Here is a 72,089-nt window from a genome sequence, read left to right on the forward strand (position 1 = left end):
AATGTTCTGAATTTTAAGTTGTGTCTACTGATATATGAAACTGTCTGATCTGCCTAAATGTATGGAGTGTGCTTTTCACTTTGTTAATTTAATTTATTTACCTTAGTTGAATAAACTTAAAAATCACACAGCTCCAGGTTATAGTCCAACAAGTCTTATTTGGAAGCACTAGTTTTCGGAGAGCAGCCCCTTTATCAGATGGTTTGGAGTATAAGATCGCAAGACACAGAATTTATAGCAAAATTTTGCAGTGTGATATAATTGAAATTATGTCATGAAAAATACCTGGATTGTTTGCTAAGTCTCTCATCTTTTAGAATGATCATATTGGTTTCAAATCTTTCATATGTAAATCGCCGAACTTTTCAAAGTTATATTCTCAAGTGAACTTTAACAATTGGTATCATGTCGGCCCAGATAATGCGGTTAAGGTGTAAGGGGCCCTATGCGAGACTGTCCATGAGAGTGATTCTAATCTTAAAAAAAACTGATTCTCATCTTAAAAAATAACTGATTTACAGAATCTTACATGGATTCAGGCAATTTTTGAGCAAAATAAAATATAATTCTGCAAGTACAAATTCAACTCACAAACTTCTTTGTGTGTGTCACGGAGGGGTGGAGAGTGTGAGAGAGTGTGCATATGTGTGCGAGTACGAGTGTGAGTGGAAAGGGGTATAAGTCTGTGAGTGGATGCATGTGAATGTGGGAGTGTACGTCTGACCATATGAGAGAGATCTTGTGTTATGAGAGAGCCCGTGTGAGTAATAGACAATCGGCAATAGACAATAGGTGCAGGAGTAGGCCATTCTGCCCTTCGAGATAGCACCGCCATTCATTATGATCATGGCTCATCATCCTCAATCAGTATCCTGTTCTTGCCTTATCCCCATAATCCTTGATTCCACTATCCTTAAGAGCTCTATCCAACTCTTTCTTGAATGTATCCAGAGATCTGGCCTTCACAGCCTTCTGGGGCAGAGCATTCCATACACCCACCACTCTCTGGGTGAAGAAGTTTCTCCTCAACTCTGTTCTAAGTGGTCTACCCCTTATTTTTAAGCAGTGTCCTCTGGTTCGTGATTCACCCATCAGCGGAAGCATGCTTCCTGACTCCAGAGTGTACGATCCTTTAATAATTTTATACGTCTCAATCAGATCACCTCTCAGCCTTCTCAACACGAGCGTTTTAAAAGCCCAGACGCTCCAATCTTTCAACGTAAGGTAGTCCCGCCATTCTGGGAATTGACCTCGTGAACCTACGCTGCACTCCTTCAATAGCCAGAATGTATTTCCTCAAATTGTGAATTTGTAGGAATGTTTGATGGTCTGTAGGAGTGTGTGTGTGTAGGAGTGTGTGCATCTGTATCTGTGTGTGTGTGCCTGTGTGTGTGTGTCTGTGTCTGGGTGTGTATCTGGTTTTCTCTCTATGTGTGTGTACATGGCAGGCACGCATGTGACTCATTCAACGTTATCTATCTCATACACTGTAGGCAAGGATGCTATGCGGCATAGTACTTTGGTGGGAATGAGCAGAAGCTACTGCAACATATGAATGGACACCACACAACAATTAACAGACAGGAGTGTTCCCTACCAGACGGTGAACCCTTCAGTGGTCCAGGACATTCGACCTTGGATCTTCGTGTGATCGTCCTCCAAGGTGAACTTCGGGATGGGCACCAAAGCAAACTGGCCGAGCAGTGGCTGATAGCCAAGTTCAGTACCTCTGGAGATGGCCTCAAACGGGACTTTGGGTTCATGTCACACTGCAGGTGACCCCACTGCACTACACACACACACAGAAATTTGTCGAGTGAATTATTACTTGCAGAATTGCATTTTATTTTTCTCAAAAGCTGCACGAATCCATGTTAGATTCTATAAATCCTTTTTCTAGATCACAATCAGCCTGAACATTGTGTCACAGACAGTCTCACAGAGGACACCTCACAACTTAAATGCATTAGCTGGGCCGACATGACACTAATTGTTAAAGTTCACTTGAGAATGTAACTTTAAGAATGTTCTGCGATTTACATATGAAAGAACTGAAACCAACATGTTCATTCTAAAAGATGAGAAACTTAAATTAAATATTTAACTGGATTGTCTTAATTTTCTCATCTTTTAGAATGAACATGTTGGTTTCAGTTCTTTCATATGTAAATCGCAGAACATTCTTAAAGTTACATTCACATTGTAAACTTTTGCTGCAAATTCTGTGTCTTACAATGTTGTAATCCACAACCACCTGATGAAGGAGCAGCGCTCCAAAAGTAAGTGCTTCCAAATAAACCTGTTGAACTATAACCTGGTGTGGTGTAAGTTTTCACTTTCTGCGCCCAAGTCCAACACCGACATCTCCAAATCATTATTTGAAAAAAAGGGATGTTATGCCAGGCAGCATTTGTGATCATTAACTGGACCATTAATTTCCACATCACTGGACAGAGTGTCGGGTGGAGTTTATTGATTTAGGATATCATTGAAATAAAAGTTTGAAACATTTCCCGTATAAATCATATGAATGCCAGCCTTCGAATTAGGAAGGGTGGATTTAGAGTAATAGAAATGTTTAATGACAGAGAGGGATCACTTCGCCCATCAGGCCTGTGCCACGTAAATACAGAACCTCCCAACCTACACCCACTTCATAGTATATTAAACGTAACTCTTCAGGTTATAGCACATGAAGTATATAGCCAAGTTCATTTTTACTGATTTGAGTGTTCCTGCATCTACTATCCTTTCAGATTGTGAGTTTCCCGAATCTTCCTTGTGAGATTGCTGTCTATCACTTATGTCTAAGCACCTTAGTTATCGAACTCGCCACTGCCACCCCCCCCCCCCCCACCCGCCCCCAGCCAAGCTAAGGAGGTTTTCACCATCTATTTTATCCATGCATAACATTTGAGTGTTTCTTAAGAAAAATATCCCTCAACCTCCTCTGCTCCAAATGAACAGCTCCAGGTGAACTAGAATTTCGTTATTCCTACTTTCTTCCAGTCTTAGCAGCATCCTCCGAGACTCATTCGGAAATACTTCCATTCTGACAGTAATGAAGTGGTCAGATGAGTGTGTGTGCCCACGGGTTTGTCTGCATGGATGTCGTAATTTTTGTTTCAATTGTCATTGTTCTTCTGTTTTGTTTCATTGACGTAAACTGAAATTGTGTAAACTATCACTTCACCAGCAACTGTGGAGATTACTTGTATTCACGTCAAAATATGATGGAAATAGTGCAAACGGCAATGCGGAGCCATTACAGTCGGGATCATTGTGTAAGGTCAAATCCATTGTCCACACACACATGATATCCAATGCTATTAAATGCTGGCTTATGGGAAAACTGTAGGCAGAACTAGATCAATATTCAAACAGTTAATGCAGCCCTGATAATCTTAATGACCAGTTTCTAATAGACGTTTCTCGAGTTATTTTAACTGTTCTTGACTTACTTATTAACTTTAAGTTAACATGAAAATTAATGCACACATGTTCCCCAGAAATGCTGACAACAACATCCCGTTTTTCAGCCAAGATCAGCAACATGAATTAAGAAAGTTAAAACAAAATATATTTATTTTACTTAATACTGACAATACGGTTTTCACAAAGGGCAAAGGAGAAGGTGTGGCGGCGTGCAGAGAGGGTATTCACTGTTCCCTGGTGTCTAATTGCGTTTGTGAACAAGAGTTGCACTTGTGAAGTACATTCAGGATGGTAATGTAGTTATTTCAGTAGACATTGTGCGCACAGAGATCTCCCATGAATCAGCAATGACATGGACAACTGATTTTGTGATGATGTTTGGAGCAAAATAAAATCGAACAATACAGGAAGGACAAGTCGCTTTCAATTCTTTGAAATATTATCAAGGAATGTAATATGTGGACCTGGGGAGGCAGGCGGATCTCTAATTTAAACACACGGGATAATGTGTGGCACAGATCCACCGTTGGAAATTCAGGTGGTTGGAACTTCTTTCACTGGAGCATAAGAGTTCGAGAGGTGACCTTGTACAAGTTTGTAAAAGTCATGAGTGGTAAGGAAAATGGCAAATGTCTTTTCCATAGGGTGGGGGTTTCAAGTGTAGAGAACATTTTTTAAGGTGAGAGGAGAAAAGTTTTAAAATGATATCAGTGGCAACTTATACACAGAGAATGGTTCGTATGAGGAATTATCTTCCAGAAGAAGAGTTAGATATGAATTCAGTTATAAATTTTAAAAGACTTTTAGTTAAGTCCATGAATACCGGTGGGATCAGATGAGTTTGGGATTATGATTGCCCATGGACTGTTTGGACCGAAGGGTCTGTTTCTCAGTGATTTCTCTGCATGACTCCATGAACAGCTATCTATCTGTTTTTTCTCAATTTCATAGAGTGCTGTAGTGATCCTCCAGTGAAATGTTGATTTTTCGCTTGTGACTGAGACTCTGTGAATATTTGTTTTAATGAGAGAAGGGACCAGTTCCCCAAGTTGCACAGCTGAAAATTAATATTTTCTGTAGCATTGCTGCTGAGTAGATTTATTTATGCCGAGGCAGTGGTTATGGTTTGACGTTGGCTTTCTGGCAAGTGGTCAACAGTGAGACAAAATATCTTTGATCTACTGCAGAGATTCCAGATGCTTCCGGTAAATGAAACTGGAAGCTCGAGAACCATTTCTGCAGTCGGCTTAATTGCTGCCAACGACTGTATCTGGCAGATTAAAGGCAGTATGAATCAACTAAAACAAAATCTAACCAAACAAACTATATTTTCCCGTTTATCCAAAATGGACACATTTCACTTGGCATTTCTTCTTTAACAAGGATGGCCACTCACTGTGTGACAATCAGAAAACAGGAAATTGATTGCATTACAGACATTTATATTAATTCCGGCTGAAGATCAGCCTAGTTAGTAAAACGTTTGTGTTGAGGATTTTTAAAGCTCTTGAATATGACGTTAATGGACCCAAACTCCCACATGGCACTAACATTTGTCATTTTCTCAATGTAAATTGACAAACTTGAATTGGCTTGAACTCGCATAACCTGTTGCACTATTCTCTGACTAATGCATCTCATTAAAACCGAATGGGCCATTTATACATACTGAGCACCGGTATAGTGTAATGCATAGTTTTCGCTGATTTCTACTCGTTGAAAGTCCCGTGTCACAGTTACCAATGCGCGGAGAAATGTGTTGTTTATGACCTACATCCGTGGAAATTATTGATGTAATACTCTGTAACTTGCCAGACACTCCTGATGTACCCAAACAGTTACCTGCAATGGTTTAGATGTTGAGAAATATTCACTAACTTCTCACCAGCCTGCTCCACTTTATTAGATTCTCTTTCAAAGGTTTACCTGAATGTTACGTATCACTGTCAATACACTTTTTATTTCTCGGGCACACAGCTTTCCTTTACAATACATTTTCAAATATCTATCTTGTAGTCGGTGCATGTTAAAAAAAGATACAAGGAGAGAGATTCTGTAATATGGTGAGGTTCTTCTAATCTCCGTGTCCAAACAGTTTAGTGACATACACACACATTCTTAACATATTCATTTTAGACATGCTCGATATTAGCTTGCCTAAACTGAATTTAGAAACGCCAAATACAAATGATATCTTATTTTGTAATTTGAGAGAAACTTGGAGTGGTTGCAGAAATAAAGTCACTAATTGTATTGTCTGACAACGGTATTGAACTTCGTTTTAGATTTCTTTTCTGCTTGTGGTTAAAGGGAGTTAATTTCCAATTGAATATTCTATACATAATCACTTTGAACACGCTTTATATTCAGTTGCATAAAGTGCATTTAGAAACATCTGGTATGATTTACAAGTTATTTTGTAGCGTGGCGGAGACTTGGAGTGTCCAGAAAAAAAGTATGGCCAGTTAATTATTTGGCTGATAATATCTTCGAACTTTGATTTTAGTTTTATTTACTCGTGAATGCATGTAAAAATACAGAGAGCCAACTTCCAATTGAATTTGTTTTGTTGTTTTAAACAAAATATCTGAAAACTTCATCTGAAAAATACTTCAAGCTGTTAAATTTCACTTTCCCCATTCAAAAAACACTTCCTAGCAGGCTAATCAGCAAACAATATCCCAAGATGTGTATATTTCCACGTTTAAGAATAATCTCGTGTAAATATGAACCAATCTGTTAGGGCTGTGCAAAGTGCTCCGAGGATCCAATCTCAGCCTCCAGCAGGAAACCAACAGGCGGAACCTGTAAACCTGCCCCTTCTGATGATCATATAAATCCGGGTCACTGTGCTTTAGTTCAACACTCCTGGATTTGGTTTGTTTAGAAAGCTCTTGACAGAACCGTTTTCCACAAGTTATCAGAATGATTAAGTCGACAATTTTTCTCAGTTTGTTACTGACATTCTTATCATGTGAGTGTTTTTTGTTCATATCTCTCTTTGTTACTGTCTCAATGTTAGTCTGCCTCAGAAATGTAAAAGACTCAGGCATCATTGTATCAGCATTAATTCTCATGGTTTTTTTTTTCATTTATAAAGGTGTCCAGTCGGAGATCGTTTTAACTCAACCAGAGGCAGATAGTGGCCATCCCGGAGCCTCCCTGATACTGACCTGTAAGACCAGCGGCTTCGATCTTACCAGTTACTGGATGCACTGGGTCCGACAGGTTCCCGGACAAGGGCTGGAGTGGCTGCTTCAATACAAAAGTCCATCCAGCAGTAACTATGCCCCAGCGATTAAGAATCGATTTACTGCGTCCAAAGACACTTCAATCAACATCTTCGCGTTGGAGATGAAGAGCCTGAAGATCGAAGACACCGTCATCTATTACTGTGCAAGATACCACAGCGAGAGGAACCAGGGCTGGACCCTTTCAACAAACAGTTCAAGGGGACATTTTACCAATTTCATCGTTAACTGACGGTCAGTACCCGTTTTAAATTCAGTTCAACCAACTGCGATCTGAAGCACACCTCGGGCTGCCTTTTACAACCCTATCATAGAGTAAACATACCATTGAAACTAACAAACTGGGTGATATCATGGGACAATGTTTTTGGCATGTCGTATGTACTGCTTACTCTTGCACCAATTAAATGCTTGGACATGATGTTAGTTTTAATGTATCTGACATTTCGGGAAATGTCTGCTAATCGTGTTCTGTAAACCATGCCGTGAATTCTAAACACTATCAGCACTAAATGTCTATTTCACGTGAGCATTGAGACCCAGAGTGTCTTCCAGAATACGTACGGGTCGAAATCGCTGTGATACTACAGTGGGTCACAGTGATGTCGATAGTGACATCCTCAAACAAAAACCACTGACAAGGGTTTGTCTCAAGTTGGTGATGACTAAAATTGAAGGAGCGAGAAAATAATGTGAGACTTAATTTAAATCCCATGGAGGAGTGACGAGTTTGGACACATTTATAAAATTATTCTACTTTCCTCATGTTTATGGCTACATTAATGCACGCTGAACTTGCAAAAGTATTCCGAGCTTTTAAAATACAATGAATAGAAAAAGCTGAATAATTCCACTAAATAATTTTTAGAGGAGTCTGAATCACTTCTTTCCAGGAATTAATGAAATTAAATATCTGCATTTTACAGGTTGCAGCCCGCTGTAGTATTTGACACAATGTGTCTCACAGTGACATACTGGGCTGACACTGCAATTATAATCAATACTAAATCCCGTCCAGCACCCATTGTTTGAAACGAGTCAATGTTTACTTATACAGACTACCTAAACTCACACTTCTGTATTAGTTCTGTGGGGTATTGTGCAATTATTGCTGTTTAAATTGTAAATTTAATTCGCAAAAGTGTGATTATTATTGTAGCAGTTGGTGATTTTGAGAATCAGCTCATGCGTTACTCTGTGAAGTATAAAACATTATAATAATTTAATAAGAATGATCAGTATCCATTGTACAATTATAATGTGATGAAGATTTATCGCGACTTCATTTTGACAGTAGTTCTGAATATTTAGAATAATGCAGGTTTTTGTTTGTTTTTATGCAAAGTCAGATATTGTGTGACCCAGTCCAGAGAATGTAACGCTGTGATTATCTTGATTACTGGGGCCAAGGGACCATGGTGACGGTGACTTCAGGTAAGAATGTGAACTTTCTCAGTGACTTTATTTTTTTGCTAACGTTCCATTCATGCGAATAATTCCTGAATTTAAATGAAACTTAGATCCTGTGCTGACCTTGGTTTGGTTCAGTTTGATTTTTCTTAAAACTGACAATAGAGTTACATTAAGTCTCAGAAAATGACTGAAGTAGTGGTGGCGGATTCAGATGCTCAGTGCATATTTTGTTTAAAACTCAGATGGGCATTCTGTGTGGCTGACTTACTTGAAACACCTAAAGTCTCTCAATCAGTCAGTTATAAGCAAAGTTTAGTGACACCCACTATCTGTGAGTTTTATTATCGACATCAAATGCTAAGAAACTTAAAGATGTTGGAAATATCACTAAACAGGATGAAAATATGTTAATTTATTGAATATATTCCCTGGGTGCATAATGCTCTTACCATGATTGCATTTTGTCATTTGATTTGTTAATTTTGTTGATGACAAGCACGTTGGATACTGTCATGGAATCTTCTTGCGGTGCTGCATTTCATTCTTTGGATTGGATGCTGAATATGTTTTATTTGCTTCTGTTGAAAAGTTGATTGGGTTCTGACTTTGCTTTATTTGATTGTGTTGAAATGAGTTGATCCATCTTGTGGAATTGAACTGCGCTTTCATGCTTTCAGTAATCGGTATTTTCTATTAGCAAAACAGATTGTCTCTCTGGATGACTCTCAATTACGAATATCTGTGAAGAGCTTTGTTTGTACTGAATCGTTTCTGCATTTGTTAAACGCGGGGCAATATTTTTTCTGATTGATTGAAAACACTATATCCGTTTGTAACTGTCTGAAGACCCACTTAAGGCAGAAACACGAAAGTGTGAGAAATGAAAAAAAACGACGACTTTTTAGAGTTTTTTTATGTACACAATCTCAGTTCTCATTTTAAACTAGTTAAAGTCTGTTTTGAGTAGCCTCATTCAAAATAAAATTTGGGACGAAAATCTTAAGCTGCCGAATTCATCAGATTTCATAATTGAGACTAACTTATCATAACATTCAATTATAATGTTTGTCCATTGAACTAATTTTATTTTGACCTTAAGGCGATTAATCAATAGATGCCTTCAGCTGCTCTACTGTGCACTGCACAAGATTAACATGATCAGAAATACTATATAGGTTGATAACAAATTGACTTGTTGCCGAAAATGTTAAAGCTTTAAGCGTTGTTCAATAAGTTATATCAGAACCAAGGCAACTGTTATGACTTTGTATTTCTATTTGATTTAATTATTCGCTTGTGTGATGGTGAGCAGTTTTGATGGTTTCCAATTTGTGATACTTGTTGTGAGAATACATTATGTTCTTGGTTCTGTTGAAAATGTTTGCAAAGAGACAGTTTTGCTGCAAACACATCATTGATCCTCAGTGTTGTGATTTGGTAATCGTTGTTCAGTTGATGAGAGAATGTGCTTTGGTAAAATTAAGCTAATATATTGTTGAAGCTGTTTTTGATTTCTACATTGCTTTAGATATGTTTGCATGGTTGTTGATAGTGAACTGCTTTAGTTTCCTCATTCAATGCAATCAGCATTAGAGTTGAACTTTCATTAAACCTAATATTAGGTGAAAGGCAAATCGCAAAGGATTTGGAAATGAAGGGAAACCAGATACGTTAGGGCGCGAGTTTTATTTGAAAGTAACAATTGGGACTGGTCTAATCCAAACCTTAAATTCAAAACTCAGAACTCAATTTTCTCCTTAAATCACAAGCTTGTCTTGCAACAGTTTACAAGTCACAAGAATTACAAATAGAATTTCAAAAATATAATGTTCTAATTCTTCTTGCGATTGGGCAAAAATGCCATTCCTGTGATATCATTAATCAAGAATTAGCTTTCAATTCCGCTGTCCCCGACACACAGGTTTCCTGGCTGGAAGAGATCGTTGGAAAAGACGATTAAGAAATTCTGCTCCAAATATTTCGATGCAGAACAAATTGATTTCACTGAATTGATCAGTTTTTCAGTTTAACTTGAAATGATTAATTCTTGTACATCTGATTAAATTAAATTTACAGGATTAAAAAATGTAACATTAACTGAGTGATTTAATCCATGCTATGTTTTAAGTAAATAGATACATTTTACAACAACATATCAACTGAAGAGTCATTCATTAGGAAACAGCTGCTATAGTCGATTATGTCACCAAGTCTAGATTTCGAATCAATTAAAATAATCCATCATCAACTCACCATGGGAATAAATAATGCAAAATCGGAGATTTTAAAGATTCCCTTCGGCCCAACAAGTCCAAACCTGCGCTGAGCAACCACCTAGACACGTTCCCCGACATTAACCCCTAACAGTATGGACAATTCAGCTTATCCATATCGCCGAACCTGCACATCTTTGTGACTGTGGGAGGAAACCTGAACATGTATGGGAATGCCGCCCAGACATGGCGAGAATGTGCAGACAGATGCCCGAGGCGGGATTTGAACCGGGATTCCCTGGCACTGTGAGGCAACAGTGCGAACCACTGAGCCACCGTACCACCCCCTTAATGTGCCTGTCCATGCTTTCCGACAGTTGCAGAATTCACAAATTTAGAGAAGACAGGAGCTAGAGGGTAGTAGAGCACATTGTGTATTTACACACTGAGAATAAAGTAATATTCATTTCAATTAATATATGGGGCGATTTTTGTATTGTAGCAACCTGAATGAGATTGTTCATATTAGTTAAGTGTTGATGACCATTTATTTCGACATTAGTTAAAGCGGGGAATGCAGACAAAAACTGTTTTCAATTCATATATATTTTTTTTAAATCGTTCTTTAGAAAGAGGTATCAAGGAAAATAACTTTAGATTACTGTGGGCGGCACGGTGGCACAGTGGTTAGCACTGCTGCCTCGCAGCGCCAGAGACCCGGGTTCATTTCCCGACTCAGGCGACTGACTGTGTGGAGTTTGCACGTTCTCCCCGTGTCTGCGTGGGTTTCCTCCGGGGGCTCCGGTTTCCTCCCACAGTCCAAAGATGTGCAAGTCAGGTGAATTGGCCATGCTAAATTGCCCGTAGTGTTAGGTAAAGGGGTAAATGTAGGGGTAGGGGTAGGGGTATGGGTGGGTTACGCTTCGGCGGGTCGGTGTGGACTTGTTGGGCCGAAGGGCCTGTTTACACACTGTAAGTAATCTAATCTAAAACTTGCCATTGCCAAGCACGTCTGAGAGTAAATACTCGCACTAATGTATCCAACAGGCATGCATTTACACAATGGAATGCAGTATTGGTTTTGAGCAGTGCGTGCAACATTTACAAAGTTCAAGAAATATTTTAAGAATATGCAGAAATAATTTAGAGAATATTCTATTTCCGTCGGGACTGTGCTTCAATTGGTGAATTGGTACACCTCAATAATTTTCTTATTTACAATCGAGTAAGTTTATTAAATCAGTACGTCACTGTGAAAACGTTCTGAGAAGCATTGATGCTTTCTCTCTGGCTAGTCCCTATTATGAAAGTTAAATTACAGTGAATACATTTGATGTGACGAATTGAGCAGATTTTTCTTCTCGGATCAAGACTGTTGTACAGTGTGTTCCCGTGTTATCTCGACCGAGTTGTCAGCTGTTCCTGACCAGTTGTAAATTGACCGGTTCAGACACCTGATTCTCAGACAGTTCAATTTCATGTGGTGCTTCAAAACCGCTTTTGTCTGCCACAGATTAGGCACCACAGAATTGATAGACCTGACTGAATTGTTACAATCAGAATAAACACTTCAGTAACAAAAGTCAAATTGTAAGACCCCTGAAGTCAGTTGTTAGCAATGAACGATATATCATTCAGTGAGACAGAGGGAAATATGCTGCATATTTTCTTTGTGCCTCTCTTGTCAGTGACGCATTTCGTGGCACAATGTAGAATCAAATTATTAAGAACTTATTGTCAGCATGTAATGTTACTGGCAAAGGTGATGTTACACTTCAAAAGATTCTAATCTATTTCAACCTAAGCAGACCATCTGGTGCAGCAACATACACAGGATTAAGAGGAAGGGAGTTCTGAGTTGAAATCCAGTGACAGTAAATTTATGGCAGTGCAAATCCTAATTTTATTCGTCTACAGTTCCCATAGAGCTTGAACAATTCGGAATTGCTATCAAAGCATTCTTGGATAATTGTTGAAATGCTATTTTCATCGTGTAAGCATTTTGTAACAATCCCTGGTTGCTGAAATTCTTGGTTAATTATTAACAAATTTGTGCACTCTCAAACCGGTGGTCTGTCTTATTGGAGATTGGGTTCAGATCTGGTATAATGTAGTGGTAGTGTCTCTGACTCTGAGACATGTGAATTGTGTACATTTACAATGTGTTGGAGAGGAATGTAATACCATGTCTTTTCCGGTTAATTTGGTGGAAAACACATTGAGTTCTTTCAGTACGATTGGAAGTCCACTCAAGAGGCCTGTGAAATCGATTTAATCGCTGTCCAGACTTGGGCCTCAGGTATGAGACAGAAGTTTGCCGGTTTGCAGCCTTTTTTCAAATCAATATTTGTTCACAGGCTTTTGGGAATTGCGAGCTGGGTTAATAGTGTAATTCCTCAAAGAAATCCGGGATCTTGGCTTGCTGTTCTATCAATACCTTTTATAACTATACCACAATTAATTATTTCCAAAGCATATTTGATGACTTTAAGTTGGAGCAGTTTTCGTTTGTATCAAACGATTACTGTGAGTGAATTTGACTGTTCAGTCTGGTGGGATTTTGCTTGAATCCAACACTTTGGTTGTAGCTTTTCAACTAGTCTTCAACGGATATCTCAGATCATCCAGTATATCTTCATATAATGCTTTCCCAACAGAAGTCAGGTAAACTTAATCACTGTCTAAATCAATAGGTATAAGTTCTCGTGCGGGAGAATATGAAAACAATTTGCTGAAGGCGGATCACTGCACTTGAAATGTTAAGCTTCCTTTCTCTCCACAGGAGCTGCCAGACCTGCCGCTTTTCTTCAGAGAATTCTGTTTTTATTTCGGATTTCAAGCATTCAAAGTTTGTTGTTTCATATAAAATGTACTTGATATGAAACAAGTTGTTCAGAGAGAAAATATATTTTACCAAATTGTGAATTTTCAGAAATACTTAATACCACGTCATCGTCGAAAGTGAGTGATCTCATGTGGAGCCATAATTTCAGAAGAAACTGTACGATGAAGTAACAACCTGTTCCAGAGGGCAATGGCTGCTGTATGGAATTATTGAATCTCTACAGTGTAGAAACAGGCTATTTGCCCCAACAAGTCCATACCTACCCTTTGAAGAGTATCCCACCCAGACCCATTCCCCTACCCTTTAGACCGTACATTTAACGCTAATGAATACATCTAAATTACATATCACTGAACACCACGTGCAATTTAGCATGGCCAATTCACCTGACCTTCGCATCTATGGAGTGTACTTGGATGGGAGTTATTCTGACCACTCAAACAGAGAATATCAATGCTCCTGTTCCAAATAATCAACACGAATTTTTAAAGAATGTTTTTAACAATTAGTTTGTTGAAATATTGTATTAAAAAGTGTCCAGCACCTTTGCTAGCTGAATGAATGACAGAATAATAGGAATATATGATCAGGAATAAAGCACTCAGTCCCTCGAGCTATTCCATCACTTACTTAATACATGGTACATCTGCGAGCTAACGTTTGATTAAAACTCTTTAACACATCTGATTAAGAAGCAATAACGATCCCAGATTTAATGATTCAACTGCACATAACAAAGGAAGACACCATTTCTTAAAGATATTTGTGTGAGTATGCAATGTGACACAATGAGGCTGTAATTAATTACTCGTGAAAATAAGTTATTCGTTTCTGGCAATTTACAACTCAATCATCCCAATCGTCAGATCCCTTTAATTTAACATTATTTTTCTTTATTCCAGGGAAGTATAATGTATGATTGCCGTCCTAAAAATGAGTAAAGCTTCTTGCCCATTAAATGATTAAGAAGTAGTTCACTGGAAATACAATCAAACGACACAAAATTAAACTATTAAGCACGTCATCTTTGTGTGGACACGCAAGCGCCAGAATAATCTTCATTTTTTCTAGTAGTTATTTGCATCTGTAGATAGGCGTGGAAATGTTAGGCATTTTACATCTCCTTGAGAGATCAGTTGACTTTGGCCTCCGTGACTTTCTGACATTTGTGTGGTATTAACATTTTCACAGCTCTGTCAGGAAGTGAGTTCCATGGCTGTGATACAGAAAGAGTAAAGGGGCAATGAAAGAATTGCAAGTCAAAATGTAGTAATATTTGGAGGAATAGATAACTGTCTTACCCACACGCGATAAGATTGAACCCTTTTGTGTACTGTTCAACTAAAGAATGAACCTCTGGATTTCTCTGTCACAGAAAGGGTTTGAGGACAAAACATCAAATGATTTCAAGAAGGTGATAGTTTTTTCAAGCGTTGAAGGAAATAATAGGTATGTGGGGAAAAAGTTGAACCCTGTACAATATTGGTTGAAAATTGTGAAAAAATTGAATGGGGCATGGTTGTTAAGTTTTCACATAACAGCAAAATTGGTTCTATAATTGACAATAAAAGTTATCTAAAAGTACAACGAGTTCATGATCATCTCGGCCAATGGGCAGAGGAGGAGTAGATAGAGTTCAGTTTCAACTCAATATTACTCATTGCATTTTTGGAACAGAAATCAGGAAACAGCTTAAAGTGAATGGTAGTGCACTGGGTCGTGATGTCGAACAGAAGCACCTGGGGATTCAGATACATAGATTCGTACAGAGTTAATGATATGGCAATGGGAAGCTTGGTGGAACATAGGGACCTGAGTGATCAGATACATATATTGTTGAAAGTGGTGTCTCAAGTAGCTGGCGTGTTCAAGAATGTGTTTCCAAAATGTGTTCTCATTGCACAGAGCATTGAGTATAAAGGTTGGGAGTTTGTGTTGCAACTGTACCTGACATTGGAATGAACTGCCGGAGGAAGTGGCAAATGCAGATCCAGTTACAAAATTTCCAAGACATTTGGACAGGTAAAGGCACTGAATAGATCTGGATTGATATGGGCCAAATGCCGGCTAATAGAATTTGTTTAATTTGGGAACCCTGGTTGTCATGGACGAGCTGGGCCGAAAGGCCTGTTTCTGTGTTGTATGTCGCTCTAAATCTCTGACTTTATGGTGGAGTAGGCTGCAAGTTGGAAGCTGGTGATCTCGTGAGGAGGTAGGTTGGTGATGTGGTAGATTTTGAGCTGATAGGCCGTGAGGTGTTGGGTGGCTGCTGGGTAAGCTTGCATGCACCTAGTCTGGCAGGGTGGCATCAAAGCAAATCATAATGGTCACAAGGAAATAACTTGGTCACATTGTGCTTGGTAGGTGAGGGGTCGTTTGAGCAGCAATGCAGGGTGTCTCCCCGGTGCCAAGATGGTTAATTGAGTGGCCAGCAGGCTGCAGGGCTGGTTAGGTGAGAGCTGGGGAGGGTGCGGGGCTGGTTAGTTGGAGGTGGGCAGGGTGCCAAGCCAATTTGTTGAGAGGTCAACAGGGTGCAGGGCTGATCAGTTGTGAGGTGGGGAGGGAGTCATGTTGGTTAGTTGAGTTGTAAACAGGGTGTCAGACTGGTTAGTTCAGACATTGACAAGACGTCAGACTGGTTAGTTGAGAGGTTGGCAGAGTGTCGGACTGGTTAGTTGCAAGATGTGCAGTTTGTCAGACTGGTTAGCTGAGAGGTGGGCAGGCTGCCGGGCTGGTTAGTTGAGAGGTGGGCAGGGTGTCGGGAAGTTTAGTTGATCGGCTTAGCAGAGTGCTGGGCTGTTTCGGTGACAGAAGGTTACTGTACTGATGTGTCAAGTGGATATGATGTCAAAATGTAAAGTTCGGAGTGTGGCGAAGGGCAGATGGGAACAGAGCTAGGATGCAATGTGCACAGGTTGACTTGGGTAAAATGAGAGGTCAGTGGTGAAGGTCTGAGGTGATATCTGGGGGAGTGGCATCCTGTCAGGGGTTGTGAAAAGTCTGATATCAGGACGAGATTCACCAAGGACAAGGTACAGTGTAGAAGGAGTGGAATTGAGTGAAAGGAATCGAGATTACATTGTCGTCCGGAATATGGATTGCCTTGAATGCGTGATATCTCTTGCAATGAGGGTCATGTGTTCCGAGAGTGAATGAGCGTGTAACAGTATAGGGGTTGTCAATGTGAGTGGAAATTGAGGTTGAGAGAGAGAGTCAGAGCGTTGGTTAGTCTGAGAGATTAGAGTTTTACTATGAACTGCTTGTAAGTGTAATACTTATTGAAGTAAAAGAGTGCTTGTTCATTTCTCGAATCATATTCACATAAATGCTCAGTTCATCTAGCTGTCACACTCCAAAGTCTCTGAACCTTAATGGTCCTCTATGTTTCAGAGGCCTCCAGAATTCAGATAATTGTCAAGTCGATCATTGAGCTTCCAGATAATTGGCATAATATCAGCTGTGACAGACATTCTCTCAGTCCCAGTGCGCTGCAACTGCCTTGTTCACAGAGAGGAGATTCTGACTGACATTGATAAGCGAGGAAGGGATACTGGACTCGAAACGTTCACTCTGCTTTCTCTCCACTGATGCTGCCAGTTGTTGGGTTTCTCCAGCAACTTCGGTTTTTATTTCCAATTCCAACTTCCACGTTTTCTTGGTTTGCATTTTGTGAAACGACTGTGCTCGTCACCTGCAATCCAATGAAAGTGTTGTTGGTGAGATTGTCTAACAGTTACTTTTCGTGGGATCAGGGCGTTCTTATTTCTAAGTTATATCGGAATGGTCAAGGTCGAGGGCATGTTTCTGAAGAGGGAACCAATAGATCATGATCAACGACTGATTGGAAACAAAAATAAACTTAAGGTATGCTGAAGATTTTAGCAGGAACACACTGGCATACATTTACAGCTGAGGAAACATTTAGGTAACCAATAAGGTCGAATTAACAGAAAGTAACTTGCTCAATTGATCATTCTATCCTAGAGACTGTATCTACCCCCACACTTTATGGACTTGTCTCCTCCTGTCAGCAACACAACGCCGACGGTTCTGTGATCTTTGGTTGTTTGGCCATGGACTATTCCCCTGACGTTACCAAGGTGACGTGGAAGAAAAGTGGGCAGCCAATCACGACTGCATTGAAGACTTATCCATCCGTGAGAAACAAGAAGGGAACTTACACCCTGAGCAGCCAGTTAACCCTGCCTGAGTCAGAAGCGGATTGCAGCAAAATCTCCTGTGAGGTTCAACACAGCGGGTCAAAGCAGAGCACTGGAATGCCATGTAAGTCTTGTGGGAACTGAGATGAACAGTACATCTGTGGTTAACATGAATAGGGCATTAGTTATAATACATTTGACAGAGCCATAGAGATATACAGCACAGGAAAAGGTCATTCGGCCCATCCAGTCCAAGCCAATCCCTAACTATTCCAGTTCAATATGTCCGCAATTGATCCATTGCTTTGTGTGACTTGGCATTTCTTGTATGCATCTAAATATTTCTCACATATTATGCGAGGCTCAGCCTCGACATGACTTACTGGCACTGAGCTACAGATTCACACTCTCTGTGTGATTTTGTTTTCCCCGATATCCTCCTGTCTTTACCTTAACCCTATGCCCTTGAGACATTGCTCCATCCATTAAGGGAAAATGTTTTGTTCTGTTTACTCTGTGTATGTCTACCATAATTCCAGACATCACAATCATCTTCTCTCTCAATCTTCTCTGCTCCAAGGAAAACCCCAGTTTGGTGAATCACATTTCATAATTAAAAACTTCAAGCCCAGGAAAAATCCTGGAATATCTCAACAATGCTGCCTTCTGTCTAATCACATTCCTTCCATAACATGCAGTCCTATACTACACACGATGCTTCATGTCTGGCTTAACCAGTATTTCATTAATTTCCGGTATCATCTCCTAACACCTAATGTAAATGTGTTGGCTCATAAAAGCAAATACCCTTCACACATTCTTAGCCTTTTTATTCCCCTGCCACATTACTATAAGGGATAGATGGGCATGAAATCCTTTTCAGTGTTCCACCATTCAAAACATAATACCTCTTAGTTTCTTCTGACCAAGTGCATCACCTTAGACTTATCCAGAATGATTTCAATTTGCCATTTCTCAGCACAAGTGGCCAACCCTTCTGTATCTTGCTGCAATCTAAAGATATCATGGTCAGAACCTGCCAACACGGCAATTTTCGCTTCATCTGTGAACTTACTAGCCAAATCTCCTGCAGTATATTCTAAATCACTTTTACATAATAGAGACATCAATAAATCAACACTGAATCCTGCAGTATAGACATATACTTCCAGCCACACAAACATCCTACAGCCATTATCCTCTGCACCCCGCCACTCAGCTACCTCAGGATTCAATTCGTCAAATTGACATGATCTCACCTGGCTCTGATCTTTATTATCATCTGGACATCGACTTATTTCTGCAAGAACTACAATCAAATTGCTCAGACATGACTTCCTGTCAATAAATTCGTGCTGATATTTTTATATTACTCTTCCAGACGAAGGTTAATTCGCCTCTCCATGGTTACAATGTCTTCCCTACTACTGAGTCTAGCTTGAGCCAAGCCTGTGGTTTCATTGTTTTTCCCTTCATCCGTCCTGCATAACAATACCACATTGGCAGTTTTGCCATATCCCCTGCGGCCAGGAATTATAAATTATTGCCAGCGACCCACTATGTCATCCTTTACCTGGTATACATTTTATCTGCCCTGGAAATATAACTATTTTTCATCCAGCAAGACAGCACATCACATTATCTATCCTAATTCCTGAAAAAAAATCACAACACTTCTCCATGTTTCCGATACACACATATCCCCTCACACTGGTGAACATCAACAATCTTTACCGCCCTTCTACCTTTCCTGCCTCGCTTGAAGACATTATATTTGGAATATTGAACTGCCACTCCTCCCCCTCTCTCAACATGTCTCCATGATATCAACACTTCCTCCTTTATGCCGTTAACTCACCGGCCTTGTTTATCATGCTCCTATCATTGAAATGAATGCTATCCAACATTACTATCTCACCCTCTGATTTAACTGGCCTATCATTTCTGTGTCTTCTTGACTTCCTTGCTGTGACCTTAGCATTACATTGTCATTATCACATCGTCCTGCTAATTGTACAGTGTTGATCTCAGCTTCTGTAACACTCTGCATAATTATGATACTTGTAATAGTAAGGTTAGTATCTATTAGCCATAAAAAAACTTTGTTATAATAGAACTGAATGTATTTGTTATCAAATTTGTCAGATAATTTATGCAATGTTTTTCATAAAGGTCCATTTCTCCCGCCAACTCTTCTTCTCACCGTGAGTCCCAGTGAAGAAATCGCAAGCAGCAAGTTTGCAACCATCATCTGTTCAATCATTGATTTCCATCCGAAGGAAATCTCCGTGACATTGTTGAAAAATGGCCAATCCGTGGATTCTGTTGTCTTCACGTCTCCTGTGTGTGAGGCGGATGGGAACTTCTCGGTGATGAGTCGGCTGACAGTCCCTTATGGTGAATGGTTCAACAGCGCAGTCTATACCTGCCAGGTCACTCATGGAGAGAACACTCAAAGTCAAAACATCACGACACCCCAGGGTAAGACATACATACGAGAGAACTAGAAATCATTTTGAACTCCGATGTGAATCAGATACACACATTGATCAAATTTAGTGAACAGCACTCAGGTGTATAGCATCCCATTCACAAACGTGTCATGTATTTCAGTTTGAGTGTTACATTGGCATTGCTCATAATTCAACATTATGTCAAATCAGAAAAGCATGTTTCCCTTTATATTGAAGACATATAGACAGTGAGCTGGATTAATATCTTTTTTAAAGTAGTTTGTTGGCTGACCACATTTTTGGAGAGGCAGAGTGCCGAATCCATACCTGGTGACTTGCTTAAGGATAAAGGGGTTGGGGTGGGGGAGGGGTGCCTGTCTTGTGGGGGCCGGGGTGCAGGGTCAGAGAGGTATTTCTTTGAAACATAGAACATGCTGAGAGGCCGAGATTGGATGAACGTGGAGTAAATGTTTTGGCCGTAGGCTAGAGTAGGACATGAGTCCATATCCTCGGAGTCAAAGGGTGCACCATTTGGCATTGAGATGGGGAAGAATTTCTTCAGCCAGAGGGTGGTGCATGTGTGGAATTCATTGCCGCAGAGGGTTATGGAGGCCAAGTCAGTGACTGTATTAAAGGTGGCGATAGATCGGTTAGTACATGGAGAAGGCTGGAGAATGGGGTAGAAGAACATACCAGCCTTGATCGAATGGCAGGGCAGACTCGATTGGCCGAAATGCCTCATTCTGCACCTTTATCTTCCTATCTTGTGGTCTCAAAATGACATGGTAAAATGTGCAGCGACCCTTTTTTCAAAATAGATCAAAATATGTTCAGTGCTTCATTTCCAGTTCAGGAATGACCTGTTGTCCTTGTGCATTGTACGTCATAGATTTTATCTGGTACTGAGCTCTTCAACTTCATTCATGGAACCAGGCCAAAGACCAAGTTGGTTGATCTGGATAAACATGACCTAATTGAGCCTCTTTAAGATACTCTCTGCCATTAGTGGATGTGGCAGGAGAATACATTCTAGTGGTAAGGCTACAGTAGGGATGAACGATCTAGGAATTTGAGTCAGACTGATTGAGCCCAGGTGAGGATGGAAATGTTCATGCAGTGAGCAGTGGAAGTCTGAATAATACTCGCGCAAATTTCCATCAAGTTGGTAGAATAATTTAAGACACTCGTATTTTTTTAGTCTTTGTTCTACTAAGGAATTCACTGTTTTGTTTTTAGATCTACTCCAAATTTGACAGGAGTAATAATATCTCATGGTATGTTTTAGAGAATGATCTCACACCAATAATGTTAATCATTTTCAATAACGATAAACATATTGATTAGAATTTCTGTTACTGATCACTGCCCCGTAACACCTTATATCCTCTGCAAATACATGAGAACAAAGACAATAATTATGATTGATTACTGTTTGCCCAAAATTCGGGATGTAATTTGGCATTCAGAATGCCCAGCAGCATTTGCAAGTAAGTTTTATGAACATAGAAATGAAGTCGTTATATTCAGATTACTCTTGTCACAAGTATGAATGGATGGTCGTTAGTGAGTGAAGAACTCTGGAAGGAAGGTAATTCCATGTGTTACGCCATGGTATCTTTGATTTTACTTTTTCACAGGTTTCACTTGTTGCAAAGCCAGTGTTCTTTATGAATGATTACACGGGGCATGTTATAGATAATAACAAATGTCTTCACAAATCAAAATATATAAACAACAGGAACCATCATTTCATCAATAGTTGGAAGCTGCCATTTCAAAGTGGTTTCTTCACTTCATGTGGGAGTAGCCTGAAGGCTCGGTGTTTTGATTCTAAAGAGGCATTTTTCATTGATTTGATTTTTGTTTCAGAGGAGTTAATGAGTGCCACGATTACACAGTTAAAATTCTACCACCGCCAGTAGAACAGGTCTTACTGGAGGCGACGGTGACATTAACCTGTGTTGTGTCCAATCTTCCTTCTGGAGTCAATGTCACCTGGATACAAGAAAAGAAGACTCTGAAATCAGAGATTGCTAACCAGCCTGGAGAAGATCCCGACAGCGTGATCAGCAAATTGAGCATTTCTACTCAAACCTTGCTGAGTCACTTTAGTTTTGAATGCGTGGTGAACCATCCGTATCTACCGACTCCTCTGAGAGACTCCATCCGCAAGGGAAATGGTGAGCGGTGAGATAAAAGAACAAAGTATTCCATGTGTAATCTAGATCCAGTTACATACAAGGCATGCTTAGATTGGCTCCAAATAATCTTTGCACCATGAAAGATGTGTCTGATGGCAGGATAGCTAAATATCAGATTGAGAACAGAATGGACCAAAGGTTGATCTTTTATGATTATAAGTCAAATAAAATAGGAAGAAACCTGGTTTGTGTTTTTAACATCAGCAATGACAAATGTACAGGATGTCTTAGTTGTGGGTTAGAAACATGGAGTCCACTTTCGAATAAAACTCTTTACTCTTAATGAACAGAATGGATATTATTCTGCTGGTTTAGAAAATGAGAGTGTATAAAGCCCAAATTTAAAAACAAAACTGGCATATTTTAATATGTAGTGAAATTGCAATGTTGATTCTGGATTTTTATAGTAGATTTATATTTGTTTCAAATATTCTGCAGGAGAAAAGCTACTGGAGCCATCAGTATCTATCCTACTGCCACGCACAGAAGACGTTTCCGCTCAGAGGTTTCTCTCCCTCACCTGTTTAGTGAGAGGCTTCTACCCCCGAGAGATCTTCATCAAATGGACAAACAATGACAAGCCAGTGAAACCCAATAACTACAAGAACAACGAGGTGATGGCGGAGAGCGAGAACACCTCCTTCTTCATGTACAGCCTGTTATCCATTACAGCGGAGGAGTGGGCCAGCGGTGCTTCATACTCTTGTGTGGTGGGACATGAAGCTATTTCACTGAATATCCTCAACAGAACAGTCGATAAATCCAGCGGTAAACCGAGTTTTGTGAACATTTCACTTGCACTGATGGACACTATTAATTCATGTCAATAAATAACTCAAAGTTGCTTTTAATAATTCAACAAAAGTAATAAAGCTTTTTTCCTCAAATTGTGATTTAAATATACAACCGTTTAATTAATTGTGTTTCCCACTTTTACTTATATTCCACCTGTAAAGTTAAGTTGGATTATTAACAGGTCGAGGACTCGTGACTTGTGCAGTTAATGTCCCCTGCTCAAGTAAACTTAGGATCAGAGGCAAAGTAAAGCTCACTCAGTGCCAGATTCTGCAAAGTACCTTAACCATCTTAAATTCCATTTAAACGAAATCTGAAAATGCCCAATTTCTCTCAAGTAAATACTACGAACTTTCAACTTTGTTTTTCTGATTCCCCGATTGCACATTCTCACAAAATTCATGTCGGCTTTAAACTGCCACAATGCAACAATTGCAACCGCAATCTTAAGAGACATTTGGCATTAGTTTTGATTGGAAAATGCCAATCGCAAACAGTGCAGAGTCAGATGAATATAACCCTTCATTCTGTGGAAGGAGGGATCTTGTACCAGTGCAGTGGTTGAAAGAATGCATCTTTATTTGCACACCAAAGTGACCCGAAAGGAAGGTTATTGTTGTTGAGCCGAGGTAGGGGGAGAGGGGAATTATTAATGGTCTGTACTCTTACTCACTCTGCAGAGTTTTCAAGATAGAAGTCCTCTGTAATGTAACCCAGTTGCTGACAGTACAGTCAGCTAGTTGTTTACTGTCCGAAGATTCCATGTTTCCATGTAAAATAATACCTTTGTGTCTGCCTAGTCCATAGTTTTGTCTGCGTTTTCTGGAGCACATGGGATAAATTCTGGTCTTCGAACATCTGACATAATTTTGCTTCACGTACAGAACATTTGTAGATATTTTGTAATGAGCATGTTCAGAAATGCAATTCTGCATATCTGGAGTAGTGGGGATTTGAACTCAGGTCTCTTGTCTCAGAGACAGAAATTCTTTCGCTGTAACAGAAGAGTTGCTCATATCGAGGGTCGAAGGGCCTGTTCTGTGCTGTATTGTTCTATGTCCTTCAGCATCTATCTCTCCACGACGATCAGAAATGTTCCTGACAACATCTGGGTCAGATATAAATGTTGACAATCCATAAAAACTTGAACAATAATACAAATTACTGTCTAGTATAAGAGCTGAAACAGTTGCAGAGAAATGCTCACAAATACACACGTAAAAACACATACACAGGCTCTCACCTAAAGACACATGCTTATGCACACACACAAACATGCACACAGATGAACTGTCACACACTCTTACATACACAGAGCCACACATGCAAATGGTACTTGAACACTCATCTAAGCTCCCACAAAAATGCACATACACAGAAAGAATAGCACATGCACAAGTGAACAAGGATATCCACACATAATTACGAAAAGCATAGACGCAAATTAATACACAAATGGACATGACCGACATATATTCATACGCACAAAGATACAACATCTGAAAAATGTCCTCCCACATGTAAACTCACACAGGCACATATGAGCACAGGGTTTGACATTAATATTATTATTTTTTTAATTTTCATAATCACAAACATATGATTGCAGAGGCAGCTTAATTTATTTTTAAACCACTTTGATCAGCACTTATACATGGTCACACACACATAAATTCAGAGTCTCACATGCAGACGCGCAAGTAATGGGGCGTTTATTAAACAAGGAGAATGGCACAAGCGTCAGCAAACATCCACACATAATAGCACAAACATGCACCTCAGGCAATGGTTTAGGATGGATTGCCACACAAACAGAGATCATCACGCAAAGATAAACATCCACCAAACATGACGTTGCTTGCTCACATTTATTGAGCACAAACATGAAAATAATCTAATGTAGGTAGGATCTGAAATAGACAGATCCTGCTGTCTATTGGTAGGATGGCACTAACGAAAACTATACACGCACAAGGACATTAAATGAAAACATAGGCGTCAACTAAGTGCCATTTTAGCATGATGATGCTGACACATTGTGAAGGGAACAAGATTTATATACAAAATACACGTGAGCACATCAGCAGAAAAGAATATGAGTATGTTTATTCCTGCACACACTCCAAAATGGGCAAGTGCAAAGTAAGAGACACGCATTACCACATCCACAAACAAAAGGAAAACATCAAGCAGTAGAAAAAATAAATTAAGAGAGACATGGACAAAAACTTATTCCTAAATATGCAGATCCGACAAACAAAAATATGAAGCAATGTTTCTACTGTGGATGAAATTTATATTCATGATTTGCCAAGCAATTGGTCACCAATATATCATGAAGATGAGAATCATATTTGAACCTTTATCCAGTGATGGACAAAAGTTTGAACTAAACTGCGGTCACAGCCCATATTTAAAGTATAAGATAAAATTAAAATATTTGTTCTTATTAAATATTCCTCAAATGATAATATTCTTCAATAATAGATTAAAAGGCAAATAAATTCGAAGTTTTCTGGCACGGACAGTAAGGAAAAATGTGCAGATAGTATTAGTAATTTCTTGCTGAGAGTCAGTAATGCATTAATAAATGCAGATAGAGAGTCAAACCTGAGAAACACCTGACTGCCTAAAGAAGATGTAACGGTCTCTAATTACAATACTTAGGTGCAGATAGATCAGTCAGGATCAATAAACAATCTGAATACGTTCTCTCGGCTTTATATTCATAGATTCAATAGACCGCACTTGGATTGAAGACTATGAGGATGATAATGGCAACATCTGGACAACTGCTTCCACATTCATCACCCTGTTCTTCCTGAGTATTTTCTATAGTGCTGCCGTCACTCTGGTGAAGGTGAGAGTAATCAAATATTTCACACAGCAACGAGCCAAAGATGTCTTGTGAAATATCGAAGTGTGCCACTGAATACAACTGAGAACCTGAATGCATCTGATCATAAACATCTGCGTCATGACTTTATCTCTCTTTTCCAGGTTTAGTGAATGAGTTGTGGACACCGTAGATTTTCCTGTTTATCTGTTTATCAAAGCTCCTGAATTCCCAATCTACAATCTGTCCTGTTGCTGACTCCAACAGTGAGTTCACTTAAATTTGTCAGTGTGTAACTGTAATAAATATTGATGGCCTTTCGCTTTCACTTTGATATCTTTGAGATTATTATAGTTGGAATAATTTATAGCTTCCCAATTCAACTTGTTTCTTTTTTTAATTGTCCCTTATTCAGAATGTTTGCCTCCCTTATATGTTGAGCGTATTCTCTTTCTGGCGATTGTTACAGATGTATATATAATTCACGGCTCATAGTGCATGCAATCTCGTCTCAATGTAGCATCCAGTCAATATATTCACTTCTATTAACTTTATCATAAGTTTTTCGATAAAAATGCTTCTGAAATGGTTAATAAATCTTGAATGAAATGCACTAACTTTGAGTTTGCTTGATTCTTTCTTCAAGTCCAATAAGTAAAAATAAGGTTTCCCAAGTTTACACGTCCCACTTCCTTCCCCGCAAACACTTTTCACTTGATCTGTCCAGTTGTGTTTCATCCAGTCATAAGGTTAATGCTGCGCCAACAAGTGGACCACTAAAATAAATGCATCTTTCACACTGTCTGTCTTATAGAATTCTCCAGAGGCAGAATGATGAGACACCATTTCCTCTTAAGCATAAATCGTCACACCCACGGGTCATGTGATAATAAAAATCAGGAACACTGCACCACAGAAACGTATAAGAGGTAGGCAATGGAATTAGAAAGTTGAATCTGTTTAAAAACTAAAACTAAAAGTACTCCCAATGTCAGGACAGCCTTGGTTAGTAATGCATAACTCGACATCCCAAATGTCCAACTAAACGTTCATCAGCCAAAAATGTCAACGTTCAGTCACATATGCAGGTACAACAGATGAACAAACCAAGGGTGGATTCTCTCAACTGGAGTTTTTCTCACACATATGACTCATGGAGCATAAATTCTAGGATCTATTTGACACACCACACCTCTCAAATCACATTAAGTGATGCTGTGATATGTTTTATACAGGAATATTACTGAACAGGAATCCTCAAAAATTATAAATCACGCTCGATTGCGATCAGACAAGGCAGAAATCAGATGTACAGTCGGAATTCAGCACCAATCATTGCAACTGTTTGCAGAGCCTGGATCCGATCTGGTCTCGAGACTCTGAAGACGTCTCTACTGGTCATAGTGTATTAGTTCGGGAAGCTATATATGTAGTAGGAATCCCTTATGAAAACAATTGTAGATTTTTCAAATAATCCATCAATTTAGATTTTCCTCCGCCAAATCTGATATCTAGAACACCCAACGACCTGTAACTACTCAAGGCCTGATAAGAAATTCACACAACAAAGCTTTCCCATGTATTTTAATTTATCATTTCATCGTTAAACATGAAATTTATACCTCTGCAAGGGACAAATGCTCAACTAAAATACAGACATTTACACACGTATGCCTTCTCATATTTGAAATGAACTGCTCATTTGAAGAAATTCGGCACACACAGAGGCTCTCCCTCAACGGTTAGAACATTAGTCGCATATGTTGTGGTTCTGTTCGCCGAGCTGGGAATTTGTGTTGCAGACGTTTCGTCCCCTGTCCAGGTGATATCCTCAGTGCTTGGGAGCCTCCTGTGAAGCGTTTCTGTGATGTTTTCTCCGTCATTTATTGTGGTATGAATCTGCCGCTTCCAGTTGTCAGTTCCAGCTGTCCGCTGTAGTGGTCGGCATATTGGGTCCAGGTCGATGTGCTTATCCACAGATCAATCACAACTGCTGTTTCAAAGCATCACGCCAGGCAAAAAGGGAATGCACCTTGAATGTCATAATTAATCCTGAGTCCGCTGCACATTTTACAGGAGCAGAAATCATCTAAAGCATTCGCTGCATTCAAGTAAATTTCACTTTATCTTGTTTTGTGATGTTTCGTTTGCCAATTATATTTAGAAAGTGCCTGAATGCTCTGCATTCTTCTTCAGCTGGAACAGTTTATCTCTAAGCGAATCTACCAAAATGTATCAGGGATTTAAAATTTAAAATTCCTGTTCAGCAGAGAACAGTTCTAATTCCTCAAATTCGACGAGATGCATCATCCCTGGAACACTACTGTGAATCAGTCATGCACCCTCTCTCATGACTTTGCATTGTTTTTCAGAAATGTAGCACCTGAAACTGGATGCAATATTCCAGGTGAGACAACGGCCTGTTTTATTTCAGTTTAACAGAATTCCTTTGGACTTGTTGTCTGCAGCACTATTTATGAAGTTGGTATTTATTTGTTCTTCTGTCGACATGTCATGGTACATTCCCTGATTTGAGCACACAAACATCGATGATCCTCTCCTTCTGCTCACCTTTGGATTTACACTTTTACTATTATATGTTCTTCTGAGTTCATCACAAAATAAAGAAGCACGTCACACCTTCACGAGACTGAGATATATCTGACACAAGGAGGTCCTTACTGGAACTTCTGCTACTTTCCATTTTATGTCCTTCCCTGCAACATCTGTAAAATTTGAAGTTCTATATTGTTCTTCCAACATCGTAATATTTGACCTTAAGTTGTTATTCATTTTTCTTCTTGAATTGTGCCTATTGGACTGTGGCAAAGGTTGGAACAACAAATAATCTAAACATTGAATTCCTAGGATGTACATGAAAAGGCAACTTACATCCTGAAAAAGCAAACTTCTGGTAACAAATGTTTGACTACTGCAAAACAGCGAATGAGATGAATTTGATTTCATCAAAAATCAAATAGAAAATACTCTGAAGGTACAGCAGCCCAGACAAGACCTGAGCAGCGAGAATGGAGTGAGTTTTTCTTCTATTATGTGCTATATCCAGAATTTGCCTTACGCACAATGTACCTTTATATTTCCCATCACCAAGTCACCTATTATGTTTTCTATTTACAGTTATTAAGGATAACTAGATTAATTTATGCACAGAGTCCTGGAAGGGCAATTCACACCAACAAAAGGTGATGCAGAAGTCGGATGATCGAGAAGGCGCTTCCCGTCAGGTTATTTTCCTGTCGTGAGATAGTACTGCTGAACTAAGAGAGGATATTTCTGAGGGATGGTCCAGTAAAGCTAAGTAAATGGAAGTCAGAAATAAGAAGGCGATGCGATTGTAATAGACTCCCCCAGTAGTCAGAGTGAAATTGAAGAACAAATATATAAAGATATCTCATTTATATGTAAGAATAATGGAGTTGTAATAATAGTAAATTTAAATCTTCCAAACATAAATTGGGACAGCCATAATGTGAAGGACTTGGATGGTGAAGAATGTTTTACATGAGCTCAACAAAATGTTCTTAGTTAATATGTAGATGCAACCACCACAGAGAAAATAAAGAATCACCTTGTCTTGTGATATCAGGCAGGGCAAGTGATTGAAGTGTGTGTAGCGGAGCAGTTTAGGGCCAGTGACTATAATTCAATTAGTTCGAAAATACTTATGGAAAGGAAAGGCCTTGTATAAAAGTTAACGTTTCTCATGGGATTAGGGGAAACTTTGATAGCATGAAACAAAAACTAACAAGAGTTAATTAGAGTAAACTGTTTGCAGGTAAAGGGAGAGCCAACAAGTGCGAGGCTTTCATAAGTGAGATAACGAAACTTCAGCGGCATTTCGTTCCTGTTCGAGTGAAGGTAAGGCTGGAAAAACGAGGAAACAATGGAGAAATAAAGATGCTAATGTTCTGGTTAAGAATAAAAATGAGTTGTATATTAGACACAGACAAATGAGATCAAGTGAATTTCTTGAAGAATATAAGAGTTGTAGGGACATTTTTAAAAAGAGAAATCAGGAGGGAGAAAAGTGATATGATACGATATATAATATATGGAAGTTGTACCAACCTTCACCACTTCCTCTGGCAGCTCATTCCATACGTGCAACATCCTCTGCATTAAAAAGTTGCCCATTAGGGCCCTTTCATTTTTTCCTCTCTCACCCTAAACCTACACCCCCTAGTTCTGGATTCCCACAACCCAGGGAAAAAAAAAATCCTGTCTATCCACTATATCTACGCCGCTCCAGATGTTATACCCCTCGCCCTCAGATGCTCCAGGGAAAGCAAGCAGCCTATTAAGCATCTTATTAGATTACTGAATGTGGCCGTGAAGATGTAGAAACCGGGAGGGAGTCCTTCATAAATCATGCTGCATTTCACATGAATGATGTCATTGTTTTAATATCAGTTGGTTCAAAATCGAGGATGGGTGCCTTTTCAATTCCTCGAGCTTGCAGTTAATAGAACCTCTAAATTATTTCTTTACTTGTAATAACTTTCATCAACCCGTCATTTTACATTTAGTTGTTACAGTTATCATGTAAATTACTGCATTTCTCTAAGTACTTAACCAAAAAAATCCCCAAAGCACAATAAAGTATAACTGCAAATTAAATGCAGTCTCTAATTATTACAAAATAAAAATATTTAGCAATTCAATGACATCAAAGAGTTAGGGAATGTGGTAAGCTAGTCAGATCTGAGGACGGCAAGAAGTTTCAGGAGGTCATAAATAAATTTAGTGTGGTGAAATAATTGGCAAACGAAGTTCGATACAGATTAATGTAACGTGATGTATCTTGATAACAATAGTGTAGCAGGTCACTAATTCGAATTTTCACGTCTAAGTGGGAGAGACAGATAAAGGGATCTCATACAATTACATCAGACACTAAAAAAAATTGCCAAAGGAAAAGGAAGACCATCAAAGCGCAAACAAAACTCTAAGCTTTATGTATAAATGGAGGGATTTGAAAGTAGGGATATCTTGCTAAATCCCTATTAAAACTGGTTTCCACTATAATTAAAAGTATTGCCTGCAGTTCCTGCTGCCACGTTATAGAATGGACCCATAAGCACCGGAGAGGATGAAGTGAGATTTAAAAGAGTGAAACACAAATTTTTAAGTGTGTATTTTTCTGGAGGAGTTGTTGTGCTGTTCACTTCTTTCTTGAAAAGAAAAACAGGCGGAGGGGTCAAACATTATGAAAGGTTTTGATAAGAGCAGGGGCAGAGAAAACATTTCCTCCATGGGATAGAGAAGAAGTAGAGGCTGTCAATAAAAAGAAGGAAGCATATGTCAGGTATAGACAGGATCGATCGAGTGAATACTTCGAAGAATATAAAGGCAGTTGGAGTGTACTTAAGTGAGAAATCAGGAGGGTAAAAAAAGGGACAGGAGATGGCTTTGGCAAATTAAGTTAAGGAGAATCCAAAGGGCTTTGACAAGTACATTAAGAACAACAGGGTAACTAGGGAGAGAATAGGGCCCCTCAAAGATCAGCAAGGCAGCCTTTGTGTGGAAACTCAGAAGGTGGGGCAGATAACTGAACAAGTATTTTGCATCAGTATTAACTATGGAAAAGTGTATGGAAGGTATGGAATGTAAGGAAATACGTGGTGACATCTTGAAAAATGTCCATATTACAGAGGGCGAAGTGCTGGATACCTTGAAACGCATAAAAGTTATAAATCCTCAGGACCTGATCAGGTGTACCCTAAAACTCCGTGGGAAGCTAGGGAGTGATTGTTGGGCCTCTTACTGAGATATCTGTATCATCGATAGTCACAGGCGAGGTGCCCGAAGACTGGAGGTTGGCTAACGTGGTGCCACTGATAAAGAAAGGTGATAAGGACAAACCAGGGAGCGAAAGACCAGAAAGTTTGATGTCAGTGGTGGACAGGATGTACATGTAATTGGAAAAGCAAGGACTTATTAGGGATAGTAAACATAGTTTTATGCGTGGGAAATCATGTCTCAAAAACTTGATTGAGTTTTTTTGAAGAAGTAACGAAGAGGATTGATGAGGGCAGATTGGTAGACATTATCTTTATGGACTTCAGTAAGGCGTACAACAAGGTTCCCCATGGGAGACTGGTGAGTAAGGTTAGATCTCATGGAATACTGGGAGAACTCACCATTTTGATCCAGAACTGGCTCAAAGGTAGATGACAGAGGGTGGTGGTGGAGTGTTCTTTTTCCGACTGGAGGCCTGTGACCACAAGGATCGGTGCTGGGGTTTCACAAGGATTGGTGCTGGGTCCACTACCTTTCATCATTTATATAAATGATTTGGATGTGAGAATAAGAAGTATAGTTAGTACGTTTACTGATGACACCAAAATTGGAGGTGCAGAGGACAACGAAGGTGACTTCAGATTACAACGGGATCTTTTACAGAAGGGCAAGTGGACTGAGAGGTGACACATGGAATTTAAATTAGATTAATGTGAGGTGCTGCATTTCGGGAATGCGAATCTTAGCAGGACTGAAACAGTTAATGGTAAGGTCCGAGGGAGTGTTGCTGAACAAAAATACCTTGAAGTGAAGGTTCATAGCTCTTTGAAAGTGGAGTCGCAGGCAGATAGTGAAGAAGGCGTTTGGTATGCTTTCCTTTATTGTTTAGAGTATTGATGACAGGAGTGGGGAGGTCATGTCGCTGTTGTACAGGACATTGGTTCGGCCACTTTTGGAATATTGCGTGCAATTCTGGTCTCCTTCCAATCGGAAAAGATGTTGTGAAGCTTGGAAGTGTTCAGAAAATATTTACAAGGATATTGTCAGGATTGGAGGAATTGAGCCATCGGGAGAGATTGAAACGGCTAGGGTTATTTTCCCTGGAGCATCGGAGGCTGAGGGGTGACCTTATAGAGGTTTATAAAATCATGAGGGGCTTGGATAGGAAAAATAGACAACGTCTGTCCCCTGGGATGGGGGAGTCCAGAACGAGAGGGTATAGATTTAGGGTGAGAGGGGAAAGATATAAAAGAGACCTAGGAGACAACATTTTCACTCAGAGGGTGGTATGTGTATGGAATGTGCTACCAGTGGAAGTGGTGGTGGCTAGTACAATTGCAACATTTAAAAGGCATTTTCATAGGTATATGAATAGGAAGGGTTTGGAGGGATATGGGCCGTGTGCTGGCAGGTGGGAAAAGACTGGGTTGGGATATCTGGTCGGCATGGATGAGTTGGACACAAGGGACTATTTCCACGCTGTACATCTCGATGACTTTATGAGTTTCCACGAAATCCACGAAATCACTGAAAGAATGATGAGAACAGGGAATATGTGATCACACAGAATGGTTGAAGTGCATACTTTAATATATTTCAAGTAAACTAGGCAAGCATATTGAAGGGAGTGGAATAGGGAAATACAATATCCAGTTTAGATGAGGGAAAGTGTGAAATATCTTGAGTGGAACATCAGAACTGGCATGAACTGATTGCACCAACTGGTCTGTTTCTGTTCTGTATGTCCTCTGTAAGCCTTTGTCTCAATTCGCAACTCCTCGAATACTGAAACAGTCCTTGCTCAAACGCAACAAGAGCTGTCCAATTTCCAGGCTACTGCTGACACGTGCAAGTAACATACGCAACGCACAATTACCAGGCAATGACCATCACCAATAAGAGACAATCAAGCCGCAACCCCATGACATTCAACGGGACTACAATCACTGAATCCCCACCTTTCAACATCCTTGACGTTAGCATTGACCAGAAACTCAACTGGACTTACCACATAAACACACTGGCTACAAGAGCAGGTCAGAGCCTACGGACACTGCGGTGAGTAACTCACTTCTTGACACTCCAAAGTCTATTCACTATCTACAAGGCACAACTCGAGAGTGTGGTGGAAGACTCCCGATTTAGTGTCATAGAGTCATAGAGATATACAGCATGGAAACAGACCCTTCGATCCAACCCGTCCATAACGACCAAATATCCCAACCCAATCTAGTCCCACCTGCCAGCACACCGCTCATATCCCTCCAAACCCTCCTATTCATATACCCATTCGAATTACGTTTAACTGTTGCAATTGTATAAGCCTCTACCACTTCCTCTGGCAGCTCAGTACTCTGACCAATAAAAGAACGCATACCAAACGCCTTCTTCACGATCCAGTCTACCTGCAACTCCACTTTGAAGAAGCAAAGAACCTGCACTCCAAGGTCTCTTTTTTCAGCAACACTCCCTAGGACCTTACCATTAAGTGTCTAAGTTCTTATAAGATTCGTTTTCCCAAAATGCAGCACCTCACATTTATCAGAATTAAACTCCATCTGCCACTTCTCAGTCCATTGGCTCAACTGGACAAGATCCTGTTGTAATCTGAGGTAACCTTCTTCGCTGTCCACTGCACCTCCAATTTTGGTGTCATCTGCAAACTTACTTACTGTACCCAATATGCTCGCTTCCAAATCATTTATATAACTGACAAAAAGTCTAGGTCCCAGCACCGATCCTTGTGGCACTCTACTGGTCACAGTCCTCCAGTCTGAAAAACAACCCTTCACCACCACGCTCTGTCTTCTACCTTTGAGCCAGTTCTGTATCAAAATGGTGAGTTCACCCTGTATTTAAGATCTAACCTAGCTGACCAGTCTCTTCTGGGGAACCTTGTCGAATGTCTTACTGAAGTCCATATAGATCATGTGTACCGCTCTGTCCTCATCGATCCTCCTTGTTATTTCGTCAAAAAACTCAATCAAGTTTTGTGAGACATGATTTTCCACGCACCAAGTCAGGTTGACTATTCGTAAAAAATCCTTGCCTTTTGAAATACGTGCACATCCTGTCCCTCAGGATTCCCTCCACCGTTATCCGTTCCAAGACATCCAGCACTTCCTCCTCTGTAATATGGACATTTTGCAAGGTGTCACCAGCTATATCCCTACATTCTATATCTTCCATATCATTTTCCATAGTAAATACTGATGAAAAATATTCGTTTGACATCTCCTCCATTTTCTGCGGCTCCACACAATGGCTGCCTCGTCGATCTTTGAGGGGCCCTAGTTACCCTTCTGTCCTTAATGTATTTGCAAATACACTTTGGATTCTCCTTAATTCTATCTACGAAAGCTATCTCATGTCCCCATTTTGACCTCCTAATTTCCCTCTTAATTTTACTCCTACTGCCTTTATAGTCTTTTAAGGATTAACTCGATCTATTCTGTCTATACCTTACATATGCTTCCTTCGTTTTCTTAACTAAACCTTCAATATCTTAACTAGATGGGTGCAGCTCTGACAATCCTGAACAAGCTTGACACAAAGCTGCCCGCATGTTTGGCACCCCACCCATAAACATTCAGTCCTCCACCACCAGCACTCAGTGGCAGCAGTTATTACAATCTACAAGGTGCACTGCAGAAATTAACCAAAGATTCCAAGACAGCATCTTCCAAACACACAACCACTTCCATCTAGAAAGACAAGAGGAGCAATTACTTGGGAACACCACCACCTGCAAGTCCCCTCCAAGCCACTCACCATCCTGACTTGGAAATATATCGCCATTCCTTCACAGTCGTTGGGTCAAAACCCTGAATTTCCCTCCCTACAGGCATTGTGGGTCAACCCACAGTACGTGGACTGCAGCAATTCAAGAAGGCAGCTCACCACTACCTTCTCGAGGGCAAATAGGGATGGGCTATCAATGCTGGACAGCCAGCGACGCCCAAATCCCACAAATGAATAAACAATAAATCACCATTGTATGAAACGAATTGAGTTTTAACAACATTATAAATCCTTTCGCACAAACACACACAAAAACGTCTCAAGTGTACAGCACTGAACGTGAATACTTCTTCTCGCATGGCTGCTCTTCAATTTTAGCTTGATAATACTGAAAAAGCTATGTTCACAATACTTCCGCTCGGTGAAGGTCCATGTGCCAACTGGAGGGATATTAAATGAATCATTCATGGCCTCAGCAGAACCTGCCAACCTGGCCCTGGCAACATTGTGTACACTCCGCCTCCCATGGCCTCTTCTTCTCATTTGCTTGGATTTCCAGTTCCAGAAATGACCGCGATCATGGATAGGAGGTTGTTCCAGTATGTAGTTGGGATACGCTGCTGTTAGCTACGTGGTCTTGTTTAGGTGGGACGTCCTGAGTTTTCAGGCGTGCCTCTAGCATTCAGGATATGGCATCCCACACAATGGAGGTACCACGTACTGCTAATAAAACGCTAGCATTGATGGGAACAGACTCCACATTGTCCAACTGAGTGGCCATCATTTCCCTGTTTTGAAATCAATAAAACACCATTCAGATGGAAACATAAGAGACAATGCAATTCCTTCCTTCCCTTAGGTGAAAGTGTGGACTGCAGATGCTGGAGATTTGAGTCAAGATTAGAGTGATTCGAGGAAAGCAGAGCAGTTCAGGCAGCAACCAATGAGCAGGCCTCACCATTCCTGATGAAAGGCCCTTGCCCAAAGCGTCGATTTCCCTGCTCCTCAGATGCTGCCTTACATGCTGTACCTTTCCAGCACCACTCTAATCTTGACTCTTTCCTTCCCTTGAAATTTTACAGCCATTTATTCACTGAACGACCTTGCATCCTGTCCCATTGCGGATACGTTGCGGTTCGAGTCTGTTTGTATTTCATTATTCTTTACACAGTATGTCGACAAGTAAATAAGGGTCAAGGACACATTGAATATGGAACTGGGGAATGAACCCGGCCACTTTTTAGATTTGAAGTAAGTGAGCACTTTGGTGACAGTTCCCACAATTCGGATATATTTACTTTAGCGCTGGAAACGGATGTGCATATACCGCAGGGCAGGAGTTATAGCTGGGGGAAAGGCTATTATAATGTGATTAGGCAAGATTTAGGATGCATAGGATGTGGAAGGACACTGTATAGCATGGCACAATTGAAATGTGAAGCTTATTCGAGGAACAGCCACTTGTCCTTGATAAGTATATGACTGTCAGGCAGAGATGAGGGTGTCGAGTGAAGGAACCAAGTTTACTCAAGAAGTTGAATCTCTTGTCAAGAGGAAGAAGAAGGCTTATGTTAGGATGAGATGTGATGTCTCAGTTAGGGTTCTTGAGAAGTACATGGTTAACTAGGAAAGACCTTGATCGAGAGCTGAGGAGATCCAGGAGTGGACATGAGAAACCATTGGCGATAGTACCAAGCAAAACTCGGAAGGTTTATCAGGAACAAAAGAATGACTCTAGTAAGATTAGTTCCAATCAAGGATAGTTGTAGGAAGTGTGTGTGGAGTCAGAGGAGATAGTTTAAGCACGAAGTGGATATTTCTTATCAGCATTCGTGATGGAAAACGACAATGTTATCGATGAGAATATTGAGATACGGGCTACCAGACTAGATTGGAGTAGGGTTCACAACGAGGTGGTGTTAGCAATTATCGAACGTGTGAAAGTAGATAAGACCCCTGGCACAGATGGGATTTATCCGAGGATTCTCTGGGAAGCCAAGGAGGGTATTGCAGAGTCTTTGGTTTTGGTCTTTATTTTGTCATTGTTTACAGGAACAGTGCCCGAAAGCTGGAGGATGGCAAATGTTGCTCCCTTGTTCAAGAAGGGGAGTTGAGACAACTCTAGCAATTATAGGCCAATGAGCCTTACTTCGGTTGTGCGCAAAATGTTGGACAGGGTTGTAAGAGATAGGATTTATAACGATTGAGAAAAGAATATATTAATTAGGGATAGTCAACACGGTTTTGTGAAGGGTAAATCATGCCGCATAAAACTTACTGAGTTATTTGAGAAGGTGATGAAACAGGTGGGTGAGGGTAAAGCGGTTGATGTGATGAACATGGATTTCAGTAAGTCGTTTTATAAAGTTCCCTACGGTAGGCTATTGCACAAAATATGGAGGCATGGGATTGAGTGTGGTTTAGCGGTTCAGGTCAGAACTTGGCGAGCTGAAAGAAGACTAAGAGTTGCGGTTGAATGGAAGTGTTCATCATGGAGTTCATTAACTCGTGTTGGACCACAAGGATCTCATTCGGGGCCACTGGTGTTTGTCATTTTTACAAGTGATTGGGATCAGGGTGTAGCAGAATGGTTTAGTGAATTTGCGAATGACATGAAGGTCGGTAGACTTGGGGATAGTGCCAAAGGATGTTGTTGGTTCCAGGAGGACATAGATAAGCTGCAGATCTCGGCTGAGAGGTGGCAAATGGAGTTTAATGTTGAAAACTGTGAGATGATTCACTTTGGAAGGAGTAACAGGAATACAGAGGACTGGGCTAATGGTAAGTGTCTTGGTAGTGTAAATAGACAGAGAGATGTCTGTGTCCATGCACAGAAAGTTGCCATCCAGGTTGATAAAGGTATTAAGACGCCCTACGTTGTTTTGGCTTTTATTAATAGAGGAATTGTGTATCGGAGCCATAAGGTTATGCTGCAGCTGTGCAAATCTCTGGTACGGCTGGTGTTGGAGTATTGCACATACTCCGATTGCTACATTATAGGAAGAATGTGAATGCTTTGGAAAGGGTTCACAAGATATTTACTGGGATGTTTACTGGTATGGAGGGGAGGTCTTACGAAGGAAGGCTGAGGGACTTGCGGCTGTTGTCATTAGAGAGAAGAAGGTTGAGTGGAGTCTTAAGTGAAACATATGAGATGATCAGAGGTTTGGATAGGGTGGACGATGAGAGCCTTTTTCCTCGGATGGTGATGGCTTGCGCGAGGGGACATAGCTTTCAATTCGGGGCGTGATAGAAATAGGACAGATGTCAGAGTTAGTTTATTTACTCAGAGAGTAGTACGGTTGTGGAATGCCTTGCCTGCAACAGTGGTACACACGCCAATTTTAAGGGCATTTAAATGGCCATTGGACAGACATATGGATTAAAATGGAATAGTGTCGGGTAGACTGGGCTTCAGATTATTTTGACAGGTTCACACAACATCGAGGACCGAAGGGTCTGCATTGCACTGCAGTGTTGAATGATCGATTCTCTATTTTCTATGTATGGAACGAACTGCCAGAGGAAATGTTAGAAACAAGTACAACGAAAACATGGGGGAGACATTTGAGCAGGTACATGGAGTGGAGAAGGTTTGAAGAGATATGGGCCAAACGCAGGAAAATGCGTTTAGGAAACCTGGTTCGCATGGACGAGATGGATTGCAGAGTCTGTTTCTGTGCTACATGTCTCCAGTTACTGGACGAGAAGGATACCGAGATAAGACATGCAATGGAAACAATCACAATTTACAGAGATAGGGATGATAGTCTGGGTTTGAGTACGTTTCAAATAGGTGGAGAAATAAGCGAGAGACGAGAAGGTTACAATGATGGTAACTGTTATAGGAGTTAGCATGGTCGACAAAATGTGCCACAGATACAGTTTCAGAGAGGGAACACAGAACACAAGGATCCCAGGAAGCATTGCCGCCGTCTCTTGGTAGCGCTGCTTTCACATGTGTTGTACTGATGCCCACTCGACAGTACAGTTCTGGATTGATGACTGTGAACTCCTTATGGCGTCTTATTACAACATACATTAAATTAGGGATGGTGATTAAGCTTGGATTGTGTCTGTACTGTGCTCCACCTCCAGAAATGTATCTATGCCACACTTTGTTATTCGATGATTGGAGCCCTCCTATTGATCCCTGTTCTGTTCACAGTATGTGATCCTACCTAGCTGCAGGATTTATTGAAAGCTCCAGGCCTCCATTAACGTTTCTCCCCCTGGATAACAAACCATCTTCAATGACGTGATGGACGAGACACTCAGCAACTGGGAGGTCTATGGAGACAGGAACTTCCTGAATACATACAGGAGACAAGGAGATAGACACAATGGGGAATTAGAATGATGAAGTAAGGCTGACATATAGAGAATGGCACTGAGTACCACAGGGACCCTGATAGACAGAGGTAAATTGAGAAACAGATTTGTTAAGAGTTATCAGTTATCTGTAAGAATAATAGGATGGTTATGGTAGGGGATTTCCAAACATAGACTGGGACTGCCATAGTGTTAAGGGTTTAAATGGAGTGGAATTTCTTAAGTATGTATTATGAAAATTTTCTGATTAACTATGTGTGTGCACGTATGGGGCCAGCAATCATAATATTATTAGTTATAATACGGTAAACGGAAAACGGTAGACCAGATCTAAAAGTTGAAGTTCAAAACTGGAGGAAGGCTAATTATGATGATATTGGGCACACACTTTCAAAAGCTGCTTGGGGCAGATATTCACAGGTGAAAGGATGGCTGGAAAATGAGAAGCCTTCAGAAATGAGATAACGAGATAACGAGAGTGCAGAGACAGCATATTCATGTCAGGTTGGGAGGAAAGATTGGTAGGTGAAGGGAATGCTGGATGAGTAAAGAAATCGTGGATTTGGTGAACAAAGCGAAGGTAGCATCTGTCAGGTATAGACAATATAGATCGAATGAACCCTTGGAAGAGAACAAAGGCAATAGGAGTGCACTTAAGAAGGAAATCAGGAGGGCAAAAAGGGGGCATGAGAGAGATTTGGCAAACAGAGTTAAGGAGAATCCAAATGCAAAACATGAAATGTATGTAGTATGAAGCAGAGCGGGCACAGTCTCGGACGAGAAACAGAGTTCCGGTTTCAAATCAAATCAAAAATGTGTTCATTTTATTTTGCTGGATGTCTATCAAGACGTTTCACACGTCTTCTAGGGGAATGAATTCGCTTGCTCAACTCTCATGGATCAAAATTGGAGTTATCATATCACCCTCTCACCCTGTTAGCAACGTGCACAGCAATATCATAGAGCCATTAGATATGGACAGCAGGGAAAACACAGACTTCAGTCCAACTCGTCCTTGTCCAACAGACCTCCGAAACCGATCCTGCCGCGATTGCAAGCACTTGACCCATTTCTCTCTAAACCCTTGCTATTCAAATACACGTCCAGGTTCCTTAGAAGTATTGGAATTGTACCAGCCGCTAACAACTCATCTGGCAACTTATTCCAAACCAGCATCACACTCCGCGTGAAGCCGTTGCCCCTCACTGACTTTCGAATTTTCACTCTCCCACACCAGATCTATACCCTCAGTTCTGCACTGCCCCACCTGAGCGAAAGGAACTTGTGTATTAGCCCTATTCATGTCCCCCATGATTGAAAATCCTCTATAAGATCAGCTCCCAGCCTCTGACGCGCCCGGAAAATAGTGACAGGCTATTCAGCCTATAAATGTTTCCACCTTTTCCACTTTCAAATGTAGGATGTAGCGCTGTCTGAAGCAATCATCTTAGCAAATGATCTGTCGCTGACAAACGCTGCAGGAAGGCGTGATAACTTGCTGAATGCGCTGTCAGGCGAAGATTGCGTAAGCAACATGAGCCATTGAACAAAACGCGTAACTGAGTTCTAAGCAGTTGCTGACACCAAAGCAACTGTGTCATTCGGGAGCGAAAAGAATCCCACTGTTAGATTACAATTCAAATGCATTTGGCATAAGGGTCGTAGCAGTTGCTCAGCAGCATATCGCCATGACTCCAAAGGTCTGTGAGTACCAAGGAGCACAGTGTGCGATCGTTGAAGGCACGGTTCTCCAGACGATATTTGTCAACACGACAAGCTGCAGCTGGGCTGGTGGCATTGCGATTGAAATTGCATGTGTCTGGACTTTGTGGACAATGCTGGATATCGAGTATGTGCGTTTGGAAAGGTAATGTGGAAGCATTGGAAAGGTTGTGGAGGGGATTTACCAGTATGTTGCCTGAGAGATTTGGGGCTGTTCTCATTGGAAAGAAGAAGGCTAAGGGGGATTTGATACAGACGTAAAAGAGGATCAGAGGGTTAGATAGGGTAGACAGTGAAAGCCTTTTTCCTAGGATGATGACGTCAGTTTGTATGAGGGGACATAACTACAAATTGAAGGCTGATAGATTTAAGATAATGTCAGATGCAGGTTCATTAAATAGAGAGTGGTAAGTGCATGGAATGCCCTACCTGCCAATGTAGTTAACTCAGCCACATTGGAGAGATTGAAACAATCTTTGGATAAGCACATGGATGATGATGGAATAGTTAGGGAGATGAGCTGAGAATAGTTCACAGGTCGGCGCAACATCGAGGGCCGAAAGGCCTGCTCTGCATTGTATTGTTCTATGTTCTATGTTCTGCAATAGGGCCCCTCAAACATCAACAAGGCTGCCATTGTGTGGCGTTGCTGGCGATGGAGGAAATAATAAACGAGTGTTTTGCATCAGTGTTTATTGTGGAAAAGGACATGGAAGATATGGAATGGGGGGAATTGATGGGGACACCTTGAAAAATGTCCATATGACAGAGGAGGAAGTGCTGGATGTCTTCAAACATATAAAAGTGGATAAACCTCCAGGTCCTGATCAGGTGTACCCTAGAACTCTGTGGGAAACTAGGGAAGTGATTGCTGGGCCCCTTGCTGAGATATATATATCATCGATAGTCATAGGTGAGATGCTGGAAGACTGAAGGTTGGCAAACGTCGTGTCACTGTTTTAGTATGGTGTTAATTACAAACCAGGGAACTATAGACCAGCGGGCCTGACGTCTAAGACAAGAGTAAAGGAGAACAGTTCTGAAAAATATTTTCACACTTAGAATAAACTATCTTGATGCAGCATTGGTTGAAATAGTTTCTAATCTAAGGATAGAACTCATGGTGTTTGCGTGGACAGTGTTATTGCTGTAAAATTCCAGATTTTGTGTTTTTCTTATTTCATTATGATGTACTGAGCAATAACATCCTTGACAATTGGCATTAAGTTTATTATTGTAATTAAATTGTTCATTGACAGAAAATTGGAAAACAGCAAAAAAAAAGCTGCGAAATAGAGTCATGGTGTAACTTCGATCTCTCCAAGGAGCTTCCACACAGTAATAAGGCAGCATTTCGGGGAATGCATCAGCTCAGAGTTTCAAACAAGGAGCTTGCCAGTTGCCTGAAGGGACTGATCATCTCGCATGGAAGAAATGTTTCAACCAATTGATCACCTGGTCTTCTACACCACCCTTGCCTTTGCTGGCATTCCTGGTAAGGCTTCATGACAATTGAATTTGTTTAAATCTGCTGATAATATGCTCTTAACCTTTTAAGAATAATGTCTCCAGTTCACTACTGGTTAGCCTTATCCAGACACCAGAACAGTGATAGCAATTCACTGAGCAGCATTCTTGGTACAATTCTCCACTGACAGAGATGCCCAACTTCACTGCTGCTGCAGCATTTTCAGATGTCAGTGTTGTATCAACTGTTCCACTTTCACATGATTTGAAGTTATGCAGAGCGATCAGGCAGGTTAGTTCTGAAGAAGGGTCACTGGACTGGAAACATTAACTCAGCTTTCTCTCATATAGATGTTGTCAGTCCCACTGTGAAATTTCTGCTTTTGTTGTATAAATGAAGCCTGATTTCCCTCGAATTTTGAAGTTTAAGGGATGATCTGAGCGAAATCATTCAAAATATTAATGGCAAAAAAGAGGAAAGATTAGCTATTTCCATTTCTGGTAGATTCTAGAATGAAGGAGCACAATATGAGTATTGGGGAGAGAAAGTTAATGAGAGATGTTAGGAAGCACTTCTCCACACAAACGATGGGAAAGGTTTGGAACTCTCTTCCGCAAACAGCAGTGGATGCTTCATCAGTTTTTAAATCGGATGTCATTTTTTTTCTGTAAGTAAAGGAATCGAAGGATACGTGCCGCACTGTAGTTTGCAAAGCTTTATCTAACTAACATATCTTCGGGAAAATCTTTCTTCCTCACTGTCTTTGATCTTGTAATTCCAGTCTTGGGAGATATCCCTCCTTCTGCCTGCATGTTGAGATACATGTCATGTACATATGTGTAGATTTACAGTGTAAATATATCAGCAGTCCTAACACGCACAAATTGTCCTTAACCAGCCCGTGCATGCTGAGGAATGTTGTCCTGTGTGTCTTGATTGAAATCTTGTGCAGTTTTTGATAATCATTTTTTCCTGATCCTGATGTGACTCTGACCAGAATATCATTCAGTGCTAAGAGTGGAAAATAAACCAATCAAAGGAGGCTTGAGATTGCTTTATTGACAGTCCAATCACGAGCCCTATGAGTGAGTTGGCGTTCTCCTCTTGTCAGAGTTGGAGCTGATAACTTAAAGTGTCTACTCCAATCATTCAAATAGTTACCTGGAATTCCTTTTGCTCTCCTAGCATGCGCTCAACTTCTGTCAAAACTCCATAATCTGTGAAACGACTGGGCTGGAGGAGCATCTGAGGTGGCTCCAAAAGGCTTAGACTTCAAACCCACTCAACACCAAACACTTCCACTCACACAGTGCACTGGGTTTCGGTGGTAAAATCTTACTGCTTTTCGTTGGAACAGGAGAAGTAGTTTCTAATCAATCATTCATTGCTTCCTTTCCCATTTGTCTTCCACAGTTAATTTGCTGGTGATTGTTATCCTTTCCCTAGTAAATAGCGGAGTTTCTCGGTCCACTACTCGTTACCTGGTGCTTATGGCAGTTGCCGATCTGATGGTCATTATCTCTGATGTTATACTGAGGAAATTTACCTATTATTATTACCCACTCTGTTTTTTGGCCATCCCTCCTGTGTGTAGTGTTGCTCGGGTCTTAACCTTTGCTGCTATCGATTGTTCTGTCTGGTTCACCGTCACTTTCTCCTTTCACAGATTTGTAACAATTTGTTGTCAGTAGCTGAGAACAAAATATTGCACTGAGAAAACTGCAACTGTGGTTCTAACAACAACATGCACCCTGTTCTTTTTGACAAATATCCCCATCTATTTTACAATTGAGCCTCGGTGGATTATCAATAATGTGCCATTCTACTGTAAAAGAAAGTCAAGCTACTATACTGAGACTTGGTGGGTGGCATTCGATTGACTTGACACGGTTTTTACCCCTTTACTACCATTCGTTTTAATTCTGTTGCTCAATGCTCTGACAGTCAGACACATTTTAATAACCAGTCAAGTTCGGAATGGGTTAATGTGTCAGATCAAAGGAGAGAAACGCAGAGACCCAGAGATGGAGAGCAGAAAGAAATCTATGATTTCGCTCTTCGCCATATCTGGGAGCTTCATCCTCCTGTGGTTAATCACTGTTATAGATTTCTTATATTCTTTTCATTCAAGGAATCCATCCAGATGATTACTCGCCTTTTCTATTTCACTTGAGGAAAGTTGGTTTTATGTTGTGGAATCTAACTTGCTGCACAAACACATTTATTTATGTCGTAACATTGTCTAGGTTCAGAGCAAAGATCAGTAAAACAGTAAACTACCTGGTTACGTGAATTCCTTGTGTTATGAAAAAATAAAACTCATCAAGTAAACGCACAGGAGGGTCATTTTGTTTCCAGACGGATAAATGAGTTTTAAAAGTTCACTCATGGGATATGGGCATCGCTGGATGGGTTAGTTTTTATTACCCTTCCCTAGCTCCCCCGTGGGAAGTTGTTTGTGAGCTGCCTTCTTGAACTGCTGCTGTGCATGTGCTATATGTCAACCCACATAATTACAAGGGAGGGTAGTCAGGGAATTCAACCCAATTTTACGAAACAAACTGTTCTATATTTGCAAATCAGGAATGTGAGAAACTTGGAGGGGAACTTGCTGGGGTGGTGTTCCCATGTATCTATTGGCCTTGTACTTCTGGATGGAAGTGGTCAGTTGCTGTCTGAGGATTTGTGATGAACCTCTACCGTGCACCTTATAGATAGTACGCACCGCTCCTCCTGAGCATTGGTTGTGGAGGCACTCGATGCTTGTGGATGTGGTGAGAAAGAAGCGGCTTACTTTGTCCTGCAAGGTATCGACCGTCTTGAATGTTTGTAGGATCTAGACCCATCCAGGCAAGTGGGAAGTATTCCATCACACTCCTGACAGAGTGTCTTTCTACCAATGCAGGCAGAGCGTTGAGCTGAGAATGTGCGGATTGCCTATTGTAGCACAACGCAAATGAATTGGCCAGGAAAATAGAATTTCTTTCTGGGTAATTCTTTCAGCTTAGAACCGTCTGTCACCTTCCATCAAAATTACATTATTCAGTGGGTTCCAATGAAACGAAACAGAATGGTTAAACAGAAAATGTTTCACTATTAAATACATGACCTTACTGTTCATTAACAGTTCAGCAAACTCACACAGAGCAACATATGAACTGTTTCGACGCGTGAAGTTCCAGCATGCTATCACAAATCGTTACCAGAACCCAACCACCAAAGGAATGATAACAAATGCCTTAGCTCCCTATTTTTCAACGTCAAGCTGGTCAGTTCCAATGGGCTACTACTCCAATGTGGTCGAATCAGAAATTGTCTGTCCCCGGGAGCAGAGTCGAAACAGTGCAACAAATTTCCCTCTCTGCTTGCCTTCCCACGCCATTGCATGGAGTTGGTGGCGGGTGAAAACACTGAAGGATTCAGTCAGAGAGGAATGATTTGGAGGTGCCAGTGTTAGACTAGGGTGGACAAAGTTAAAAATCACGCAACGCCTTATCATAGTCCAACAAGTTTATTTAGAAGCCCTAGCTTACAAGGCGCTGCCTCCTCATCAGGTGGCTGTGGAACATGATCGTACAACACAGAATGTACACCAAAATTGTTACAGGACAATGACAACTTTAGTTGTTTAAACAAGAAATCACACAACACCAGGTTATACTTCTTAAACAAATTTAAATTACGCATATCATCTTTTGAAATGGGATATGATGGTTTAGGTTCTTTAATATGTAAATATCAGAATTGCATTCTCAAGGTGGCGTCAGCGTATCTAATAATAGAACATATGACATAGAACATAGAAAAGTACAGCACAGAACAGGCCTTTCGGCCCACGATATTCTGCTGAGGCTTATTCCTAATCTAAAATAAAATAACCTAACATACGCTCTTCTCAATTTACCGCTGTGTCCAGCAGTCACTTAAATGTGCCTAATGACTCTGCTTCCACCACAGCCGCTCGCAATGCAGTCCATGTGCTCACAACTCTCTGTGAAAAGAACCTATCTCTGAAGTCTCCTCTGTATCTTCCTCCTAACACCTGAAAACTATGACTCCTTGTGCAGTCAATCATGCCCTGGGGAAAAGTGTCTGACTATCATCTCGGTGTTTGCTTCTCCAGAGAGAAATGTCCGAGCTTTATCAACCTCTCTTCATAAGACAAGCCTTCCAGTCCAGACAGTATCCTGGTAAACCTTGTTTTCACCCTCCCCAAAGCCTCCATATCATTCCTATAATAGGGCGACCAGAACTGGATACAGTATTCCAAGTGTGGTCTCACCAGGGCTTTGCAGAGTTGCATCAAAACCTCGTGGCTTTGAAACCCAATACCCCGTTAACGAAAGCCAAAACAGCATATCCTTTCTGAACAACCCTATCCACTTGGGTAGCAACTTTGAGGATTCTCTGCATTTGAACACCAAGACCCCGCTGTTCCTCCACACTGCTAAGAATCCTGTTTTTAATCCTTTCTTCTGCATTCAAGTTCGACCTTTCAAAATGCATCACTTCGCATTTATCCAGGTTGAACTCCATCTGCCATTTCACAGCCCAACTCTGCATCCTGTCAATGTCACGCTGCAGCCTACACTAGCCCAGGATATCATCAACGGCACCTCCAACCTTTGTATCATCGGCAAATTTAATTACCCACCCCCCAACCTCCTCATCCAAGTCATTTAAAAAAAGTACCAAGCGCAGAGGCCCAAAAACACAGCTCTGCGGGACACCATTCGCCACTGACCTCCAGGCAGAATACTTTGCATCGACAACTACTCTCTGCCTTCTGCCAGCCAAGTAATTATGAATCCAGGGAGCCAAGCCTCCCTGTATCTCATACCTGCTGTCTTGAGGAATGAGCCGACCATTGGGAACCTTAACAAATGCCTTGCTGAAGTCCATGTAGACTACATCCACTGCTCGACCTTCGTCAACCGGTCTCGTCACCTCCTCAAATAACTCAACAAACTTTGTGAGGCATGACCTGCTTCTCACAAAGTTTTGCTAACTGCCTTTAATCACGCTATGCGTCTCCAAATAATCATAAATCCTATCCCTCAAAATTATTTCTAAAGCCTTGCTGACCACAGACATAAGACTGACTGCTCTGTAATTGCCAGAGATTTCCCCATTACCCATCTTGAAAAGAGGAACAACAAGCGCCTCCCTCCAATCCTCTGGTATGACTCCTGTGGAGAGCGAGGAAGAAAAGGTCTTCGTCAGCAGGTTAGCAACCTCCTGTTTCTCTTCCCAGATCAACCTAGGAGAAATCTGGTCTGGCCCTGGAGGCTTATCAATCTCAATGTTTGCCAAAATTTCCAGCACATCAACTTCCTCAATCTCTATCTGTTCAAGCCTATTTCCCAGCTCCTCAAAGTTCTCATTAAGGCCCCTTTCCTTCGTGAAAACTGAAGCAAAAAAACTTATGTAGGGCTTCCCCTATCTGCTCAGACACCACGTACACAAGTTTCCCATGCTATCCCAGACCGGCCCTACCTTCACCTTGATCCTTCTTGTATTCCTGACGGATGAGCCTTTTCCATTCCAACTCACCCCAGCTCTCCTCATTGCATTTCTGAGCTCTTTTCTACAGCTTGTAATCCTCTGAAGCTGTGCTAGATCCTTGCTTCCTCCACCTTACATAAGCTGTCGTCTTTCTTTTGATGAGAATCACATCTGTTCTCGTCATTCAAGGCTCCTTAATCTTACTCCTTCTTGCCTGTTTCAAAGGAATACATTTATGCATCACTCGCACCAACTGCACCTTAAACTTTCTCCACATGTCTGTTGTGCACTTTCTGTGGAACAATTGCACACAATCTGCATTTCCCAACTCCTGCCTGATAGCGTCATAATTGCCTTTTCCCCAAATAAATACCTTCCCATGGTAACAGCTCCTTTCCCCTTCCATGGCTATGGTAAATCTGAGGCAGTTGTGATCATTGTCACCAAAGTCTTCTCCATTGCTCACTGCCGTGCACCAAATCCAAAATAGTCTCTCCCCTTGTCGGTGTGTCTATATACTGAGTGAGGAAACCCTCCTGAACACAGACAAAAAATGGCTCCATTCAAACCATCTGAATGAAGGTGGTTCCAGTCAATATTGGGAAAGTTGAATTCACCCATTAACAACAACCCTGCTCCATCTGCATTTTTCCAACATCTGCCGACCTTTGAGTTCTTTGATCTCCCTCCTGAAATTTGGGGGTCTACAAAAAAAATGAGGTAGCTGCTCATTTGCTGTTCCTAACTTCCACCCATACTGACTCAGTAGACAAGCCTTCCTCGACAATCTTCATTTCAGTAGCTGTGACGTATTCACTGATTAGCAATGCTACACCCTCTCCACTTTTTCCACTCTCCCTGTTCTTTTTAAAAGTTCTAAATCCTGGAACATGTAGCAATCATTACTGCCTCTGTGCAACACATGTCTTCGTTATGGCCACAACATCATAGTCCCAAGTACTGATCCATTCTATAAGTTGATCACTCTTATTTCTGACACTCTTTGCGTTAAAGCAGACACACTTTAACCGATCCCTTTGTTTCATTGCATGAAAAACCTTCCCGATAGATTCACTACATCGTGTCACTGCCTCATCTACAATACCCCCCTCTCAGATATGTAACTCTGGTACCCAGTCCCGTCCTGAACTAAAGAGCAAATCGCCTACACAGGAGATGTGTGCCCCTCCAGTTCAGATGCAACTCGTCTTTCAGGTTCATGTCGCACCTTGATGAGAAGGCAACCCAATGGTCTAAATACCTGAAGATCTCTCTGCTCATCGACACTACCAAGAATCTTCCCATTACTGCAGTACTTTTTATTCCGAGTACTCAATCCAAACTAAATCACTTCACACGTTTCCCCATTAAATTCCATTTGCCACCATTCAGCCCGTCTCTGCAGGTTATCTAGGTCCCTCTGTAACCCATAACATTCTTCTGTACTATCTACAACTCTACTAACTTTAAATCTGCAAATTTAGTATCCTATCCTTTTAGACTCTACTCAAGTCGTTCATAAAGATAACAAACATCAGTGAACCGAAAACAGATACTTGAGGTACACCACGAATAACTGAATTCCGGGATGAACATTTCGCATCAACCACCACTTTCTATCTTCTTTCAGCTAGCCGATGTCTGACCCAAACGGCTAAATCACACTCAATCCAATGCCACCAAATTTTGTGCAATAGCCTACCGTGTGGAACTTTACCAAAACCTTCCTGAAATCCATATACACACATCAACCGTTTTACCCTCATCCACCGGTTGGTCACCTTCTCAATACACTCATAAAGTATGTAAGGCACTGCCGATATTTCACAAAATCGTGTTGACTGTCCTGAGTCAACTTGCTCCTTTCAAGATGATTATAAATCCTGTCTGTTGAAACCTTTTCTAACACTTTACCATAACAGAAGTGAGGCTTAGTGGTCTATCAAAACCAGCATTTTCTCTACTCCCCTTCTGGTACAAGGGGACAACATTTGTTATCCTTCAGTCTTCTGGCACTGTTCCTGCAGACAATGACGACATAAATTTCACCACCAAAAGCTTTGTGGTCTCCTCCCTTTGTTCTCAGAGGATCCGAGGGCAAATCCCAAATGGGCTCAGTGGGCTTATTTATTTTCACACTTTCCAGAATTGCTAACATCTCCTCCTTGTGAACCTCAATCCCATCCAGTCTAGTAGCCTGTATCTCAGTATTCTCCTCGACAAAATTTTTCTTTTCCAATGTGAATGCTGATGAAAATTATTCATTTAGCGATTTCACTGTCTCCTCTGACTTGACACATAATTTCCCACGACTACCCTTGATTGGCTCTAAACTTACTCTGGTCATTCTTTTATTCCTGATATACGCCGAGAAAGATTGACGGTTTTTTCTCGATCCTACCTGCTAACAACTTCTCAAGTTCCCCACTCCCCCTCCCCCCCCGATTCTTCATAGCTCTATCTTTCAATCTTTTCTGGCTAACATGTAACTCTCAAGCGCAGTAACCCAGCCTCCCCGTCTCAGCCTTACATAAGCCTTCTTCTTCCTCTTTCAGGAGATTCAACTTCTTTCATGAACCACTGCTCCCTCGCTCGGCCACTTCCTCCCTGCTTGACAGGTACATAGTTATTAAGGACACGCAGTAGCTGTTCCTTGAATCAGCCCCAAATTTCAATTGTGCCATTCTCTAAAGTTTCCTTCCCCATTCTATCATCCTAAATATTGCCTAATCCTGTCATGATTGGCTTTACCCCAGTAATAACTTTTGCTCTGCTGTATATAGCTATCCCTTTCCATCACAAAGATAAACAGAACCAAATTGTGGTCACTATCAACAAAGTGCTCACCTGCCGTAAAATCTAAGACTTGGCCAGGTTTAATATCCAGTACCAAATTCAACGTGGCGTCGCACCTTATTGGCCTGTTTACACACGGTGTCAGCAAACACACCTGCACGCATTGAACAAAAATTGATCGATTTAATGTTTCGAACTATTCGATTTCCAGTCAATATTTGGAATGTTAAAGTCTCCCATGACAACTACCCTGTTACTCTTGTCCCTGTCCAGAATTATTTTTGCTATCCTCCCCTCTACATCTCTGGAACTATTCGGAGGTCCATAGAAAACCTCCAACAGGGTGAATGCTTCTTTCTTGGTTCTAACCTTAGCCAATACTACCTCAGCAGCTGATTCCTCAACAATTCTCTGTACTACCGTAATGCCGTTCTTGACTAACAATGCCACCCCCCCTTCTTTTACCATCTTCTTTGTTTTTACAAAACAAGGAAACTCTGGAACCTGTTACAGCCATTTCTGTCCTCTTCTATCCATATCTCTGCAATGGCCACAACATCAAAGTCTCAGTTGAATACCTATACTGACTGTTTACCCACCTTATCCAGGATGCCCCTGGCGCTGGCATAGACACACTTTAAACCACTTTCCTTCTTGCCGGTGCACACTTGCAACCTTGAAACCATATTTCTCACATCACTTAAACCATATTTCTCACATCATTTAAAATGAATAGGGAGGGAGGAAAGAGGAGGGGGTGTAGCACTTCTAATCAGACAGGGTATCACAGCTGCAGAAGCTTCCATTGTCGAGGAAGATCTGCCTACCGAGTCAGTATGGGTGGAAATTAGGAACAGCAAGGGAGCAGTCCCCTCGTTAGGAGTTTACTACAGCACCCCCAATAGCAGCAGGGAGATGGAAGAAAACATAAGTCAGTAGATTTTGGAAAAGTGTGGACCTAGTAGGGTTGTTGTAATGGGTGACTTTAACTTTCCAAATATTGATTGAAACCTCCTTTGAGCAGAAGATTTGAATGGAGCTGTTTTTGTAAGGTGTGTTCAGGAGGGTTTCCGAACTCAGTACGTTGATAGGCCGACGAGGGGAGAGGCCATTCTAGACTTGGTGCTCGGAAACGAGCCGGGGCAGGTATCAGATCTTGTGGTGGGAGAGCTTTTTCGGGATAGTGACCACAACTGCCTCACATTCTACATAGCTATGGAGAAGGAGAGGATTAGGCAAAACAGGAGGATATTTAATTGGGGAAGAGGAAACTATGATGCGATTAGACATGAGTTAGGAAGCATGGATTGGGAGCAATTGTTCCATGGTAAAGGCACTATAGACATGTGGAGACTCTTTAAGGAACAGGTGTTGCAAGTGATGAATAAATATGTCCCTCTGAGACAGGCAAGAAGTGGTAAGACAAAGGAACCTTGGATGACGAGAGCGGTGGAGCTTCTCGTCAAAAGGAAAAATGTAAGGTGAAAGGAGCTAGGGTCAAGCTCAGCTCTCGAGGATTGCAGACAGGCGAGGAAGGAGCTCAAAAATGGTCTGAGGAGAGCCAGGAGGGTGCACGAGAAAGGCTTAGCAGAACGGATTAGGGAGAACACAAAGGCATTTTATGTGAGGAATAAGGGAATGGTCAAAGAAAGAAGAGGGCCGATCAGGGATAGCATAGGGAACTTGTGTGTGGAATCTGAGGAGGTAGGGGAAGCGCTAAATGAGTTTTTTGCTTCAGTCTTTACGAAAGAAACGAACTTTGTAGTGAATAAGACTTTTGAAGAGCAGGTATGCATGCTGGAATGGATAGAGGTAGAGGAAGCTGATGTGCTGAAAATTTTGTCAAACATTAAGATTGACAAGTCGCCAGGCCCGGACCAGATCTTTCCTCGGCTGCTTTTGGAAACGAGAAATGCAATTGCTTCGCCACTTGCGAAGATCTTTGCATCCTTGCTCTCACTGGAGTTGTACCTGAGGACTGGAGAGAGCCAAATGTAATTCCTCTCTTCAAGAAAGGAAATACGGAAATCCCCGGCAATTACAGACCAGTAAGTCTCACGTCTGTCGTCTGCAAAGTGTTAGAAAGGTTTCTGAGGGATAGGATTTATGACTATCTGGAAAAGCATGGTTTGATTAAATGCAGTAGACACGGCTTTGTGAGGGGCAGGTCATGCCTCACAAACCTTATCGAGTTCTTTGAGGATGTGACTAGAAAAAATGATGAGGGTCGAGCTGTGGATGTGGTGTATATGGACTTCAGCAAGGCATTTGATAAGGTTCCCCATGGTAGGCTCATTCAGAAGGTCAGGTGGAATGCAAAAAAGGGAAACCTAGCTGTTTGGATACAGAATTGGCTGGCCAACAGAAGACAGCGAGTGGTAGCAGAAGGAAAATATTCTGCCTGGAAGTCAGTGGTGAGTGGTGTTCCACAGGGCTCTCTCCTTGGGCCTCTATTGATTGTAATTTTTATTAATGACTTGGATGAGGGGATTGAAGGATGGGTCAGCAAGTTTGCAGACGACACAAAGGTTGCAGGTGTCGTTGACAGTATAGAGGGCTTTTGTCGGCTGTAGCGGGACATTGACAGGATGCAGAGATGGGCTGAGAGGTGGCAGATGGAGTTCAACCTGGATAAATGCGAGGTGATGCATTTTGGAAGGTCGAATTAGAAAGATGAGTACAGGATTAAGGATAGGATTCTTGGCTGTTTTGCGGAACAGAGGGATTTTGGTGTGCAGGTACATAGATCCCTGAAAATGGCCACCCAAGTGGACAGGGTTGTTAAGAAAGCATGTGGTTCTGGCTTTCATTATCATGGGGATTGAGTTTAAGAGTCATGAGATCTTGTTGCAGCTCGAAAAAGCTTTGGTTAGACAGTACTTGGAATACTGCGTCCAGTTCTCGTCGACCTATAATAGAAAAGATGTGGATGCTTTGGAAAGGGTTCAGAGGAGGTTTACCAGGATGTTTCCTGGACTGGAGGGCTTATCTTATGAAGAGAGGTTGACTGAGCTCGGACTTTTTTCATTGGAGAGAAGGAGGAGGAGAGGGGACCTCGTTGAGGTTTACAAGATAATGAGAGGCATAGATAGAGTCGATAGCCAGAGACTATGTCCCAGAGCAGAAATGACTAACACGAGGGGTCATAGTTTTAAGCTGCTTGGAGGAAAGTATAGAGGGGAAGTCAGAGGTGGGTTCTTTCCACAGAGACTTGTGAGCGCATGGAATGAGTTGCCAGCAGCAGTTGTGGAAGCAAGGTCATTGGGGACATTTAAGAGACTACTAGACATGCATATGGTCACAGAAATCTGAGGGTGCATACATGAGGATCAATGGTCGGCACAACATCGTGGGCTGAAGGGCCTCTTCGATGCTGTACTGTTCCATGTTCTATGTTCTACTAATTTCAACCTCCTGGACGCTAGAAGAACAATTTACGTTACCATTTCCCTGCTGCAATACTTTAAACCATCCCAATTAGCATGAAGTTTCTGGACATCAATATGTAAATCCCAGAATATCTTTTAAGTCACACTCTCGAGACAACTTGAGATTTGAGATGGGAAGTGTTAATAGGGATATGGATCAAATGCAGGCACTTGGGAGTAGCTGAATGAGCACCATGATACGCATGGACCAGTTTGAGCTGAAGAGTTTGCTTCATATTGAATTTCTCTATAACTTGATTGTGTCCTTCAGTTCACCTCTGGCATTCAACCGTTTTTCAGATTGTGAATCAAATTTGTAGCAAACTCAGGATCTGGGTGGTACTGGAAGAACCCAATGTGGCCGTCGCTGAGCGGGTTATTGCTGAGCAGACGCGGCTTGATGGCACTGTTGATGACATCTTTCATCACGTTACTGATGATTGAAAACAGACTGATGGAGTCGAAATTGGCCAGGTTGTATTTGTCCTGTGTTTTTGTGCTGAATATACGTCGGTGATTATCCACACTGTCGGTAGATGCCAGTGCCATACTGGTACTGAAACATCTTGGCTTGGCAGGTGTCAAGTTCCAGAGCACACGTCGTGAGTATTATTGCCAGAATGTCGGTAGCATCCAGAACCTTTGCACTATTTGTCCATTTCTTTGTTATTATTTGTAGTGATGGCGAGTAAGCGTCAGTTACCTCAGGCGGCAGAGCATAAATCTGAAGGTGTGAAATCGAGCGCCACGCTCGGTACATTCATTTTACAGCTTAGTTTTCCTAGTTGGATCCCAGCTCTCCATTCCACTGGCAATGTCACCAGCCAAAACATGCTCTCCCTTGCTCTCTATCTCTCACTCTCTCTCTGTCTCTCTCTCTGTCCCTCACCCCCTGTCTCTGGTGCTCTCTCTCTTTCTCTCTCTCTCTCGCTATCTCTTTCTCTCTGTTTCCTGTTTCGAGTGAAAACTGTCCCCGCTTCACTAGAAATGCTAGAGACAAGTTTGTAGGTGTACCCGAATGTAAAATGCAAGGTATCCCCTTCAAGGGTGCAGGTTCCACTCCAAAACTGCACCAAGCAGAATGTTCAGAGTCGCAAAATGAGAATGATTACTTCACCACGCTGCCCCCACTACCCCCTATATCCGCAGCTTCCCTTACACTCAACACCTGGTCCCGAAGAAGGGTTTCACCCGAAACGTCGACGTCTCCACCTCCGGATGCGGCCTGGTTTAGTGTGTTCTTCCAGCCGCTTGCCTGTCTATTTTGTATTCCATCTTCTGTCGTTTTTGTTTTATTGTGTCTAATGGAATTAGAATGGCCGCTTCCTGAGGGGGACTAACAGTGACGGCTGCATCCCAAATGGAGCTGAACTAGAATTAACTGATTCAGAAGGTTTCGATACAAAGCTACGGTAACTCCCCCCGAACGTGACGCAGTTCACATGGAAAGTAGTCTTCTTTTGTGACTGTGTGGGTTTGCACAATGAACGGTTTATTCTCCGAGACGGAAGGACAGGATTACGAGGTTTCAGTGTGAGACAGAAGTGACCTGAGGATCGGGGAAATCAAACATTCCACAGCAGAGAGAGTTGATTGATCCACAAACCCTCTCCCATCTTCTGTTTCTGAAACAAAACCCGAAATTGCTGTAAATTCCCAGCAGGCCTGGCAGCATCTGGGAAAGGAAAGCAGAGTTAACATTTGGGGTCCAGTGATGCTTGTGATTTCACATCCATCTCCCTCTGCCTTTCAGCACCCTCCAATTTTGATTGAATCTCTTGTGTCTGACACCTTCACACTGAGCTTCTCTTTCATTATTTCCCTTATTTACCTCATAGAAGATTTTAAAATCACAAGGGTCATACGTAGAGACAATAGTCAAGGATGTTTATTTCCTCAGGCAGGTGAGTTCAAAACTAGAGGGTTTAAGGTGAGAATGGTAAAATTTAAAAGTGATCCGAGGGACTTTTTTCACATGAAGTTTGTGCGTGTGTGGAATAAACTTTCAGAGGAAGTTGCAGAGTCTGGTACACTCACACCATTTCAACATTTGAATGGTTACATGCGTAGGAAGAGTCGAGAGAGATATGGGGCGAGTAATGGCAAAGAGGGCGAGAATAATTTCGAATCTCTGGACTGCATGGACGAATTGGACAGGAGGGCCTGTTCCTGTGCTCTGCACCTTTGTGATACTCCAACTGCTGAACACTGTCTTTAATAGATTGTTGGCAGGAGCGTTGGGCGCCAGGCACTATGGTGTAATAATTTAGTGTGTTCGGCGGGTATACCAGAAGGTCGATGTTTCCAAACTGCCCATAACCGAAGGCTTTCCTGACTTTTGCTGCTAGAAGACCATTCTCCTTGCACATTGTCAACGTCTCAGTGAAAACTTTTGACTGCAGAAAATAACTCTGACCCAAGTGTGAATGATGTCTGTGAGACAGTTCGAATGGTCTGGGTTACCAGCTGCTCAGACAAATGGCAGAGAGCCAATTCCAAACCATGCTTCCAAACATACTGAAAGTGTTGAAGTAACATCAGAAAGAATATAATAACAGTGAACCATGAAAAGTGAAGATTATCAATTCCAGTCTCGATTAGATTAGATCAACAATGTGCTGGTGCTTCCACCGGATCGAGAAGACAAGTCACCAGCCTCCCTCACCAGGACAAAAATGGAGGAAATGAGAGAAATTTAACAAAGTTTCACATCACAATTGCCCTCCCTTCCACCACAGTACCAAATAACAACGAATAGATTCAATGCAGGATTTGGTTTCACAACAGAGGTGAAATAATGATCTCCATTCACTTTCAAAGATACTGGTGAACAGAGAACATAGAACATTACAGCGCAGTACAGGCCCTTTGGCCCTCGATGTTGCGCCGCCCTGTCATACTAATCGGAAGCCCATCCCACCTATACTATTCCATGTACGTCAATATGCCTGTCCAATGACGACCTAAATGCACTTAAACTTGCTGAATCTACCACCGTTGCAGGCAAAGCATTCCATACACTTACTACTCTCTGAGTCAAGAAACTATCTCTGATATCTGGAAATGTGTTGCTGGAAAAGCGCAGCAGGTCAGGCAGCATCCAGAGAACAGGAGAATCGACGTTTCGGGCATAAGACCTTCTTCAGACTGAAGAGGGGCTTATGCCCTGAAGAAGGGCTTATGCCCGAAACGTCGATTCTCCTGTTCCCTGGATGCTGCCTGACCTGCTGCGCTTTTCCAGCAACACATTTCCAGCTCTGATCTCCAGCATCTGCAGACCTCACTTTCTCCTATCTCTGATATCTGTTTTATACCGATCTCCCCTCACTTTAAAGTTGTGTCCCCTCGTGTTTGCCGTTCCCATACTTACAAAAAGGCTCTCCCTGTCCACCCTATTTAACCCTTTGATTATCTTGTATGTCTCTATTAAGTCGCCTCGCAACCTTCTTCTCCCGAACGAGAACAGCCTCAAGGCCCTCAGCCATTCCTTGACCCACCTTGACTGGAATATGAAACAGCAGCGCAGTTTGCATGTGCCCGGGATTATGCCAGGGGACTTTCGAGTAGGAGGTGAAAGTGAAAACCACAGCACCAGGGGAACACAGCGTGGATACTGACTGGTTGGAGGCTCTATGCTCTCCCACTTCACAGAATGGTTTGGAGGTAATGATTATGTTTTACTGCATTGAACTTCAACACAGCTCCCCCCGCCCGCCCCCACTTCCTCACGTTGCCATAATAATCAGTCAGCACAAGTGGGACTCAAGGCCCTGTTTTTTTTGAAACTGGAACCTGACCTCAGCGCCTGAGATTGCTCAGCCAGGCGACCAAACACGCAAAGCTCACAAAGCTAAGCAGGTCGGCACCCAGATGACACCCTCACCATACGGTCATTTCAAGCGCCTGTTCTGCAAAATTAGCGGTTCAAAGGAGTTCCTCCGCCTCAAATCTAAGTTAGCAGCAGAATCCGAGAAGGAGAGCTCACATTTCGAGGTTGTTGGATACTGTGCTGGTACAAATTGATATTTTCCATATCTTTGCCCTTAACCAGGCGTTTTCCTGCGCAGCTTTCCACATCAGGGCACGATCAATTGTCACATGGCTGCCAGCTGAGTTGGAAACCAATATGGGAACCGAAGAGAAGCGAACTCACTGAATGTTACTAATCCCACGGTTCTTATTGAGAGATATACAAAAGGCAGTGTCTATGCGTATTGACAGAAGGTAAAAGTCATTGCAAGATCTCAAAGAACTGCAAACTGCACGTGATTGCTCTTTTATTCGAGGTGTGAAAAGCTCTCCCGTCTGAGTCACAGCTGAAAATCACACAACGCCATGTTATAGTACAACCGCCTTATTTGGAGGCACTAGCTTTCGAAGTGCTGTTCTTCATCAGGTGACAACTTCCTGATGATGAAGCAGTTGTTCGAAAGCTAGTGATCCCAAATAAAACTGTTGGGCTCTAACCTGGTATTGTGTGCCTTTTAGCTTGGTGCAAGTGGGCACTGCAGATACTGGAGATTAGAGTCAAAATAAGAGTAATGCTGAAAAAACACAGCAAGTCAGGCGGAATCCGAGGAACAGGAAAATCGACGTTTTGGGCCTGATGAAGGACGTTTGCCTGAAAGGTGACTTTTAAATTTGTCCAGCCCATTCCAACACTGGCACCACAGAATCACGCCTGAGTCACCTTCACGTCTCTTGTTGCTGACTGAATCAGAAAGTAGGTATTTCACCAGAGCTTAGATTAGAGTGGTGCTGTAAAAGAACAGCAGGTCAGGCAGAATCCGAAGAGCAGGGCAGCTCCTCGGATGCTGCCTGACCTGCTGTGCTTTTCCAGCACCACTCTAATCTAGACTATGGTTTGCAGCATCTGCATTCCTGGTTTTTACCTATTTCACCAGAACTGCATGTGGTCCACTTTCTTATCCCTCTCAATTTAGACATTCCTGCTCCTCTGTGATGTGAAGGAAAATAAAATGGGTACAATGTCATTCAGCAGCCTGTCTGTCATTTCCTCAGCTTCAGTTCCCACACGGCTTAGATTTCAGAGCACAAGTTAACATTAGCGACTGTATGAGATCGCGAGTTAAGAGGTTCATCTGAGACTGTAAATCCCCACATTCAGGTTGTTGACTGAATGAGCTGCAAACAAAGCCGGTGCTTAAAACTCTTGAACATGTGAACTGCTCCAAAGCATGATTGAGGATTTCTGATTTTGATTCACACACGTTGACAAACAACACACAGCATCCCAATGAGACCATAGAGAGCCTACTTTGGGAATCAGTTGGAAGAGAGTGTATACCAGTAATCCAGTATTCACTGCGGGATCTCCTTATCTGTGAACTGGGCCGCTTTTGCACGCATGGGAAAATCCGGAATTACTGTTGCAGAAAAGTCAGTGCCCAGCAACTGCGCTCTTAAAATAGAATGTCCATCGGTGCCATACACAGTGGTACATAATTCAGGATTAGCGAGGAGAGAAATTTAACAAAGTTGCACTCAGCAATTAATCGGAATGGTATTCCTTGTCAGCACTGCAGCAGATATGCGCGAGCAAATTCAAAGCGAGGTTTGCTGATGAGATCAACGGGAAAGAAAGCTCCCTTCACGCCAATCCCTAAAGCTACCACTATTAACAACGGAACATGTGTGTCCCTGTGGGGACTTGAGCCAGATACATTTGCGCATGAGGCAAGCGTGACGACCACTACACTGAAGTGCAACTGTACTCGCTGTCCTTCCCAACTCACTGACATTTGCGGCCAGTCAATGCATTAACTTTCTCTTTCAAGGAGATCATTGTCATTCAGAATTATTGAAAAATTAAAGAACATCACGTGAAATTGCTCAGGAAATGTTAGCAGGGATGTTGTCAGGTTTGCACGGTTTCGCATGTTGGCGAGGCTGAATAGAACAAAGAACAAACAACTAATAACCTTACCCCAGTGGAAGAGGCCTTTCGGCCTTCCCAGCCTGTGCCAATCCAGATCCTCTACCTAAACCTGCTGCCTATTTTCTAACGGTCTGTATCCCTTTGCTCCCTGTTTATTCATGTATCTGCCCAGATGAATATTAAATGATGTTATTGTTCCCACCCTTACCAGCACCCACCACCCCCTGTGTGAAGAAAGTACCAAACATATCTCCCTTAATCATTCCATCCCCCACCCCTCACGTTGAACGCGTGACCCTAAGTAATTGAGTTTCCCACTCTGGGAAAAAAAGCTTCTTACTATCTTCCCTGCAAACCTCTCATGATTTTGTAGACCTTTATCAGGTCCTCCCCCAACTTCCGGCTTTTTAATGAAAAAGATCTTAATCTACTCCACCTCTTCTCATAGCTAGTGTCATCCATGCCAGGCAACACCCTGGTAAACCTCCCCTGCACCCTCTTCAAAGCTTACCCGTTTGGCAATGTGACAATCAGAACTGTACACAGTGTTCAAAATGTGGCTGAACCAAAGTCTTATACCACTGTAACATGAACTGGCAACTCTTGTACTCAATGCTCCCTCCAATGAAGGAATTCATGCCGTATGTCTTCTTGACCACTCTGCTGACTTGCGTCGCCACCTTCGGGGAACAATGGACATAAACACCCAGATCTCTCTGTCCATTAAGTTTCCCCAGGGCTATTCGTTTTTCAGAACAATCGCTCTTGAACCGGATCTTCCAAATGCTTCACCTTGCATTTGCATGGATTGAACTCCAACTGCCATTTCTCTGCCCAACTTTCCTACATATGTTTATTTTGCTGTATTCTCTGACAGTCCGAATCACTATCTGCTGCTCCAGCAACCTTAGTGTCATCTGCAAACTTGCTAATGAGGCATCCATACCTTCTTCGAAGTCACTTTTATATATCACAAAGAACAGTGGACCAATACAGATCCCTGTGGAACCACTGTCACAGATCTCCATTTTCAGAAAGTCCCTTCCAACTACCACTTTCTGTCTCCTGTTGCCCAGCCAGTCCTCTACCGATCTAGTTCAAGCACCCTGGAGTCCATGTGACTTCACCTTCTCCATCTGCGTACTTTATCAAAAGCCTGGCTAAAGTCCATGTCCATGGCATCTAAATCCTTTCCCTAATCATTCAACTTTGTCACCTTTACAAAAAATTCTATTCAGTTTGTCAGACATGACCTCTCCTGCACAAAACCATGTTGCCTCTCACTGATTAGCCCATTTTCTTCCAAATGGAAATATTTCCTAATCCTCAGTACCTTCTCCAGTAACTTCCCTGTCACTGAGGACAGTCTCACAGGTCTGTAATTGCTGGAGTATTCCTTCTAAACTTCTTAACCAAGGGGACACCATTAGCAATTCTCCAATGCTACAGGTCCACACCCGTGTTCAATGATGTTGGAAAGGTATTTGTTAAAACCTCGGTTATCTCCTCTCTCACTTCCCTCAGAAACCTGAGATAGATCCGATCCAGACCTGGAGACTAACCCACCTTTATGCCTTTTGGAATACCCAACACTTCCTCCGTCCTTCTGCCAGCTTGACCTAGAGTAATAAAACATCTATCCCGAAAATTAACATCCACCATATCCCTATCCTTAGGCCTCTTAACTCATCGTTTCAGATTGGCAGTACATTCCTCATGTTCTTTCAAAAGTTCGTCTGTCTTCAGTCACCTGGACCTTAAGTACGCATCCGTTTTCCTCTTAGCTAGGCTGGCATTTCACCTGGCATCCATGGCTCCCTTGTCTTGACATTTCTATCCCTCATTTTCCAGGAATATCCTCTTACTGAACGCGAATCAACCTTTCTTTAAAAACCACCCACCTATTGAATATGGATATACGTTTTAACACCTGTTCCCAATCTGCATTCCCCAGCTCCAGTCGAATGCTGATATAGTTGGCCTTCAACCAATTTAGTCCTCTTCCTTTAGGACCACTCTTGTCTTTCGTGAGAAGTCGACGAATCTGTCGCATTTACTCTCAATGAAACTGCTGCTGCATTTTTATTTTTGATCTTTTCATCTGCAGAGTAGTTTCTACTTGCATTCGAGCATTCACAGAGTTCAAAAAGACATTTCAGCCCATCATGCAGTGTGGCTCATCAGGCATCCATCTAGACTAGTCCCAGCTACCAGCTTTGACACATAACCTTGTGTGTTTTGATACTCCCAGCAACAGGATACCCGCAACAACCCCTGTCTTAACGAACCAAGCTCCCCATCCACTCAAAATACTATTCAACAAGACAAAAGACCCGATGGGCAGACCCCGCATCCTCCTTAAGCTCCTTCCATAAATTCCACAGCCTCGCTGCAGTCCGTGTCAAGTATCCCTCCGGGCTATGAATGTCCCCAAAACTGTACACAGAGCGCACCTTTCTCAGCCAACAACGAGTCGAAGGACTGCCTTGTCTGCCACGCCATCCGAATGCGCAGCTAATGTGGAAAGGCCATAATTAAAGCAATAAATAAATCTCGGATGATTTTAATAGATATCATTAATCCACTCAGCATTCTTGCTAGTACCAATGACAGGGATAATTACTCCCAGCCCACGGATATCTCATTCTTGGCCTTGAATACATTGGGAATACCCGGTCGCTGATCAGAACTGTCCATTGGCACCGCAGAATCAGGGATACTCTTCCGTTTCGGTCGATGCAATGTCAGCGGGTACAGAACATCAAACTAAACCCGTGGCGAGGTAACAATCTCAAGGAGAAGCATCACACGGGTGCCATGCCAAACAAAGGGAAGAGTCAGATACATCCTAAACTTCAAGACCACACAATTATCAGGTATCGGCCAAGGGAACAAACTGAGAGTTCATAATGAGCTCATCATGTATCACACGGACACGAAAAGGTGCCGCCGTCACAATACCAAACGTATGCAGACAAGTACCCCCAAAGCAACTCACGGAAGCATTCATTCTGAGGTCTGGAATTCTTAATTAATCCTTCCATTTCATCGCACAGATTTTCATCATAAGTACACTCTTTTGGCCATTAAGGTATTAAACCCTCATTTCTTTATTCCCATTGTTCAGGTTTTTTTTTAATGATATCCTTTCTACTGGTAATTTCTTTCGCAGTATTTCAACTTTGTTCATCCTGACATATATTACAGTCCAGCTGATCTATTGCTTCTATTCTCACAATCCACTCCCGTATGCCTCTCACATCCGGCAGCAAGTCGTCCATTATTGTGAATATTCCATAACTCTACAAATCACAGACATCCCTCATCAGTTCATCAGTCCCAAAACATTCTTAGTTTCAGCTAATTAATAAAGACATTCTATTTTTGTTCGTTCTACCTATACTAATCCAGGACTGCATCTGCAGATTACAGTTATCACTGATGATTCCTTGAAAAAAGCTTTTAAGGAAAACTCGATCTTGAATTCCTACAGTGCAAAACAAGATCAAAACACATCCCTAGTATTCAGAGTCCTTCTTGACAGATTATGTATAAAACAACTCAAATCTACTGCATACCATCCAGAATCTCATGGAGGGCTAGACAGGTGTCCTCAAACATTTTTTTGTTGAAACTTCTGCGAAACATCCCTATAATCTGTGCGAGTTTCTTTTTTCTCATGTTCTTTCTTGCGGTTATTTTCAGCACTGTTGTGGCATTCTGTGGACCGAGAAAGCTTTCCGAATCTTCCAGTTTCATGCTGATTTTAACCACTTTGTATGCCTTCTCCTTCAATTTGATAGTCTCCCTTATTTCTTGAGACAACCATGCTTGATTACAGTTTTTCTTACTGTCCTTCCTTTACATTGGAATATAATTTTGATCATCACTTTGAAAAATCTAATTGAAAGCTCTGCTCATCGGCTGACCCACCATATTTATTTCTGTTTTGAGTCTACTTTAGCCAGGCTATCCCCGTTCTATTGTAGAGCTCCTTGTACATGCACAGGAATCTGGCATTGGTTTTTAACTTCACACTCTCCATCTGCATTCTCAATTCGACCATACTGTGACCACTCCTTCCAAGCGGATCCTTAACGATGAGGTATTTGATTATTCCTGTCTCACGACAGAGGACCAGATCGACAATAGCTTGCTACCTCGCCGTTTCTTTGAAATACTGTTCAGGAAAACCATCACGATTAAATCAAACATTGTCCTCCTCAAGGCAACACAGACTGAGCTAGTTCGACCAACCAAAAGGTCGAATAAAATCTCCAAAGTTAATATCGGGCCCATTTTGACCAGCATTACTTATTTCTTTGTGTATTCACCTCCCCAATGTAATCGTTTATTTGGTGGTCTACAGACTACGCCTTTCAGTGTAAGTTTCTTCTTAGAATTTCAAATTTCCAACAAAATGGATTCAAACTCATTCTCTATCGAACCTATACCATCTCACAGTACCGCGTTGAAGCTGTACTTGAATATCAGACTCTCCTGTCTGCCCTTCAGAAATGTCTGAAAAGCCCGGATATTTAACTCCCAGTAATGACCACCCTGTAACCATGTCCCCGTAATGGCTACTAAAACATATTAATTCGTAATGATTTGTGTCATTACCTCGTCAACCTTGTTCCAGTTGCTGCAATCATTTGATAAACTGTCTTCATGACAGCTTTCTTAGCCTCATGATTTCCAACATCTCTCATAACATCTCCTAAATAATCCTTCCTTTTCACATCTTGTTTCTCCTCAACTGTCCATTTACGTCCTCCCTCCTCAGTATCCAAGGGCCCAAACACATCTTCCAGATGAAGAAACACTTTGCCTGCACTTCGCACAACCCAGTCTACTACATTCACTGCTCGCAATGTCGTCTCCACTATCTTGGGAAATGAAGTGTGGACTGAGTGACTGCTTTTCAGAAAATCCAAGTTCCATCTTCAAGAAAGACCCTAAACTACCATTTCCCCGCCACATTAGTGGACCAGCCCGTTCCTTGGCCAACATCTCTGTCTCAGGCTTACTGCAGTGTTCCGGAGAAGCTCAGTACATGCGTGAAGAACAACATCTCATTTTCCATTTGGGGATGCTGCAGCCCTCCGGATTCCATCAGTTTCAATACTTTTATGCCCTGAACTCATCCATCTCCTTGCCCTCCACCTCACACACAACTCCTTGTCATCACATATGCAGCCATTACACGCTATCTATGTTTAGTCACTAACAGTCTCCATAAAAAAGCTACTCACCCTCTCAGCTTGATCATTATCCATTAGTTTGCCCAATTCTTCTTCTTCTGTTTAAGGTCTACACCAATTACCGTTTACTTCTTACCCCAACCCCACCACCCTATCTTCTGCAGAGAGGTCAACATTTCTTAGGAGAAAGTGAGGACTGCAGATTTTCAGCAACATTTCATAGGTACCATCAGTTCTGAGGAAGAGTCACTGGACCTGAACTGCTAACTCTTATTTCTCTTCTCAGATGCTGCCAAACCTGCTTAGCTGTTCCAGCACCTTCTGCTTTTGAACATGTTCCTTGGCACACATCTCTATCTCAGGCCATCTGACACTGTGAATGATCAAGGAATAAAGGTCGTGCGTGTGCCCTTTTGGTAGCCTGAGATCATCCGTGCTCAATGATCCTCTGTACTGAAGACAGTACTCTGTTCCTTTTCAAAACTTCTCTTGTCGATTATTCCTATTGCAATGTGAGCCATAGGCATCAACTTCTTAGGTCTATTAATACAGCAATCATGTATATGGGATTTGTCATGCAGTTCTATTTTGAATGCGATCAACAACAGAGAGAGAGAAAAACAAAACTCATGCCAAATCTGAACAGACTGGAGTTTCTGCAGGAGGTGGAACTTAGTGACTTTTTCTTCAGATAGATAACACTAAAACCCTTTCTCACTGTGACATTGTGCCATTAGTTATCGAAGCTGAAGCATTTATAGGCGTAAAGGCTGAAACAATTATTTTTCCCACTCATAATACCTGAATGGTCTCCCTCCAGTATGATAGCACAGTTGTGCCAGTAAATGGGATAACTGAGTAAATCAGCTTACATATGCAGCCGGGGAACAGTCCTTATGTGGTAATATATGGGTACAGAATGCAGGGACGAGGGACTGAGAGTTTTTTGAGCCATTTCACATGGTGACTGAGATGGCATTGGAGGTTTTGACAGGCTAAAATTGGGCAAATGCCCAGATCGGGTTGGGGTTGTGTCTCACGTTGCTTTGTGAGACTAGAGAGAAAATTATGCGTGTTCTGACCAATGTTTCACATTCCTTTTTAGCCACCTGGGAGTGGTTAGAGGATTTCAGGACTACTAACGTGGTTCCAGTTTTCAATAAGGCTAGCGGAGATAATGCAGCAAATTACAGAGCAGTGATTCGAACATCACATGTAGGGAAACTTTTGGAAAAGCTTCTTAAGGAGAGAATTAATTGCAACTTCTTCGGAGAAAGTTTGACCAGCGAGAGTCAGCATGCTTTTGTCAGAGGAATTCATGCCTGATAGATCAGATTACATTTTTTAGGAAGTGATGAGATGTGTAAACAAGGATAGTGAAATTGATTTAGTTTATGAGGATTTTAGAAAGCCTTAGACAAGTTCCCACAGCGGAGACTGGTAACAGGGTTAATATAAAAGGGATACAAGGTCACGTGGTAAGTTTGTTCCAAACTTATTTGGGTGGTTGCAGACAAAGGGAAGTGCTGTTTCTGAGACGTGGAACTGGTATTCAGTGGTGTCCCACAAGGATCAATGCTGTGTCCCTTAATGTTTGTGATTGCACATAAACAATACAGAAATAATTTGGGGAAATGATAAGAAAATTCGAGGAGGATATTAAGATTGGCAAAGTGGTGAACAGTGAAGAAGATGATCTTAGGTTTCAGGATTTCAGAGGTGGATTTGTCCAATGGGCAGATAGGGGGAGCTGAAAATAACAATAAAAACATCAGGTGATGCATTTTGTAAGTAACACGTCATGGGAGTACTCAAAGAACGGTAGGGCACTGGGAAACCCAAGAGTGACCTTGCATGTGGGTCCACAGATTTGTGAAGGCAGCAGAATATAGTAGTTAAAAAGACAGGCACGACTTTATAATTCAAGGCAAAGATTACGAGAGCACGAAACTAGGTGTCACATGTAGAAAAGTTCGTGAAGAAAGCATTTGGCACGCTTGCCTTCACGAGTCAGAACATTGATTATTGAAGTTCACGTCATGTTCTGGCTGTACAGAACATTAGTGGAGCCACATTTAGAATACTGCTGACAATTCCGATCACCTTCAACAGGAAAGATATTGTAAAACTTGAAAGAGTGCAGAATAGATTTACAAGGATGTTACAGTGTCGAGAGGGCTTGAGTTGTAAGTAGAGAGTGCTTGAGCAGGGGCTTTTCCCGGCAGTGTTCTAGGCTGGTGTGTAAACTTCTAGACGTTTATAAAATCATGATTGAGGTTGGATCGGTGACTGGCCTAGGCCTTATTTTTATCCAGGATGGTGGAATTCAAAACGAGAGGGCACAAGTTTAACGTGTTTTACACGGACACACTAAACAAGGGACAAAGTGTGATAGAGCGATATTTGGATTTCCAACAGACATCATCTCAGCTTAGTCTTCGACTTAATAAAAATGGGCATGTACTTGGGAAAATAGTTTGAAAGGTAAACCATGAAGAGAACGTTAAGGATATAAAAATTGAGTGATGTCGAGATGAGGAAGTTTGTGAGTAAAATATTGACCAATGCAGTATGAAGTGGAGAATGAGATGTTCGCAGGAACATTCAATAATGACCCTTTTATTTAAATTAGATACTGCAGGACTCTGAAATACAGAGGGATCAACATTAACATGGTCTGCCGGGGGAGCAACTGATTAGGAACGCAATAGGTCTTTTTATTCATTTGTTCAGCAATGACTGGGCCAACATTTATTTTGCCACTCCAATCAGTATTTGAGACGGTGAGTGTCTGGTCGAAACACTGCATTTCATGATGTCTTTTTTTGGAGAAACGAAGTTTTGCAGTTATCAAATTGCGGCTTTTTCTTTTCCTGTTCACACTTTAATGTTCAACTATTCAGTTGATATCAGAGAATGCAGAGTTTCTCCAGCAATTATGCTTGTGTTTCAGATTTCCTGCATCCACAGTTTATTTTTATTTAGTAATTTGGATGATCTGAGTTTTATGAGGAATGGAATGTTGCAAGCTGTCAAACATGTGACAGAAGATTCAAACTGAATGCTGGCAAGATTAGATTACTTACAGTGTGGAAACAGGCCCTTCGGACCAACAAGTCCACACCGACCCGCCGAAGCGCAACCTACACATACCCCTACATTTACCCCTTTAACCTAACACTACGGGCAATTTAGCATGGCCAATTCACCTGACCCGCACATCTTTGTGACTGTGGGAGGAAACCGGAGCACCCGGAGGAAACCCACGCAGACACTGGGAGAACGTGCAAACTCCACACAGTCAGTCGCCTGAGTCGGGAATTGAACCCGGGTCTCTGGCGCTGTGAGGCAGCAGTGCTAACCACTGTGCCACCGTGCCACCCAATTTTCCGAACCAGATCAGCTGAGGTGTGAATAGAGTCAAAAAGTGTGGTGCTGGTCAAGCAGCATCCGGGGAGCAGGAAATTCGATGTTTCGCGTACAAGATGTTCATCAGGAATGCTTGAATCGTCGATTCCCCGCTCCTCAGGTGTTGCCTGACAGGCTGTGATTTCCAAGTGCTACACTTATTGACTTTGATCTCCAGCATCTAAAGTTATCACTTTCTGCTGAGGTGCGGTACAGTCAGGTACTGTTCCTGAGATGTAATAACGTGGTCGTGATGACAGAGTGAATTTGTAGTTGAAAACTTATCCGTGAATCAATATTATTCTCCCGATCCCACTCTGCCAAGGACAGGCTGTTTCGATGGAGCTTGTTACAGCCAGTCAATTTGACAGTTGTGCATTTGGCAGGTCGCGAAAACGTGAATTCCCAATGCATTGTTTAGACTCGAATACGATACGGAGACGTTCGGTCTTGGGTCTGCCACGGCCTAAATTTGAAATTGGGTTTGCATATGCATAGTCGTTGAAGTGTATATTTGTGTCTGAGAGTGTAACCAGTTTTATTTTCTGATGGGTTTTAAAAATGAAGCGATCAACAGGATGTTGATTTTCATTTTACTTTGATAATGTAAATCTGAACCAAAAATATGAATTGTTGGAGAAACTCAGCAGACCCCTCAGCATCTGTGGAGAGAAACTGAGTTAAAGTTTAAGATCGACAGAAACACGTTACTTATACATTTCTACATTATAACGCTGGGAAAATTATCAGTCTTATCTTTTGAATCAGGATTTTTATCAAAATATCTCAATGACAGACAACTGTCACCTTTACAAATTCAGAAGGACTTTATTGACTGTAATGCTGTTTCCGTTGCTCTCAGTTGGTGAAAGGCTGTGCTTAAATGCTTGCCTTCTTTCGTTTCTTTTCTCTCAGTTTGCAGCAATGTCGAATAGAGAATTGGTCATTTTAGTGTCTAACTCAGCATGTGTCTCCATATGTCTCTCTTTGTCTCTGTGCATCCACCTCACCCTCTTCCTGTTACACATTCTCCAACACTTTGCCTGTCCTTACAGTTCTTTACCTATTTCGGCTCTGTGAAAAGTCTGACATTTCGAGACAATTTGAGTGTGCAGCTGCTGAGAGGCTTTTTGCCCACTGACTGGAGTGCTTTGAACTGGGCTCACATTCTCCGGATAATGTGTCTGTCACTTCAAACCAGGGAAGGCGACACTTCTTCCTCAAACAATTATGACTGTTTTGAATTCAAAATAGAATTCCTAATCCACAAGAACAAAATGCAATTACACTACAAATAAAGAAGCACATTGATGTATATATTGTTGGTTTAAATGTATGAACGGTGGCATCAGAGAATGAGAGTGATCAGTTGGTGGTATCTCTGCAATTACCACAAAATTCCCCGGCAAATCTGCAGCGTCTCCTGCCTCATCTCGTTATTCCGACCTAACTGGGAATGAAGGAGGGGCAATAAAAGAGGAGGAGAAGCAGAAGTGCTTGTGGAATAATGGAAAGAAACCACAGACATAAGTAATAGTTCGGAATATAAGAAAAACATGGCATTTACTGTTGGAACTTAACCCGGATCACCAAATCATAACAGAGTGAAAGTCCAATAAGGCGCTCAGTTATTTTTGCGAAGACTTGAAACACCAAGCCCAAGTATGAACGCAACAAGTAGGCACCGCTGGGAGTTGAACCCAGGATTTCTCGTTTACTAGACAAGCGCTTTAACCAACTAAGCCACAGCAATCCGGCCCTCACTCCTCCCTATGTGGAGTTGCTTAACCACTTCCTCACAGTCCTTGGACATGTGTTTTCGGATCAATGTTGCTCACAGAGAATTGTATTCAATCCTCGAATTTTCAAATACAAACAGTTTATAGCTGAAAATTCTCCACTGAAAAGGTAAAGAAAAACATAATCTCTTCTTGCATTCATTTAAAACTGGTATTTTCACCTGGCTAAAGTGACAGGAGAAAGAGGATGTGCTCATTCTATCGGGGCCCATGAACCACGTTAATACACACAGAGGGGACATCACATCAAGAGGAACAAGGTCATTGCGGTGAATTGACGAGCTGTAATGTGTAAGTAAGTATAAGCATTGGGCAGTAAAAGCTGACCCAATGACACCGACATTGAGTTTTGCACCATCAGTTCTGCGCTCACTTCCTCCCTTATGCCTCCCAGTCATCATTGTCTATCACTTTATTTCACTGTCTTCGTCCACGTCTCAACTTATTTCAAACGATTGCAGATGTCTGATAGGAACCTTTAAATTTTCGAAACTGATTCCTGGAGTATAGTCGTCACTCAATGGGAAAGGATTCACTGCATATCCAGAATTACCATAGTGATGGAGGGGATGAATTACTTTCATGAAGCTTTCAACGCCTCAGCACAGACATGCAGCCATGATACCGCTCGTGGGGTATTTCCAGGATTTACACTCAGCGACACTGAAGGATCAGCGAGATACATCCACCTCAGAAAGGTGATATGATTGGAGGGGGATTAGTGCTGGTCGTTTCCCGTGTATCTGCTGCCTTTGTCGTTATATACGGATGGAAACAATTACTGTCCGATTCTGGCAGGATCTGGGTGTGTGCTCTGCATGCAAGCAAGATTTGTTTTATTCTAATAATTCACAAAAACAGAAATAAATCTTCATTACCTGAGTGGGAATTATATCCAGGTCTGTGCGATGCAAACTCTGACTCCTGAACAGGGACCTCCTGTGATGATGACTGTAAAATTAAAACCTGACTTGTAGACACTCTTGTGTCTGTCGTTGACTCCATAACAAACTTCAGCTGCAAAGTCGCTCACTCCAATTTTCGAAAACGTTCATATTATCGCACTGGATTTCAATATGAAGAAAGAGGAGCTGTGATAATCTGATGTTGTTCAGCAGATGTACTGCAGGAAGGCACAGAACAGGCTGGTGGTCAAAGGGCCTCATTTTGACGCGCTGGTCTCCGGTGAGCGGGCAGCACCAATAAGGGTTTCGTGATACTTGTCTGATTCCAGATCCCGGGCTAGAAATGACGAGAGTTTTCTGACTGAACTTGTTTAGGGTCTTGAAAGGAAGAGGCCATGACTCAGATTATGAAAGTACATTTCACTGGAGTGGATCATGTAATTGCGTAGTGACTGTGAATGCAGCAATGGAAACGTCCAGCAGACATGCAGGCAACACTGAAGGAGGCACCTGAAGACGA

At 41.7% G+C, this 72,089-nt stretch overlaps 1 gene segment (V, D, J or C); it reads left to right on the forward strand.

Moving 5' to 3' along the window:
- Positions 1 to 8,073: 8,073 nt before the first annotated feature.
- On the forward strand, positions 8,074 to 22,801 carry LOC148146705 (Ig heavy chain C region-like). The segment is given in 5 exon segments: positions 8,074 to 8,120; positions 17,142 to 17,441; positions 19,490 to 19,798; positions 21,645 to 21,950; positions 22,410 to 22,801. Coding segments are annotated over 5 exon segments (1,326 nt in total).
- The last annotated feature ends 49,288 nt before the right edge of the window (positions 22,802 to 72,089 follow it).

Source organism: Chiloscyllium plagiosum, unplaced genomic scaffold, assembly GCF_037043375.1.
Source record: "Chiloscyllium plagiosum isolate Xiang-an unplaced genomic scaffold, Cpla_swu_hap1 HiC_scaffold_20, whole genome shotgun sequence".
Lineage (NCBI taxonomy): Eukaryota > Metazoa > Chordata > Chondrichthyes > Orectolobiformes > Hemiscylliidae > Chiloscyllium > Chiloscyllium plagiosum.